Source organism: Eutrema salsugineum, unplaced genomic scaffold (genome assembly GCF_000478725.1).
Source record: "Eutrema salsugineum unplaced genomic scaffold, Eutsalg1_0 scaffold_12, whole genome shotgun sequence".
In the NCBI taxonomy this organism is placed as follows: Eukaryota; Viridiplantae; Streptophyta; class Magnoliopsida; order Brassicales; family Brassicaceae; genus Eutrema; species Eutrema salsugineum.
Window position 1 is genome coordinate 599,658 of NW_006256895.1, and position 72,089 is coordinate 671,746.

Here is a 72,089-nt window from a genome sequence, read left to right on the forward strand (position 1 = left end):
AATTTAAATCATAGATTTAGGGAAGGCAGAACCTATCAACCCGAAATAATACATAAACGGAGAAGACATAGCTTATCTTTACATAAATATATAAATTTTAGATCGACTAAACATAAATTAAATCTTACCTCCAAATATCTGGATGGATTACGAGTCGATCGTGCTGATAACGTATTAGGAATTAAAGCATATATTTATGTGTATATACATCTCCATATATTGTTTCTATATATTATATTATAGTGAAAATTCCTCAGACTAACCTTTAAGGTTAATGAAATGACAAACCTAACCTAACATATTGAAGGGTTTACTAGACTAACCTTATAAAGTTGGTTTAAGTCCATTTTATCCAGATGTTGAATATTATTACGAAAATGCCATTATGATTTTTTTTTATAATTTTTTTTGTCGAAAAAACTTTAATTTCGAAAAAAAATTCTTAAAAAATCGAAAATTTTTTTGACAAAAAAACATTTTTTTAAAACGAAAAAAGCAAAAAAAAAAAACAAAACCAAAAACTAAAAAAAAAAACCCTAATTCATCATCTTCTCTCTCTCTTTCTCCTGCGCCGTTTTTTTTCTCCCATGGAGCTGCTCTTCTTCATAACTTGGCAGCCTCCCTTTTTCGCAGCTTTCTCTTCACAGCTTTCCTTTTGTTTCACAGATCCACACAGATCTTGCCTCAATCGCCGTTCAGAAACTTGTTCAGGTTTGTTTTTTTCTCATATATCCTCATTTTTCTTATTTTTTCTTCTTTCTTCTTCGTCTTCCTCTTTCCCTTCGTCTTCTACTTTCTGTTTGGCGGAGGAGGAGTTTTACTGTTGGTGTTAGAGATCTCGGAAATATTGGCACGACTCTTAAGCGGCGTTCTCGCCGCATCGCGCACAACCGCACTGGACAGATGTTGTTTCGAAGAAATGGTGGTGTCCCGGAGGTTGACGGCGGCGTAAGTTTTTTTCTGTAAAACCCGCAACCCTAATTTTTTTTGTTTCAGGTAAGTTTGGTAGATATATTTGGAAAACGATAAGTAGTTTGGTAGATTTATTGTATTTTTTTGTTGTAAAGTTCATAATATGTGATGGTAGATTTTTTTTGAAAAACGATATGTAGTTTGGTAGATTATTAGTTATTTGATGGTAGATATTTAGAAAACGAAATATGATTTGGTAAATTTATTAGTTATTTGATGGTAAAATTATTTTAGAGTAAAAACGATGTCATTTGGTAAATTAATTAGTCATCTAATGATAGACTTATTTGTAAAACGATGTGGTTTGGTAGATTTATTAGTCGTTTAATGGTAACTTATTTGAAAAATGATTTGTGTTTGGTAGATTTATTAGTTATTTATGGTAGATTTATCAGTCGTATATATTTGAATTTTATATACGAATGACAATATTTGTTTATTTTTTTTTTGACAGATTATGGGCTTTGCTATGGTGAACAAATCTTTGATGGGATATCCAGCATCGATCCGACATGTTTTACTATGAATTGTAGATTTGCATTTGGTAGATTTGTTTTGAAATAATGGTAGATTTATCATTAAATTGATGGTATATCTGTATTTTGAATTTGTAAAATTGATAATGAGATTTTAAATGATAATATTGTTGTTTTCAAATTATATTTGTCGTAAAACATTGACCCAGACATTTTCACATTTTTACCATATTTGCTAGTAATGTTATTATTCAATTTAATTTATTTCTTTACTTTCACTATGATGTATATCATAACTGAATAAAATTTTAATCAAAACACATGACTAAAATCATTTGACATTGTGATGTTGTAAGAGTTTATGTAAATAGAGTTAAATGTAACAAATATTCAAAAATAAAAATAAAAAAATCATAAGTTAAGAGATGGTTATTACAGATATGACATATATGTTCAAAGTTAATATGAAAAGCAAAATTATTTTAGAGAAAATATATATCATAGAAAAAATATTCATGTTAGAAATTTTTGACCATTGATTATGGCATCTATATCGTAAATACCAATAATCATCTGTGATCGAATCCAAGTTAACCGACATAATCTTAGCAAACTCATGCAAAGAAAACGTTAATGGTAACAAAACCAACTCAAATATAACCATGGAACAAGTCTACCATATGTACGAAACTTGTTTAACATACGACACTTCAAAACAAGTCTACCACACCTCTGGTTTTTTCGTAGATAGGACAATACTTTTAGGACAAAAAAGTAATTTCAATCCATAAAGTCAAATGTCTGCCAAACATTAACAACTAAGTCTACCTCAAGCATGAAAAATAACTCTACCATATATACAAGTCTACCATAAGCACCTCATATGTCTACCAGATCGAGGTTATCTTTGTAAATACCAAACTTAATTAATCTACCACATGATTATTATAAGAAGTCTACCATACGTACGATAACTCTACCAGATTACATAAACTCTACCAAACAAACAAACATATCTACCAATATTCTGTAAGTCTACCTCATGTAACAAATAATCTACCACTCACCGGAATAAATTTTACTTGAATTTAAATCTACCACAAAACAAACATATCTACCACAAAACAAATAAATCTACCAACATTCTGTAAGTCTACCTCATGTAACAAATAATCTACCACTCACTAGAATGATTTTTACTTGAATTTAAATCTACCACAAAACAAACATCTCTACCACAAAAGCGAAAAATCTACCAACAAGATATAACTCTACCATAAAACAGATATATCTACCATCACGTATTGACACATAAATCTACTGCCAAAGGACATAAGTCTACCAACTCAGAAAATAAATCTACTTCATTGTCAATAAATCTACCGAGAAAGTCAACTATACGAGAAAGTCAATGCTTTCTTTAACAAGTCTACCAACACCTTTGACAAGTCTATCATTCATAACAACAAATCTACTGAAACATAATAAATCTACCTCTCATCGTCAAAACTCTACCAAGATAAGTCTACCAACATTTGTAAACTCTACCAACTCTCGAATAAATTTACCATCGACCTAATAACTCTACCGACAAAATTTTTGCGTTGACCAAAATTTGATAAGTCTACCGTCAAAGCCTGGTAGACTTATCAAATTTTCAGCGCTATAATCTGCCTACGTGGCATTAAAAAAGTAATGGCATTTTCATAATTAGGTTTTTTTTAACAAAGGCAAAAAGGGTGTTTTGGGTATGCTAGGTTAGTTTTGTAAAAAAAATAAAAGTGCGCCAAACAAATAATATAGATACTTTCTAAGGTTAGTGTAATAATCCTCCCTATATTATATAGAGAGAGATATGAGAGAAAGGAGAGGAGAAGAAAATCATTTCTCTTTACAAAGCTGAAGTAACATATTTATATTACTATGTAAACTAATATAATAATAACTTGGAAGAGACTTCAACAATGTGGGTTAATAACAAACATATATTTGGGATAAGTAATAAACTTGTTTATGAAGAAAAGTGTTAGATAGATAATCATCCATTTCATAACAAAGAAAAATTTTTTATAATGAAGCCTCTCGTTCGTAAGATTGGATTAATTAAGCCTCTCGTTCGTAAGATTGGATTAATTATGTGAATTGTGCACGAAATCTGGAGCATGTCTTTTGCTATGGTGTGCTTTTTATTCTTTCAGAATTATTTATGTTCATCAGTGGATATATGCACATTCTAAAGAATGCATAACGAAGTCAATCAAAAGATGTCAACTGAAATATAAAATATGAAAGTGCTCAAGTCCAGAGAAGGCACATTAGAAACATTTTTCAAGATCTCTATCATATATTTAAGGATGTTTTCACAAACTTATATATTTTCAGGGCATTTCAACAAATTTTAATAGATATGTTTGGTTCTTTTATATTCATGGTCTTGATTTTCTGAGGTAAACTTTATATTCAAACCACATGTAAATTTAGCATTTATGTATAAATAGTATGATATATGAGATCACAAAAAATATTTTAAGCAAAAAAAAACCTCCGTTTAGCGCAGGTACTCACCTAATATTTAGATAACTCTTAAATATAAGTATTCTTAATCTATTTAGGAAACTTGCTGCTTAAACTTTCTTCAAGTTTACTCCAATAACATCCTATCGAATGACACATCCTCAGTGGAGTGGTATGGTTTTTTCCACTTCTTTAATGAGTTTATTTTTGTTTCCGTCTTTTCTCATTTTTTGATTACACATCCTTTAAATTTTTGTTCAACTGTTTAATTCTTTTTTTCCCTCTACCCAACTAATACATCACATATGGCTAGTCGGAGGAGTGATCCAAGAATCATCCTCAACCGGCTCGATATGACTGATTTGGAGAAAAATAATTCCTCTTGCTCGAGCTTCTTTTGCAAGACTATCCGCCCAAACATTTAGAGTTTTGAAGATATGAGATAACGTGAACTCTGCAAATCTCTCTCGAAGGATACGGAGGGATTCCAACTCTGTCATAAAGGACGACCAATCTGCTGGAGATTCAGACATGCTCACGAGGTCCGAACAGTCGGTCTGAAAATAAACCGAAATCATCTGTCTTTCTATCAAGCATGACATCGCCCATAGGAGACAATCCATCTCAGCGTAAAGAGCCGAAAGGCTTCTGCAACATCCCTGTAGTCCAAAAATCTCATTTCTTTTGCCATCCTTGAAACTCCACCCGAGGCCACTAACCAGTCCGTGATTGATCCAAGAAGCATCAATCCGGCATATCAGAAACTGTTTAGTTCATAGCGCTAGAATAACGAATAAAATTTCTTCCTTTGTAAACACTATTCCTCCGGTTTAGGTTTCCACTTCAGCTTTCTAATTTAATAGTTTGGTTGTCAATTAAAAAAAGACGAGAATTAAGACTATGTAATTCAATTAATATATGCAAACTATCCAGAAATTGGTTGCTTCTAGTAAGGTTTATGTAGAATCTATTGTTTCTTACCCTTAATTTTTCCCTTATCTCATGTATCTCCCGTAGACCATCTCCATCAGTTAGAACCTCAAAAAGAGGTTTTTAAAATTAAAATATTACTATGTTAATATAATTTAATTATTTGATTTAATTTTTTTTTATTAAAAGATACACCGATCAATAAAAATTTGACAGCTGTAGAGCTTCTCTAAAATATGGTTTTTAAATAAGAACTTTAAGAATCTCTTCTATAATCTTTCTCTTACTTTTTTATTTTTTTTCTTTAATTTATTGCTAAGAACCTCTTCCAAAACCTCTCATCGGAGGTGTTCTTAACGTCTAATAGAAGTCTACTTAGTTAACCCGTAATCTCTATGAAATCATGATAGGATGCAAAGTTTTAGGACAATTCTTGGGTTCACCCCTAGGGGTGAATCTTTTTATTCACCCTCTTGTTTTCTAACCAATCAAAACATGCCATCTAATTTAGAATAAAATTGAATATTATCTTAATAAAACAATTAAGGTAAATTGACTTTTGTATCACAGAAAATTAATTTTTTTTATCATTCAAACAAAATAATTCGAATTAGTCATTAAAACAATTTTTTATTTACTTCCTCTTATTTTAACCAATGAAAATCAGCCAAATAATAAAATTAATTAAAATAATTTATCAAAATAGCAAATTTTAATATTTTTTTCTAATGGGGGAAAACTAAGCCCTAAATTGGAAATACTGAACTCAAACATAATATTAAACTTTCTTTTGCCATCCTTGAAACTCCACCCGAGGCCACTAACCAGTCCGTGATTGATCCAAGAAGCATCAATCCGGCATATCAGAAACTGTTTAGTTCATAGTGCTAGAATAACGAATAAAGTTTCTTCCTTTGTAAACACTATTCCTCCGGTTTAGGTTTCAACTTCAGCTTTCTAATTTAATAGTTTGGTTGTCAATTAAAAAAAAAGACGAGAATTAAGACTATGTAATTCAGTTAATATATGCAAACTATCCAGAAAATGGTTGCGTCTAGTAAGGTTTATGTAGAATCTATTGTTTCTTACCCTTAATTTTTCCCTTATCTCATGTATCTCCCGTAGACCATCTCCATCAGTTAGAACCTCAAAAAAGGTTTTTAAAATTAAAATATTACTATGTTAATATAATTTAATTATTTGATTTAATTTTTTTATTAAAAGATACACCAATAAAAAGTTGACAGCTGTAGAGCTTTTCTAAAATATGGTTTTTAAATAAGAACTTTAAGAATCTCTTCTATAATCTTTCTCTTACTTTTTTATTTTTTTCTTTAATTTATTGCTAAGAACCTCTTCCAAAACCTCTCATCGGAGGTGTTCTTAACGTCTAATAGAAGTCTACTTAGTTAACCCGTAATCTCTATGAAATCATGATAGGATGCAAAATTTTAGGACAATTCTTGGGTTCACCCCTAGGGGTGAATCTTTTTATTCACCCTCTTGTTTTCTAACCAATCAAACATGCCATCTAATTTAGAATAAAATTGAATATTATCTTAGTAAAACAATTAAGGTAAATTGAATTTTGTATCACAGAAAATTAATTTTTTTATCATTCAAACAAAATAATTCGAATTAGTCATTAAAACAATTTTTTATTTACTTCCTCTTATTTTAACCAATGAAAATCAGCCAAATAATAAAATTAATTAAAATAATTTATCAAAATAGCACATTTTAATATTTTTTTCTAATGGGGGAAAACTAACTCCCTAAATTGGAAATACTGAACTCAAATATAATATTAAACTTTATTTTATAATTTGTTTTTGATAAACTTATCTTTTTTTACATAATGTTTTTTTTTTATTTTCAAAATTTTAAATCCTAATATCTAAATCCCCTAGAGGTGAACTTTTTTATTCACCCCCTCTTAGTTTAGCCAATTAAAATGTGCCATCTAATATTATTTTTAATAAAAAATAAATTAAACAATTAAAACACTTACTCAAATCTTTTATAAAAGTATATATCTTTATATATAAAGAAATAATATATATAAATATTGATATATATTTTTCGGGTTAACAAAATTAGAATTTAGGATTTAGGAATTAATGTTTAGGGTTTCGTTTTTATTTCTAATATTTTTAAGGTTTACAGATTAGAGTTTAGAGATTTAGATTTATTTTTTATTTTTAATTTTTTAAATATTTACATATTATGGTTTAGGGTATAAAGATTAGAGTTTAGGATTTAGAGATTAGGGTTTAAAATTTGAAAATAGAAAAATTATTATGTAAAAAATATATGTTCATCGAAAATAAATTATAAATAAAGTTTAATATTATGTTTGGATTCACTATTTCTAATTTAGGGCTTAGTTATTCTCCACTGGAAAAAAAAATTTAAATTATGCTATTTTGATAAATTATTTTAATTAATTTTATTAGTTGATTGCTTTCATTGAATAAAATAAAGAGGAAGTAAATAAAGAATTATTTTAATGACTAATTCGAATAATTATGTTTGAATAATAAATCAAAAAATTTCTGCGATAAAAAAGTCAACTTACTTTAATTGTTTAATGTTTATTTTTATTTTAAATTAAATAATATGTTTTGATTGGTTAAAAATCAATGGGATGAATAAAGAGATTCACCTCTAAAAGTGAACCCAAGAATTGTCCTAAGATTTAGTAAAGTTCTCTAACAAAAACTTGAACTACCCCAATTGCAAAGTAAATTAGTAAAGCAAAAGGGTTGAAATACGGAAAAGTATTAAAATATACACTATGACTCAAGAAAAATGATACAAGCAAGAAAATATTTTGGGTGTTGTCATTAAAAAACACTAAACATAAATTTTAGGAAATATAAATAAACTAGAGATAAATATATAAACTTAGATTAAATGGAAATTTCCATAAAAAACCGTAAAGTATTCAGCAGTTTCTAACTTAAACCTCCAATTTTTTATTTTTAATGAGAATTTCCCTAATTTTTATACTGGAGACTTGCAAAATTTTTTAGCTCGTACTTTTAGGACAAATGAACATCACACTAAAACCAAATGCAGAATACAAAAATAAAAATATCTCAAAATTATCAAACGAGAGTGAGTGAGTGTTTTATTCAATTTGGGGATTCCTGTGATGCCAACGGCGTACGGTCAACCGTCACAGCCTCAGATGTATAGCCTCTTCTCTAAGCTTAGACCTTTCCTTTCTTACTCGCCGTCGTCTTTCACTGCTCCGTTCCGGCGGCGGCGGAGTCTCGCGTTTTGCGCTCTTCCTACAAAGACGAAAGCCATCGACGCAGCGTTGATGAAGGAGAAATGGTTGGATTCCCTGACTCTACCCTCACTAGAAGAAGACATGGTGACTCGGGAGAATACTGAGTCAAGTTGTGTCATTGGGATTGACCCAGACTTGTCCGGTGCTCTGGCCTTTTTGAAAATTAACCACATCTCTGGTTCTTCTGAAGCTCAGGTCAGTCTCGCTACTTTTCTTTGGGATCATAAACCCTAGATTGGTGAAACTATGGTGGTTTTGTGATTCAGAATTGGAGTTGGTCTAATGAGCATCTTAAATTTTGCAATTTATCTCTGATTATATGGGGTTTTAGGGTTCTGAGAAATGATTTTTAAAGTTAACCCATTTGGGGAATTCAGAATTGTGTTGGTTTAATTAGCATATTGGGTTATGTAATTTGAGAGATTTTATGAAAAGCAAAATCTCTGTAAAGAAGTGAGAATTTCAGAGTTGTGAGTGGAATACTGCATCTTTACAAAGTTCTATTGTAATTTGTGGGAAAAGAGGAGAATATGAAGGAAATCATATGAATCATTTTGAATAGAACCAGATTTGTTAACCAAAGTTGATATATTTTTTTTCCTGCTTGTTTGTTAAATCCGGAATTAGGTCTTTGATACTCCTCACCTGCCGGTTTTAATCGGAAAAAGAGTACGGAAACGTTTGGATGCAAAGTCGATTGTTCAACTGATTCGAAGTTTAGATATACCCCATGGTAAGAAGAAGATGGTTCACGTTCTCTTTGTTGTTGTGTTTCATTGGGTAGAATTTAGAAACAGTTTACAAATTTCTGTGTTCAACAATGCAGGAAGTACAGCATATATTGAGCAATCGGTTCCCTTTCCCAAAGATGGAAAACAGGTCAACAAAACTCATCTTCTCTTCGATTATGATGTTTATCTGTCAAAACTGATAAATGATTGTGTGAATTCTCTGTATTAGGGTTGGTATAGTGGAGGTTTTGGATATGGATTTTGGATAGGAACACTTGTTGCATCAGGCTTTTCGGTCGTTCCGGTTCCTTCATCTGTATGGAAGCGGCATTTTCAACTTGCTGGTGGAAACTGCACAAAGGTAATTGATCTTTATTGTCAAATGTTTTAGATTTAAAAGGGAACCTCTCATTTGAAAATAAAGATTTTTTTTTTGTACAGGATGATAGTAGACGAGTTGCGTCGGAACTATTTCCTTCTCTTAGTTCGCAACTCAAGAGGAAAAAGGACCATGGACGAGCTGAAGCGTTGCTCATTGCAGCATATGGTGAAACCCTCAAATCCGCGAAGTTGTTGAACACGTCGCAAGATTTAGTCTTGTCTGAGGTTTACTGTTTAGAAAACTCGTCGTTGTAATGTTATCTTGGCTCAAGTCATTAACTACCTATTAAACAATTCCAATTTGTAGTCGACACTTAACTTTACTAATTCTTTTTGTTAAAGACCATATAATCTAAAAAAATCTACTCTAATAAATAGCTATCTGAGTGTCCATATCAAATTTTCAATATTTTGTTTTAATTTATCACATCATCGTTTTGCTTCTCGAACATTAAATTAAATAACAATTATTTTGAAATTTACTCTAATAAAAGTAGCTATTTGAGGCTTCTAAGAGTGTCCACATCATATTCTCAATATTTTATCTCAAATTGCCAAATCAGTAGCTTTGCTTCTTAAACATTAAATCAAATAACAATCTGAAAGAAACTAAAAATTTCGAAACAAACTCTCATGTGCCAGTTTGACCAAACAATTTATTCTCATATACCAGCATTATAAAAATTAATTTAGTTTTGAATTATTTTCAAATCGGAAAAGCGAGAAAATACTCAGTCACCCTTAGAACATCATAATATTTACTGACCAAACCAGTGATTGATCAAATATCCACACCCAGTTAGCTATACCGGATCCGATTTCAGGTCTAAATTTGAATAACCCTAAACTGGTCATATCTGGAAATTTCGTTCCATTAGGTACAATTACGAGGGTACTACGAACAAGAAGTCTTCAATTTTCTAAAATGGTCACAATCTTCAAATTCGCATCAGGTTTGTTCTCCGTTCTTCTTCATTTTTACCTTTTTGCTGTTACTTATCTTAGGCAGAAGGCTTACGAATGAATCTGTAGTGTCTGATACCTGGGTTTAGGAACGAGGAACTGAAATTAGTTTTACGTGCAAAATTTGAGTTCAGTTCAATTTGATTGATGTGTGGGGTGATAATTAGATGTGTCTTAACTTGGTAGAAATACTGTAATGGCATCATTCGGAGGAGATAGTGAGTCGCTTCAATTAACGCTGTGGAAGCCATTACGCTTTCGTAATGAGGTTGAGGAGCAAGCGTGTAATGAGCAACGCGTAATGATGAGGAAAACCAGCCGGCAATGCAACCGCTGAGTATGTATTTTAGTCCAAATCAATACAACAAGGCAATAAAGTTAGGTACTCAGTGTTGGATCCACAAAGCAGTGGAGAATCTGGAGTCGGCATCTCTGGGGCTGAGACCGGAGAAGCTAAGATGGTTTAGCGAGCATCCTCAATTCAAGCACTTCTGGCATATGCACAAGGCCATGTATTTGGATACAACCCATAAGACTCAAGGGATATGGATGCTCCTTCTACGCACAGGAAAGACAAACAAGAGGAGAAAGTGTTGGTTTGTTGTTAATGGAGTTCCAATTCGGTATTCGCTTAAGGAACATGGACTCATATCTGGATTAGACTGTCATGATTATCCAAAGAATTATGAGAAGATGGGCAGTAGTGATTTTAAGGAGAAGTATTTTAAGAAAGGAACTGTCCCATCACTTGCTGTTGTTAAAGAGAAGCTTGAAAAGATGTGTGGTGGTCCTGATCGCTTAAGAATATGTGTTTTGTACTTTCTTGCAAGCGTGTTAGGTGGTAAGGCTAAGACTGGGAAGGGAGCTCCCTCGGTAGACCCTTTTTTCTTGAGGATTGTAGAAGATCTCGATGCGTGTAGAACATTTCCTTGGGGGTAGGTATTCATTTGATGTGAATCTCAAGGAAATTAATCATACATTAAGGCACTTCAATGGGATCGTCGAAACTGATTCTTGGACATTTCCTGGCTTTGTTACTCCCCTGGAGTTGCTACCTTTTGAAGCAATACCTTGTCTGAAGGACACATACAGAGAAGAAGCTAGAGGAGCAGACATAGGGTGTCCTCGGATGTGTAAGACCAAGTTCAGACCATTCACTCTCATAGGATTTCCTCTGTCGGACCTCTACGAAACACTTGGTAATACCAAAGATATCCAGAGTATCTTGCAACCATCTGCTGATGAGGAAGATATGTTAGCTGGTATCATGGAAAGGTATGAAGACCCCGATAACAGTGATACAATTCCTGATAATTGGACGAGTTGTATAATTGATGATGAGAAGCCGATATTCTGGAAGGATATGAGCTTGGACGATGAAAAAAAATCGAGTTGAACCAGCGAAGAATGCCTCCTCTAAATCTCTGGCGCCGAGTGGGATTGTGGACCAGATTCAAGGGTTGAGAGGAGTATGGATGAGAAGTTCCTCTAAATGAGAGACCTCATCGATGGCATTGATAATAGATTGAAGTACGTTGAATCTTATGTGAAAGCGGAAATTCCAAGAGAAGGTCTTGGAGAAGAGAAGGAAGGAGAAGAACAAGATGATGAAGGAGAAGAAGGAGAAGAGCAAGGTGATGAAGGAGAAGAAGAGAATGAAGAAGTGGGAGGTGAGCTGGCATAGAAGGAAAAGAAGAAGACGGAGCCAGCGCTTGTCCGAACGTATTTAACTAGATGACGAATGATTGTGGGTGTTGGACTTGATGTGTGTGTGTGTCGAGGGTTGTCAAGTTTTACCCTAATTGAAATCAATAGCCGCAAGTGCACAGTTGATCGATTGTATTACTTAGGGATCGAATCCACAGGGAAGGAGGATCTTTTCCTGCAAAAAGCCTTTGAAATAAGTTAAAGTAAGGAAGTCTAGAACAAAAACGGTTTAGTGGGGGTTTGGTAGTGTGTTTAAAATGTAAAAACGAAATATTAAAAGAAAATATGGGAATTAAATGACGTAATAACTAAACTTAATGAAAATGACTAAAAATAATAAAAGCGGATATTCTAATGCTGAAATGAAAATGAACTAAAAAGGAAAGACAATATTGAACTAAAGCTTTAAAGAAAATCGGTGTAAAACAATGAAGAAGAAAGCGTTGGGGTTCAGGGAAGTTTTCTCAGGGGTACGGACGATTCAAAACATTGCTAGAGAGTAAAATTGATAAGATCTTAGCTTAAACTTTTTGAACTGGAGTCACAGACGTATGAATACGCCACTGTCGTGATCATAGACAACTATCTCTCTCAACCCTGACCAGTAGGTTTCCACTCTGGCCTTGGAAGAGAAGAGATGCATTATGTTTAAGACTCGTCCTAATTCACAAATCGCCCATAGGTAGGTTTCCACTCCTATGTTTGTTTTGCTCTCCCAAACTAGATATGATACCTGATGAACACTTTTGTGTCACCAAGCATCTGGGTCAGATTGTAGTTCATGACGCTACTCTCATGCCGTAAAAACGAATTCAGAAGAAAAAGTTCTAAGATTCGGCTCAATAGCCAATGGAATCCTCATCGAACATATGTATCCCCATCGAAAATCTCTTAATCCCAACAATAAAACTACTCAGACATAATGAACAAAATTAAAGACATAATATTAAGAAGTAGAATAGAAACCGAAATTGAAAAAGAAAGAACAAGAGTTCAAGAGAACAAATCTCTCTCTCCCTAAAAGCTAAAGCAAAAACAATAAAAGTATGAATTAAATAATTCGGTTCTCTAAGGTTGCCCGATTTAGGGTTCCTAAGACATGTATTTATAGTGCTCAAGACCTCTCTGGACGTCACTTAGGGTTTCTCCAAATGTGGGCTTCAGAAATGGGCTTTTTGGGCTCGGAGGTTGATGGCCGCGGTCGGGAGTGCTCTGACCGCGGGGAATGGGTTGTTGGCCGCGGGTGGAAGTGCTTGCCGGCTGGTTTACGGGACATCTTGCTCTTCGCGTATCTTTTGATTGAACCGTTGGATTGCCAAGCTGTAAAGTGCAATGGAAAGCTGATACTTCCATCTTTAAGGTCTCCAAATTTGAGCTGGATCAGACGGTGAGAAGGCCTTCAATCAGGGGTGAACTTCTGACGGTTTGACTCTGAGCTGAAATATGGTTTTCTATCCATTTTGTTAAGCTTTTCCCTAAGTTAGCTGAAAAGAGTCTTGGAACTACAAATACTAGAAAAACGTAATAAAAGTACTTAAAAGCAATTAAAAACATAGAAAAAATATTTCAAAACGATCCATAAAAGTGGTCAAAATACGGTGTTATCAACTCCCCCAGACTTAAACCTTTGTTTGTCCTCAAACAAAGCAAAAGCCTAAACTGGTTAAGTGAAAACAAAAATAGGAAATGCACAAATCTCATAGACATGAACTCTAAATTAGGACCAAAGATAGTGCATCAATCCACAACTTAGTCTAGAAAATTCTCACCAAAGCACAAGAGATACTAGTCCATTTTTTCCGTCATGCAAAACTTAAACAATTTAAATCTTGATTTCAGTCAACTAGCTCTCTACATTCATTAATTTCAATAGTGAGTTCTCATTAAAGACATCATCCAGGGTAGACGGCGTTTGGCATTAAAGGGCTATTTAAGTGGTGGAGTTAAAGTGTTTCGGGTTACCTGAAGATTTGGAGGATGCAAGATAATATGCAAAACAGCAAGAGAGATAAGGACCTGTTGATGACCACAGTTTTCAGTCACTTCTTCTTGCCAAATGTTGTTGCATAATCCTTCCTCCTTTGTTGTAAACAGCTGTTCCCCCAGACTTAGATTCTTTCCGGGAATCAGAAAACAATCTCCAAAACTCCATAAAATCAAACTCTAGTTGCCTTGGGACTTAAAATTCGACCTCTCTAGACTCTCTAAGGCTTTTATTTCCTTTCTTTTCTTATTTTTGGATTTTTTTTTTCTTGGAAAGGAAATGCCTTTTAAAGAGAGAGAGACTAGAGGACGAGATTGTACCAAAATTTGAGATTTTTCTAAGGCAAACTGAGCTTCCTCTTGTGTTGAATCCTTCCGGGAACTATTCCGGCAAATCGCAGGTCTCTGTCCTTGGTGATTGAAAACTGCGTCGTTCCTCTTTCTCTCTAACGTTTTTGCACTTATCTGCATATAAGACAATAGAAAACAAGAGTGCATGTGGTTTGAAAGAGGATTGGTTAAGGTGGGGAACTAGCTAAAGATGAACTAGCCATTCAGGATCAACAGAGAGTGGTAAAAGGATAAAGGAGTCCTGAATGTATGATTCGTTTCCCTGGTCTAATGCTTCAATGAGAAAATTAAGTCCAAATTAAGTCCAAATAAAACAGAGCTAGTGTATCCCTTCATCTAAATCAAAATCATTCAAATTCCTCTGGGGTACTTCGTTTCAAATGTGTTTAGCTACCGCCTAGTCTAGTCCTAAATCATGAATGAGCATGTCACTAGGAACAGTCTAAAAGCACACAGTCAACTATCATTGATTTATGTTCACCATTCCCTTTAAAACATATTTTGTTTTGAAAACCGATTTTGAAAAACTTTAAGGAAAATGCAAAAAGTGTAGATAATGCAAGACTCATGAAAGAAAAGTGGTTAGAAAGGATGAAATCTCCCCCAGACTTAAATCACACTGTCCTCAGTGTGAAACAAGTCGAGATTGGATGAGAAAAATGCATAGATAATCGAATTGGTAAGGACAAAGAGTACTTACCTGGATCCGGGATGCTGGTGGAAATGAACCGGATTCATTCGAAGGGGTTTGGGAAGGTGATTAGGTGGTGATGAAGGTGGTGGAAGGTGATGAATGAGGTGGAGGTGATTGGTGAGGTGGAATGGGGTGAAAGGGGTGGTTTGGGTCGGGTTTGGATCTCAACGACCAAGTGCCGCGGTCAGGGGCTGCACGACCGCGGCAATCAAGCACTTGGCCGCGGTCAGGACTACGCGACCGTGGCCGACGATAGGTTTCCCGCGGTCAGAACGTCTGCGACCGCGGGGGTTTATATCGCGACCTCTTCCTGCTTCTCCTTGGTTCCTGCTGGGCCGAGCAGTCAGGTACCATCTTTCTTTTTGGTTTTTCCGGGTTTTTGATTTTTTTGGCTTTTTTGTTTTATAAGAAACACCTGAAACTAAGAAAAAGAAAGAGATCAAAAGAAAAAGAAAGAAAAATCCTAAAGAAAACAATACCTAAATGGGTTGCCTCCCATTAAGCGCTTCTGTTTTAAGTCGTTTAGCTCGACTTTTGGTATTGGACGTGACTTATTCCAATGAAGAAGACCTTGTCCTGAGACAAGTCTTTTCGACATCTCCTTGCTTTGCTTAGCAGGTTCTTCGTCACTCCAAAGCTCTTCTTTAAATTCTTCTATTGCAGAACGTTTTCCTGCCTTGCTGTTGTATGGAACAGCTTCTGTGAAGACATCTTTGTCGATATTAGCAAATGAAATCCTCCGGTTTGGCCAGTCCATTATAGCTCTGGAAGTTGCTAGAAAAGACCATCCCAGAATCACTGGATATGTTGCATCTCTCGTTTCGACAATGTAGAAGTCGACAGGCACTATGCAATCTCCTATTCTCAAAGGAATTTCATGAGCTATTCCTTGAGGTGTTGCATTTGAATCATCAGCTAGGCTAATCTTTGCTCTAGTCCTGCGCAGGTGTCTAATACCAAGTCTCAAAGCAATTGCCTTGGACATCATGTTAAGACAAGCTCCAGAATCATATAGCACGTTTTTAAACATTTCTCCTCTAATAGAACAAGAGATAAGAAACTGACCTGCACCATCGATTTTGTGAAGTGTTCGAACAGGTTTACCTCTTCTGGCATGATTGAACAAGTCTTCTATCTCAGGGATTGATTCTTTGCTCTCACAGTAGTATTGGCCTATCATAAAGTCCTTGCAAGCTTTGGCAAACGTGATTCCTTCAGGCAAATTTCGAACCACATCATTGAATTCGTCGAGCTTTTCCTTGCTGATTTTGTTGGTGTAGTGGCTGCAGTCTTCCGGATTTTTAAGGTGAATCGCATAGACAGCTGCTTCTGGTGTTGTCATGTATCGAGCTCTCATAAAGTATGTATAGATATCCTCTTTAGATTCCTTGCAGTACCTGAAAAAGACTTGCAAACGACCAAGTTTCCAGATTTCATCAAAGCTTAAATGAGCAGGGAATGACCTGACTACGTTGTTGAACTCCATTAGTTTCGCTCTACTGATGTTGTTGGTGATCCATTGAATTTCTCCTGAGTCGTCTTCTGAGGAATATCCTGCGTTTGGATCTTCTACAAACAACCCATACTCTTCATCTTCAGAGTATTGCTCTTCATACTCATCTTCACAAGACAAAGCCATGTTGCAAGGCCATGACTTGTCCTCTTCTTCAGATCTTTGGGTGCTAATGGAGCAAACCAGTTGTTGATGGAGTGGTTTAGTCATCCCAGGAGGTGTACCAGATCCACGAAAGCCATCGACGCAGCGTTGATGAAGGAGAAATGGTTGGATTCCCTGACTCTACCCTCACTAGAAGAAGACATGGTGACTCGGGAGAATACTGAGTCAAGTTGTGTCATTGGGATTGACCCAGACTTGTCCGGTGCTCTGGCCTTTTTGAAAATTAACCACATCTCTGGTTCTTCTGAAGCTCAGGTCAGTCTCACTACTTTTCTTTGGGATCATAAACCCTAGATTGGTGAAACTATGGTGGTTTTGTGATTCAGAATTGGAGTTGGTCTAATGAGCATCTTAAATTTTGCAATTTATCTATGATTATATGGGGTTTTAGGGTTCTGAGAAATGATTTTTAAAGTTAACCCATTTGGGGAATTCAGAATTGTGTTGGTTTAATTAGCATATTGGGTTATGTAATTTGAGAGATTTTATGAAAAGCAAAATCTCTGTAAAGAAGTGAGAATTTCAGAGTTGTGAGTGGAATACTGCATCTTTACAAAGTTCTATTGTAATTTGTGGGAAAAGAGGAGAATATGAAGGAAATCATATGAATCATTTTGAATAGAACCAGATTTGTTAACCAAAGTTGATATATTTTTTTTCCTGCATGTTTGTTAAATCCGGAATTAGGTCTTTGATACTCCTCACCTGCCGGTTTTAATCGGAAAAAGAGTACGGAAACGTTTGGATGCAAAGTCGATTGTTCAACTGATTCGAAGTTTAGATATACCCCATGGTAAGAAGAAGATGGTTCACGTTCTCTTTGTTGTTGTGTTTCATTGGGTAGAATTTAGAAACAGTTTACAAATTTCTGTGTTCAACAATGCAGGAAGTACAGCATATATTGAGCAATCGGTTCCCTTTCCCAAAGATGGAAAACAGGTCAACAAAACTCATCTTCTCTTCGATTATGATGTTTATCTGTCAAAACTGATAAATGATTGTGTGAATTCTCTGTATTAGGGTTGGTATAGTGGAGGTTTTGGATATGGATTTTGGATAGGAACACTTGTTGCATCAGGCTTTTCGGTCGTTCCGGTTCCTTCATCTGTATGGAAGCGGCATTTTCAACTTGCTGGTGGAAACTGCACAAAGGTAATTGATCTTTATTGTCAAATGTTTTAGATTTAAAAGGGAACCTCTCATTTGAAAATAAAGATTTTTTTTTTGTACAGGATGATAGTAGACGAGTTGCGTCGGAACTATTTCCTTCTCTTAGTTCGCAACTCAAGAGGAAAAAGGACCATGGACGAGCTGAAGCGTTGCTCATTGCAGCATATGGTGAAACCCTCAAATCCGCGAAGTTGTTGAACACGTCGCAAGATTTAGTCTTGTCTGAGGTTTACTGTTTAGAAAACTCGTCGTTGTAATGTTATCTTGGCTCAAGTCATTAACTACCTATTAAACAATTCCAATTTGTAGTCGACACTTAACTTTACTAATTCTTTTTGTTAAAGACCATATAATCTAAAAAAATCTACTCTAATAAATAGCTATCTGAGTGTCCATATCAAATTTTCAATATTTTGTTTTAAATTATCACATCATCAGTTTTGCTTCTCGAACATTAAATTAAATAACAATTATTTTGAAATCTACTCTAATAAAAGTAGCTATTTGAGGCTTCTAAGAGTGTCCACATCATATTCTCAATATTTTATCTCAAATTGCCATATCAGTAGCTTTGCTTCTTAAACATTAAATCAAATAACAATCTGAAAAAAACTAAAAATTTCGAAACAAACTCTCATGTGCCAGTTTGACCAAACAATTTATTCTCATATACCAGCATTATAAAAATTAATTTAGTTTTGAATTATTTTCAAATCGGAAAAGCGAGAAAATACTCAGTCACCCTTAGAACATCATAATATTTACTGACCAAACCAGTTATTGATCAAATATCCACACCCAGTTAGCTATACCGGATCCGATTTCAGGTCTAAATTTGAATAACCCTAAACTGGTCATATCTGGAAATTTCGTTCCATTAGGTACAATTACGAGGGTACTACGAACAAGAAGTCTTCAATTTTCTAAAATGGTCACAATCTTCAAATTCGCATCAGGTTTGTTCTCCGTTCTTCTTCATTTTTACCTTTTTACTGTTACTTATCTTAGGCAGAAGGCTTACGAATGAATCTGTAGTGTCTGATACATGGGTTTAGGAACGAGGAACTGAAATTAGTTTTACGTGCAAAATTTGAGTTCAGTTCAATTTGATTGATGTGTGGGGTGATAATTAGATGTGTCTTAACTTGGTAGAAATACTGTAATGGCATCATTCGGAGGAGATAGTGAGTCGCTTCAATTAACGCTGTGGAAGCCATTACGCTTTCGTAATGAGGTTGAGGAGCAAGCGTGTAATGAGCAACGCGTAATGATGAGGAAAACCAGCCGGCAATGCAACCGCTGAGTATGTATTTTAGTCCAAATCAATACAACAAGGCAATAAAGTTAGGTACTCAGTGTTGGATCCACAAAGCAGTGGAGAATCTGGAGTCGGCATCTCTGGGGCTGAGACCGGAGAAGCTAAGATGGTTTAGCGAGCATCCTCAATTCAAGCACTTCTGGCATATGCACAAGGCCATGTATTTGGATACAACCCATAAGACTCAAGGGATATGGATGCTCCTTCTACGCACAGGAAAGACAAACAAGAGGAGAAAGTGTTGGTTTGTTGTTAATGGAGTTCCAATTCGGTATTCGCTTAAGGAACATGGACTCATATCTGGATTAGACTGTCATGATTATCCAAAGAATTATGAGAAGATGGGCAGCAGTGATTTTAAGGAGAAGTATTTTAAGAAAGGAACTGTCCCATCACTTGCTGTTGTTAAAGAGAAGCTTGAAAAGATGTGTGGTGGTCCTGATCGCTTAAGAATATGTGTTTTGTACTTTCTTGCAAGCGTGTTAGGTGGTAAGGCTAAGACTGGGAAGGGAGCTCCCTCGGTAGACCCTTTTTTCTTGAGGATTGTAGAAGATCTCGATGCGTGTAGAACATTTCCTTGGGGGTAGGTATTCATTTGATGTGAATCTCAAGGAAATTAATCATACATTAAGGCACTTCAATGGGATCGTCGAAACTGATTCTTGGACATTTCCTGGCTTTGTTACTCCCCTGGAGTTGCTAACTTTTGAAGCAATACCTTATCTGAAGGACACATACAGAGAAGAAGCTAGAGGAGCAGACATAGGGTGTCCTCGGATGTGTAAGACCAAGTTCAGACCATTCACTCTCATAGGATTTCCTCTGTCGGACCTCTACGAAACACTTGGTAATACCAAAGATATCCAGAGTATCTTGCAACCATCTGCTGATGAGGAAGATATGTTAGCTGGTATCATGGAAAGGTATGAAGACCCCGATAACAGTGATACAATTCCTGATAATTGGACGAGTTGTATAATTGATGATGAGAAGCCGATATTCTGGAAGGATATGAGCTTGGACGATGAAAAAAAATCGAGTTGAACCAGCGAAGAATGCCTCCTCTAAATCTCTGGCGCCGAGTGGGATTGTGGACCAGATTCAAGGGTTGAGAGGAGTATGGATGAGAAGTTCCTCTAAATGAGAGACCTCATCGATGGCATTGATAATAGATTGAAGTACGTTGAATCTTATGTGAAAGCGGAAATTCCAAGAGAAGGTCTTGGAGAAGAGAAGGAAGGAGAAGAACAAGATGATGAAGGAGAAGAAGGAGAAGAGCAAGGTGATGAAGGAGAAGAAGAGAATGAAGAAGTGGGAGGTGAGCTGGCATAGAAGGAAAAGAAGAAGACGGAGCCAGCGCTTGTCCGAACGTATTTAACTAGATGACGAATGATTGTGGGTGTTGGACTTGATGTGTGTGTGTGTCGAGGGTTGTCAAGTTTTACCCTAATTGAAATCAATAGCCGCAAGTGCACAGTTGATCGATTGTATTACTTAGGGATCGAATCCACAGGGAAGGAGGATCTTTTCCTGCAAAAAGCCTTTGAAATAAGTTAAAGTAAGGAAGTCTAGAACAAAAACGGTTTAGTGGGGGTTTGGTAGGGTGTTTAAAATGTAAAAACGAAATATTAAAAGAAAATATGGAAATTAAATGACGTAATAACTAAACTTAATGAAAATGACTAAAAATAATAAAAGCGGATATTCTAATGCTTAAATGAAAATGAACTAAAAAGGAAAGACAATATTGAACTAAAGCTTTAAAGAAAATCGGTGTAAAACAATGAAGAAGAAAGCGTTGGGGTTCAGGGAAGTTTTCTCAGGGGTACGGACGATTCAAAACATTGCTAGAGAGTAAAATTGATAAGATCTTAGCTTAAACTTTTCGAACTGGAGTCACAGACGTATGAATACGCCACTGTCGTGATCATAGACAACTATCTCTCTCAACCCTGACCAGTAGGTTTCCACTCTGGCCTTGGAAGAGAAGAGATGCATTATGTTTAAGACTCGTCCTAATTCACAAATCGCCCATAGGTAGGTTTCCACTCCTATGTTTGTTTTGCTCTCCCAAACTAGATCTGATACCTGATGAACACTTTTGTGTCACCAAGCATCTTGGTCAGATTGTAGTTCATGACGCTACTCTATGCCGTAAAAACGAATTCAGAAGAAAAAGTTCTAAGATTCGGCTCAATAGCCAATGGAATCCTCATCGAACATATGTATCCCCATCGAAAATCTCTTAATCCCAACAATAAAACTACTCAGACATAATGAACAAAATTAAAGACATAATATTAAGAAGTAGAATAGAAACCGAAATTGAAAAAGAAAGAACAAGAGTTCAAGAGAACAAATCTCTCTCTCCCTAAAAGCTAAAGCAAAAACAATAAAAGTATGAATTAAATAATTCGGTTCTCTAAGGTTGCCCGATTTAGGGTTCCTAAGACATGTATTTATAGTGCTCAAGACCTCTCTGGACGTCACTTAGGGTTTCTCCAAATGTGGGCTTCAGAAATGGGCTTTTTGGGCTCGGAGGTTGATGGCCGCGGTCGGGAGTGCTCTGACCGCGGGGAATGGGTTGTTGGCCGCGGGTGGAAGTGCTTGCCGGCTGGTTTACGGGACATCTTGCTCTTCGCGTATCTTTTGATTGAACCGTTGGATTGCCAAGCTGTAAAGTGCAATGGAAAGCTGATACTTCCATCTTTAAGGTCTCCAAATTTGAGCTGGATCAGACGGTGAGAAGGCCTTCAATCAGGGGTGAACTTCTGACGGTTTGACTCTGAGCTGAAATATGGTTTTCTATCCATTTTGTTAAGCTTTTCCCTAAGTTAGCTGAAAAGAGTCTTGGAACTACAAATACTAGAAAAACGTAATAAAAGTACTTAAAAGCAATTAAAAACATAGAAAAAGTATTTCAAAACGATCCATAAAAGTGGTCAAAATACGGTGTTATCAACTCCCCCAGACTTAAACCTTTGTTTGTCCTCAAACAAAGCAAAAGCCTAAACTGGTTAAGTGAAAACAAAAATAGGAAATGCACAAATCTCATAGACATGAACTCTAAATTAGGACCAAAGATAGTGCATCAATCCACAACTTAGTCTAGAAAATTCTCACCAAAGCACAAGAGATACTAGTCCATTTTTTCCGTCATGCAAAACTTAAACAATTTAAATCTTGATTTCAGTCAACTAGCTCTCTACATTCATTAAGTTCAATAGTGAGTTCTCATTAAAGACATCATCCAGGGTAGACGGCGTTTGGCATTAAAGGGCTATTTAAGTGGTGGAGTTAAAGTGTTTCGGGTTACCTGAAGATCTGGAGGATGCAAGATAATATGCAAAACAGCAAGAGAGATAAGGACCTGTTGATGACCACAGTTTTCAGTCACTTCTTCTTGCCAAATGTTGTTGCATAATCCTTCCTCCTTTGTTGTAAACAGCTGTTCCCCCAGACTTAGATTCTTTCCGGGAATCAGAAAACAATCTCCAAAACTCCATAAAATCAAACTCTAGTTGCCTTGGGACTTAAAATTCGACCTCTCTAGACTCTCTAAGGCTTTTATTTCCTTTCTTTTCTTATTTTTGGATTTTTTTTTTTTGGAAAGGAAATGCCTTTTAAAGAGAGAGAGACTAGAGGACGAGATTGTACCAAAATTTGAGATTTTTCTAAGGAAAACTGAGCTTCCTCTTGTGTCGAATCCTTCCGGGAACTATTCCGGCAAATCGCAGTTCTCTGTCCTTGGTGATTGAAAACTGCGTCGTTCCTCTTTCTCTCTAACGTTTTTGCACTTATCTGCATATAAGACAATAGAAAACAAGAGTGCATGTGGTTTGAAAGAGGATTGGTTAAGGTGGGGAACTAGCTAAAGATGAACTAGCCATTCAGGATCAACGGAGAGTGGTAAAAGGATAAAGGAGTCCTGAATGTATGATTCGTTTCCCTGGTCTAATGCTTCAATGAGAAAATTAAGTCCAAATTAAGTCCAAATAAAACAGAGCTAGTGTATCCCTTCATCTAAATCGAAATCATTCAAATTCCTCTGGAGTACTTCGTTTCAAATGTGTTTAGCTACCGCCTAGTCTAGTCCTAAATCATGAATGAGCATGTCACTAGGAACAGTCTAAGGGCACACAGTCAACTATCATTGATTTATGTTCACCATTCCCTTTAAAACATATTTTGTTTTGAAAACCGATTTTGAAAAACTTTAAGGAAAATGGAAAAAGTGTAGATAATGCAAGACTCATGAAAGAAAAGTGGTTAGAAAGGATGAAATCCTCCCCCAGACTTAAATCACACTGTCCTCAGTGTGAAAAAATCGAGATTGGATGAGAAAAATGCATAGATAATCGAATTGGTAAGGACAAAGAGTACTTACCTGGATCCGGGATGCTGGTGGAAATGAACCGGATTCATTCGAAGGGGTTTGGGAAGGTGATTAGGTGGTGATGAAGGTGGTGGAAGGTGATGAATGAGGTGGAGGTGATTGGTGAGGTGGAATGGGGTGAAAGGGGTGGTTTGGGTCGGGTTTGGATCTCAACGACCAAGTGCCGCGGTCAGGGGCTGCACGACCGCGGCAATCAAGCACTTGGCCGCGGTCAGGACTACGCGACCGTGGCCGACAGTAGGTTTCCCGCGGTCAGAACGTCTGCGACCGCGGGGGTTTATATCGCGACCTCTTCCTGCTTCTCCTTGGTTCCTGCTGGGCCGAGCAGTCAGGTACCATCTTTCTTTTTGGTTTTTCCGGGTTTTTGATTTTTTTGGCTTTTTTGTTTTATAAGAAACACCTGAAACTAAGAAAAAGAAAGAGATCAAAAGAAAAAGAAAGAAAAATCCTAAAGAAAACAATACCTAAATGGGTTGCCTCCCATTAAGCGCTTCTGTTTTAAGTCGTTTAGCTCGACTTTTGGTATTGGACGTGACTTATTCCAATGAAGAAGACCTTGTCCTGAGACAAGTCTTTTCGACATCTCCTTGCTTTGCTTAGCAGGTTCTTCGTCACTCCAAAGCTCTTCTTTAAATTCTTCTATTGCAGAACGTTTTCCTGCCTTGCTGTTGTATGGAACAGCTTCTGTGAAGACATCTTTGTCGATATTAGCAAATGAAATCCTCCGGTTTGGCCAGTCCATTATAGCTCTGGAAGTTGCTAGAAAAGACCATCCCAGAATCACTGGATATGTTGCATCTCTCGTTTCGACAATGTAGAAGTCGACAGGCACTATGCAATCTCCTATTCTCAAAGGAATTTCATGAGCTATTCCTTGAGGTGTTGCATTTGAATCATCAGCTAGGCTAATCTTTGCTCTAGTCCTGCGCAGGTGTCTAATACCAAGTCTCAAAGCAATTGCCTTGGACATCATGTTAAGACAAGCTCCAGAATCATATAGCACGTTTTTAAACATTTCTCCTCTAATAGAACAAGAGATAAGAAACTGACCTGCACCATCGATTTTGTGAAGTGTTCGAACAGGTTTACCTCTTCTGGCATGATTGAACAAGTCTTCTATCTCAGGGATTGATTCTTTGCTCTCACAGTAGTATTGGCCTATCATAAAGTCCTTGCAAGCTTTGGCAAACGTGATTCCTTCAGGCAAATTTCGAACCACATCATTGAATTCGTCGAGCTTTTCCTTGCTGATTTTGTTGGTGTAGTGGCTGCAGTCTTCCGGATTTTTAAGGTGAATCGCATAGACAGCTGCTTCTGGTGTTGTCATGTATCGAGCTCTCATAAAGTATGTATGGATATCCTCTTTAGACTCCTTGCAGTACCTGAAAAAGACTTGCAAACGACCAAGTTTCCAGATTTCTTCAAAGCTTAAATGAGCAGGGAATGACCTGACTACGTTGTTGAACTCCATTAGTTCCGCTCTACTGATGTTGTTGGTGATCCATTGAATTTCTCCTGAGTCGTCTTCTGAGGAATATCCTGCGTTTGGATCTTCTACAAACAACCCATACTCTTCATCTTCAGAGTATTTCTCTTCATACTCATCTTCACAAGACAAAGCCATGTTGCAAGGCCATGACTTGTCCTCTTCTTCAGATCTTTGGGTGCTAATGGAGCAAACCAGTTGTTGATGGAGTGGTTTAGTCATCCCAGGAGGTGTACCAGATCCACAGATGCTTGTATGAGCTGAACGGGACTGTTTTGGAACGTTTTTCCGGTGGGCCCTGACTGCAGGTGACGCGACCGCGGGGAAACGACCATGGGCCGCGGGTAGACCCATCACGATCGCGGGAACTGGCTTCCTGGCCGCGGTCGGAGGCGACGCGACCGCGGGGATTCGTCTCCGAGTTGCTCTGCTGCTATTGCTTCCTCCTTTGCTTCCTGGATGGTCTCCTAGGTCTTCTAGCTTGATGTACTTCCTCTCTGGACTTGAGTATTTAGTTTTGGTTGCTGGAATATGCTCTCCAAGTCCTTGCATGATCTCCTCAACCTTTTCTTCAACTTCATCAAGAGCATAGACTACTTTGTCCATGGTTGAGTCAAGCTCTTCGGTTTTGTCGATGACTTTGTACACCTTCTCTGAAACTTCGACTGTAAAGTCATAAGACTCCTTCTTAGCTTCGTTTAGGGCTTTGTCCACGTCATCAAGCTTGAAATCCAGGTCCATGACTTTGTTTTTGGTGTTGCGAAGCTCATAGTTGTGCTTTGCTTGCTCTTCCTCCATGTCATAGTTTTGCTAAAGCTTTAAAGAAAATCGGTGTAAAACAATGAAGAAGAAAGCGTTGGGGTTCAGGGAAGTTTTATCAGGGGTACGAACGATTCAAAACATTGCTAGAGAGTAAAATTGATAAGATCTTAGCTTAAACTTTTCGAATTGGAGTCACAGACGTATGAATACGCCACTGTCGTGATCATAGACAACTATCTCTCTCAACCCTGACCAGTAGGTTTCCACTCTGGCCTTGGAAGAGAAGAGATGCATTATGTTTAAGACTCGTCCTAATTCACAAATTGCCCATAGGTAGGTTTCCACTCCTATGTTTGTTTTGCTCTCCCAAACTAGATCTGATACCTGATGAACACTTTCGTGTCACCAAGCATCTGGATCAGATTGTAGTTCATGACGCTACTCTCATGCAGTAAAAACGAATTCAGAAGAAAAAGTTCTAAGATTCGGCTCAATAGCCAATGGAATCCTCATCGAACATATGTATCCCCATCGAAAATCCCTTAATCCCAACAATAAAACTACTCAGACATAATGAACGAAATTAAAGACATAATATTAAGAAGTAGAATAGAAACCGAAATTGAAAAAGAAAGAACAAGGGTTCAAGAGAACAAATCTCTCTCTCCCTAAAAGCTAAAGCAAAAACAATAAAAGTATGAATTAAATAATTCGGTTCTCTAAGGTTGCCCGAATAGGAACATCCTGGTGTTACCATATAGGAACATCCTGGCGTTTCTTTCCAGGAAGGGGAGGTGCAGAAGGAGAAGAAGAAGAAGATTAGGAGTTAATAGTCTCAGATGTTCCCTTTATCATGCTCTCGATTCGGATTTTTGAATAAATAAATTGCTCGTGGGATCGTGTTGTTTGCACATTTAAATTTATTTTGAGGATATTGGTTTGGTTACAGTTATTAAGAATTGGTTGAAATTAAATTAGGTTTGAGGATTTCGGTTTGATATTAATCGGGTTGCTCTTTGATTGTTGGGTAACTGTCTAATCGGTTATTAAATTAGCATTTTTAAAACGACGCGTGTGCTTGATAGTTGAGCTAGTCGTATATAGAGAAACGCATAATTTTTATTGTGAGTCGACACAATTAATGCATGCACTGGATCACTTCTTCTTCTTAAATATCACTCCCTGACCTTTCATAACACAACACTATCACTGAGAAAGAAACCCTAAACTTCCAAAATAACTCTACAAAATGGCGTCTATTCCAAACAATCCTCATCCGGCGGCTGAACCACGTCCCGAGCAATGGATGCGTCGCTACCTGAGCGAACTCCAGCGAAACCCTTCTCCGATATACTCCGTCGGGTTGGAGGCGGAAGACCCGTACATGTGGGCGGCGACGATCACCGGTCCGCCGGAAAACCCATACGAAGGGGGTATCTTCAACCTGCGCATCATTTTCCCGCTGCAGTGCACTTCTGGACCCCCAACTTCCACCCCAATGTGAGCGACCGCGACAACATCTTCCATTCGATGCTCATGTCTGATACGTGGTGCATCGCGACTTCAGTGGCCCAAATGTTGATGACTCTGGCCCAGATGCTCTTGCATCCGCTGGTGGGTGAGGGCGACGTCGTCAGGGAGGAGGTGGCGGTGATGTACCGGAAAGATAGGGCCCGCTATAAGGAACTCGCGCGTATCTTCACCAGGATCCGCGCCGGTTAATCCATGGCGGGACAAAATTTTAGTAATGTTATTTTCTGTTTTTTGGGTTTTTTTTATTTTATTATGAACTTTAATTATGTATTTTTATTATATCATGTTATTATGTTTTTTGTGATTAATTGAAAAATTTCACAAAATTTTGGGTGTGTTAACGATAAAATAGAAACCCTCATAACTCTAACATCTGATAAGAACTCTAATAAATGGAGAATTAGGTAGTCTCTGAAAACATCAAAAATTCGTAGTTAAATCTGATAAAATTAATAATAAATTCTTTAATATTACTTAGGGTTTGGCTTGGTAGTTTTTAGATTTGGTAGTTGTACCAGTTTAACATTGAAAATGGACACATTTATTTCTATTTATTAACGATTACGTATGAAGACGTCACCAAGCACCGCCTCGCTTTTCTTTAACTATCCCACTTCTCATTTCATTTAATTTCATTCATTGTAACATCTATTTATTTTATTTTCGTCAGAAACCCTAATTTTCAATAACTGTCAATATCGTGCAACTTTGAGAAACTAGAATAATTGGGAGTATTAAAAAATTATTATAACTTGTACCAATAAATAAATTATCTAAATAGATATTTAGTTGAACACAAGATAAACTATAAATTATCTAAATATATATTTTGCAGAAGAATTTATAACTAACATCAATTAAAATAGTTTGAAAACATCATAATTATTATAATGCATAAACTAAATAAAAAAACACCAAACGAGTTTAAGTAAACATAACAGAAGGGAAAAAGGAGGACATCACTCCTTAAAATCTAGAACTTATATTAAGAAATAATAAAAAGATAATCTCGTAGAATTGTCATTTATGCATTCCCCAGTCCATCTCTTCTTGCATCCTCCATCGTCTCAATATAATATTATTTAAAATATTACTTTTAAATATTTGATACGTATCTTCCAAAAAAATAGCCATCAACAATTCAACATTGTCCGTTTTTAGAATCTATAGCGATGCGGTGCTTTAGGGTTTCAAAAGGCGATTTCAAAATTCTCCTCACGGTAGCTGCTGGATCTCGTCACCCTCGCCGTTCATCGTCTCCGTCGTGCTAATCTACGTGCCCCTCACGTCCTTTACGTTTGCGTAGCGTCTCCTTACTGTAGTTTGCAGTTATTTTGTCTCAGGTTAATTCGCTTATGCACGCTCCCTTTGGTTTTCTCGGGCTCGTTACGTTTCAATGAATCATCGCTACTCTTGAGAGAAGAAAGGCAAGGATGTAGCCTCTTCTCATCGTTGGATCAGAGATCCTCCAATACGCCTCCCAGATGAATCGAACCCCGATCTCATTGAAGCAAATCAAGTAACCCTAATCGTTCGTGTTCTCAACCCAAGCGTTCAGAGAACAAAGGCGCTAATCGGTTTTATGCCTCAAATGTCACGTATGGAAGAGAAGATTGTTTGGAAAGATCAAGGAACTGAGAAGTTCCACTTCAAATCCAAGACAGAAGAGGATCTCCAAGCAGTACTAAACGAAGCCCCCTTTCACTTTAAGCGGTGGATGTTTGTGCTTCAGCGCTGGGAACCAGTAATTTCTGATGCCTTTCCATCGACCATTCCCTTTTGGATTATAGTTCATGGAATTCCGGCTCATTGCTCCACCGAGAATAATCTTAAAGCAATTGGTAATGTGATGGGAAAGTATTTGGCTCATGATGTCGATGAAGCAATGGTCCGTGTTGAAATCAATGCTCTGAAGCCCCTGATTAAGAGGAAGGCGATTCAATTCCCTTCAGGTGTAGAGGTTTCTGTAGTATTTGAATATGTCAGATTGGAGAAACACTGCTTCCTTTGTATGCCTCTGAGCCACGAAAAAGAAGACTGCCCACACCAGACTAAAAATCGAGACTCTGATCTGCAAGGAACCCACATCAACAGTCAGCAGACTCTTCAGAGACTTGAAGATGATAGGCAAAAGAAGGATGATCACAGAGGCCGTCCTCAGGCATCGTGACAAGATCCCTTTTTTCACTTGCAGTCTCGACAGGTGAATCCTCCTCTGCAACAAAACCGATCTGAAACCAACAAGTCAAGGGACAGAGACCCTGTCCGAGGAGACAGAGAGGCTCCGCGAGCTGATAACCCACCTCCTAAAAGGCTTTCTCGCTCCCCCCCCCCCGAGAAGATATGATGACAACAGGATCTCGCTCCCGCCCACTCACTCGTCGAAGGATGATGATCGCAGATTATCGAAGTCCCAACTGAAATCCCGACCTCGATACGATGACTCGCGTAACTCCGGACACCTAGCTCCTCATCACCACCCTCATTCGGAGGGAACTTACTGCAAAGTTCATCGACCGAAGGATCGGGATTTTTGTCTTTCTTCCCGAAGTGATGCTGATCACCGCTCTCGCGAGGCTCCGAGCAGAGAGGCCGCTTTCAGAGCTCAAGCTCCACCTTTTTGAAGAGACTCCTTGCACCAGCTTCCACGAGATGACTCTGAGCATCACTCTCGAGAATCACCGAACAGAGATGCCCCGAACAGAACCTAAACTCCTCTAATTCGAAGCGGCTCCGCGAACCATTCTCCCCGAGATAACTCTGTTCACTGCTCTCGCGACATTCTGAGCAGAAATGCACCGAACAGAGAAGCTTCAAACAGAACCCTGTCTCCTCCATCTCGCCGAGGTTCTTCGTACCGTCGATCCAGAGATTCTCCAGCTTCTCCTACGCGTGAACCCCCAACGTCGAGACGAAGAATTCTGGCAAGCGATTCTAATGGTAATCCAGCTGTTAATCCACGCGATATCTCAGCTTCCAATCGCTGAGATCATCCTTCATCTTCAAATAATGGGCATCGCCCGTCAGCCCTAGAAAGACTGGAAGATCCTCGATCTCTGCATAATGATCCCCTCCCCTCTACAAATGTTATTGGTTCTATGAATTCTCCCAGAGACTGGGTCGAGAACGATGATCTCCTGGGATCTCCAAAACAGGTAGAGGAATCAAATCTCCAAATCGAGACCTCTTTTCAACACAGGAGCAAATTCCAAAGGAACCACTCCTTATCCGAAAACTCCTCTGAGGTGACAATCCCGGATCTTCCACCTCTGCATGGCGAGAAGATTTTGGCAACCTTTAGACTGGGGCCGCACACAATTCCAATAAAACAACGCCTGGAATTTCCCAGGAAAACTACTCCAAAGAGGAAGCTTGCAAAACCAGCGTCCAGATCAGTGGTAAAACAGACTACACAGTCTGCCTCAAAGAAGTTAGCATCGAGAAGCCCAATCCAGAACACAAAGTCGAAACGCAGAATCATGACTAAGAAGAACTCTCCTCAGAGGAGACTCGGTGCTGATCCAGCGAAACATCCTGCTGCAAATACTTCGAAGACCATGACAGTCTCTGCTGTAGTGTCTAATGTTGATCTTTCTAGTAGTGATCTTGTTACCTCTATCTCTAAGGTCTTAGTGCCTTCCTCTTGTAAGGGCTTGATGGTTGCCTAAAAACCATCGTCAACTCAATGATACAACCTGTTGGAACTGTCAAGGGATTGGAAACTACTTGACAGTTTGACGCCTAAGGGAATTGAGATTGAGTCTCTTCCCAGATATTATGTTTCTCGCTGAAACAAAAAAACCAAGATGATGTTGTTTTCAGCGTATTTTAGTGGATGGGTTATGATAATAGGTTTACGGTTTCTCCGATTGGACTTAGTGGTGGTCTAGCATTGTTTTGGAAGAAAGATACATATCTGGAGATTCTATCTTCTTCCCCGAACTTCATTGACACCAAAATTAAGTACAAGGCGAAAACTTTCTTTTTTACTTTCGTTTATTGTCATCTGGCAAGCCAAAGACGACAAGAAGTATGGAACCAGATCTCGGAACTAGGTGCAAATAGGGAGTCTGCTTGGATCCTCTCAGGCGACTTCAACGAGATTCTAGATAATTCATAAAAACAGGGAGGCCCAAGGAGGCACGAGGGCTCGTTTGTAAACTTTCGGAGTTTCATATCCCAAAACGGGCTATGGGATGTGAACTTCTCCGGCAATCCACTATCATGGCAAGGCATGCACTACGACCAGTTCATTTGAGCGAGATTAGATTGATCCGTCTTGAATGATGCTTGGGTGGAAGCATTCCCCTCGGGTAGATCGGAATATCTTTGATACGAAGGATCTGACCATCGACCGCTGGTCACCTTCCTTGACGATTCCAGGATCAAGAGGAGAGGTATCTTCAGGTTTGACAATAGACTGCGGGAGAAAGAAGAAATTATGGAACTCATTGGCCAAATTTGGAGGATCTCAGACGAGATACAATTTTTACTAAGATTTCCAACTGCAGACGGGGGATCATCAGGTGGACCAAAGCCCAGAACATGAACAGTGCAAAACTTATCTCTGATACGCAGACAGAACTGGAAAGAGCCCCAGCAGACCTCCAAGACCCCGATGTCATAGGTCGCTGTACGGAGACCCTTGAACAAGCATACAAAGCAGAGGAGCAATTTCGGAAACAACGGAGCCGAATCCTTTGGCTCCAGAGTGGAGATCGCAACACCGGATGCTTTCACACAGTCACACGAAACCACCGTACATGTAACAGATTTAATGGCCTATAATAGGGCAGGATGTTGTCAAAGAAATCCAAGAGTTTTTCATCTCCGGAAATTTCCCCTCGCATCAGAATGAGACTCACATTCGCCTCATCCCTAAGATCCTAGGGCCCCGAAAAGTCTCGGATTATCGTCCCATTACTCTATGCAATGTCTACTACAATATCATTGCTAAAATTCTCACCAAGCGTCTTCAAGGGATTCTTCCAACTCTGATTGCAGAGACTCAGTCGGCTTTTGTCCCGAACAGAGCTATCTCCGATAACGTCATGATTACACATGAGACTCTTCACTACCTGAGGACGTCAGAAGCAAAGAAGAGATGCTTTATGGCTGTTAAGACGAACATGAGTAAAGCCTATGACCGAATAGAGTGGAACTTCTTTCGAGCGGTGCTGGAGCGTCTGGGTTTTCATCCCACATGGATCAAATGGATAATGGAACGCGTTACGACAGTATCATACTCTTTCCTTATTAATGGAGGACCACAGGGAAGAGTGCTTCCTTCATGTGGACTTAGACAGGGAGACCCCCTCTCGCCCTACCTCTTCATTCTCTGCACAGAGGTGCTAGCAGGACTCTGTCGTAAAGCGCAAGAGGATGGTTCTTTGCCTGGCATTCGAGTTTCACGAAACAGCCCGCAAGTTAACCATCTTCTTTTTGCCGATGACACTATGTTTTTCTGTAGATCAAATCCCACCAGCTGTGCGGTACTTGCGTCCATTCTCAGGAGGTATGAAGAGGCGTCGGGCCAGAGTATCAACCTCGCTAAATCTTTGATCACCTTCTCGGCAAAGACCCCCCGATATTTGAGAGACACGGCTCACCGCATCCTGCGAATTCAAAATGAAGGGGGCACAGGAAAATATCTAGGCCTCCCGGAGAACTTTGGGCAAAAGAAAAAAGATATCTTTGCGAGCCAGGTAGATCGTATCAGATAGAGATCTCACAGCTAGGCCTCGAGATTCTTATCGGCTGCTGGCAAGCAGGTCCTACTCAAATCAGTTATTTCGGCAATGCCTTTGTACTCCATGTCCTGTTTCAAACTCCCCAAATCTCTCTGTAAGCAGATTCAATCAGTTCTAACACGGTTTTGGTGGGATGACAAAGTGGACCAACGAAAGATGAGCTGGGTTTCCTGGAACAGACTGTCGAACCCAATAAATGCAGGCGGCTTGGGTTTTCGAGACATAGAACGTTTAATGACGCCCTCGTAGCAAAGATTAGAGCTCGACTTATTACCCACCCGCATACACTAGTTTCTAGAGTCTTGCTGGGGAAATATAGTCACAATACACCATTCATGGAATGCTCAATACCCTCCAATCCATCTCACGGATGGAGGAGTATTCTCGCAGGGAGAGAGGTCCTCCATATAGGAATGGGGTGGCTCGTTGGGAACGGAGAGTCAATACGAGTTTGGTATGATCCCTGGTTAAGCTCGTCGGAACCACTCTGTCCAACTGGCCCTCCACCGCTCGAGCTACAAGACCTCAGGATATCAGACCTGATTGACCATGACCTTAATGTGTGGAACTGGACGAGGATCCTAGAGACCATTCCTGACTTCGAACACCAGATTCGCCTTATCCCCCTCAGCGCATCTAAGCTAGCTGACAAGCTAGTATGGCTCCCAATGAAAAACAGACGGTATACGGTCAGGTCGGGCTACGGTATTACGGCTTCTGATCTTATTCCGGAGAGACAAAGGAATTTCAATTGGCAACAAAATATTTGGAGACTCCGAGTTGCCCCCAAGATCAAGCATCTTCTCTAGAAAGCAGCGTCTGACGCTTTACCGGTAGGAGTACAGTTGGTAAACCGTGGAATTCAGGTGGACTTTGCCTGTAAGGTATGCAGGGCACCTGAAACGATTACCATGTTCTCAGAGATTGCCAATTCGCGCGGAACACATGGGCGCTTGCCCCCCTACGCGACCAGAAACACCTGAACACGGTCCATGTACTCGACTTCCTTCACCTAGCGAGATCTCTAGTTCCCCTTCCTCCTTCGGGGCTATCTGCGACGGCCCTCCCGGCGTGGATATGCTGGAATCTCTGGACGTCCCGTAATCAGAGGATTTTCTCCAACACTACCTTCTCCGAGCAAGAAGTTATGACTAAGGCTATTTTCAGATGCCAAGATCTGGCAAGAAGCTCAGCAACAAAAGCCTCCTACTCTGCCATCCATGACTGTCTCACCCCCGCCCATAGAACCTTCTATCGTGGATGTTATGTCGATGCCGCTTGGTAAGATGCCTCACAGTCGTGTGGAATGGGTATTATTATCAAGCTAAATGAGGAGGAACAAACTCAGAGCATCGCGAGTTCCCGGCGGCATGTTGCTTCCTCCCTCGCAGCTGAGGCATGGGCGATCCGGGATGCCATCCTTCTAGCCCTGGACCGAGGAGTGGAGGAGATTCAAATGCTATCGGACTGCCAGACCCTGGTGAATATCCTTCGTTTGCATGAGACTCATACTGAGATCCATGCTATTGTTTTAGACATTCGCCTTTTGGTGATGTCGTTTTCTTCAGTGTCATTTTTCTATATCCCCCGGACAATGAATTTCGCGGCGGATGCACTTGCTAAAGAAGCTCTTCGAGCTCTCTTAAACGATGTCGATGTTGGTTGATTTAATGAAGTTTTTCTTTTGACCCAAAAAAAAAAATTTGATACGTAATCAAAAGTTTAAGTAAACAAAATATTTAAAATACCTACTTCGTGCGATAGTTGAGAACATTGTCAATCGGTGGAGAGACCAAGAAACGTGATAAGCCAATGTTCTCATGGTCATGGATAGTAACTTCATTTAAATTAATAAGCAGAAGAAGAAATCATAATATGAATCAATCAGGTACGGTGTTGCAGAATAATCATCAATATCTGACTCGCTGATCTGACTCTTCATCAGATGAAATACCCATCTTACTTGCTTTTACGGTGCAAGTAGGATGGGTAATTCATCTGATGAAGAGTCTGAGATCAACGAGTCAGAGATTGATGATTATTGTGCAACATCAGGTACAGTGTTTTTTTTTTCCTTTTCTTGTTAGGTGTTTTTGAAGGACGACATTTCTCTTCTGTAAGATCAGGAATATATAGTCAAGGATGAGTAAAGGAAGCATATAGATTCAATGAATTTTTTTGAGGAGTCGTGTTTCGATGAGTCGTGGCTCAATAAAGAGTAGTTAGATATTACTTGCAAAAAGTTTTGTTTATTTATTTTCCATAGATTAATGATGATAAACACCGCCTCGCTTTTCCTTAAATATCTCACTACTCATTTCATTTCATTTAATTCATTGTAACATCTCTTTATTCTCTTCTCGTCAGAATTCCTAATTTTTTATGTTTTCTTATTTTGTATTTTTGTCTTTTTGATTTTAGTATTTTCACTTATTTTGTATTTTCAATGAATATTTCTGTTATAAACGTTTCTAAAAATAATTATTATTTGCAAAAGAAAATTTTTATTTATATTTAATAGATTAATGATAATAAATGCTATGGTTTACCAGACTTGGTAATTGTACAAGTCTGACATTGAGAATAGATATTAATTTTAGTACTTTTTCCTTATTTTGTATTTTCAATGAATATTTCTGTTATAAACTTTTCTAAATATAATTATTATTTGGATATGAATTTTTTTATTTATTTTAAATAGATTAATGATAATAAATTCAACCACCGCCCACTTATCGTTAAATATCATAGTCTCCTTCTCATTTCATCACACCAACCTTTCATTTGCTTTTAGAGAAACGCTTATCTCGTTGAGGAAGTCGTGGACAAGAGGATGAGGAACTTTGGAGCATGAGTTCAAATCCATTTGTCAGTCTTCACAGTTTCTCATCCTCTTTGCTCTACGACTTCGCACTGCCTCACTTATCCTTTTCGACGTGAAACCCTAAGATAGTACAGAAAGTGGTTGATGAGAAGATGAGAAACTTAGGAGCCTGAGCGAAGAGTTTGGAGAAGAAATCCATACATCAGCCTTTTAAGTTGTTCATCTTTTTCGTCCACCACTTCCTGCACCATCTTAGTAAGGATCCACTCAGATCGACTTGTAATTCAGCTAAGTATTACAAATCTATATCCTTAAGATGTGAAATAACCGTAAAATTAGAAAAAACCATAAAAAGTAGAATGTGGTATAATTGGTGTAAATGAGTATAATTCGTGCAAATTTAAGAAATTCTAAGTTCTTGTACAAATTGGTATAATTAGGCCCAACTACGTTTAGCTTTGGGAAACTATAATATCTGGTACTAATTGGTATAATTCTGCTCAACTATGTGTAACTTTGGGAAACCTTAAACCTGGTACTGATTGGTATAATTCGGCCTAACTACGTGCAACTTTGAGAAACTTTAATATCTGGTACTAATTGATATAATTCGGCCCAAATACGTGCAACTTTGGGAAACTATAATATATGGTATTAATTGGTATAATTCGGCCCAACTACGTGCAACTTTGGGAAACTATAAAATCCGGTACTAATTGGTATAATTTGGCCCAACTACGTGTAAATTTGGGAAAGCCTAAAATCTGGTACCAATAGTCAAATTCGGCCTAACTACGTGCAACTTTGGGAAACTCGAACAAATGAGAGAAATTGGTATAATTCGGCCTAACTACGTAATAACTCATACAAATTGGTATAATTTAGCCCAACTAAGTGTACTTTGTCAAACCATAACTCGGTAAAATTAAATTCTCAGAAATTAAGGATAAGATAAGTACTTAGATTAAAAATGAAATTCTGGGAATGAAACTATCTTGAAATTAAACAACTGTATCAGCTTTGGACCCTTCAGCTATGAATTAAACCTAAACCCGCCAATACACCCTTCAGATTTGCGATCTCTTCAGCATTGTTGTTCAGCTCCATGCGCATTTGCTTGATTTAAAATTCATGGTGTGACATTTTCGCAATCCTCACATGCAGGTCCTGAATCTCAGCTTTTATCCTAGAAATCTCACCATCGACAGCGTGATTCCATTTTACCCGAAATTGGTAGCCATCGTTCTACACAAAAATTCAGAAAACCAAAACAAGTGATTCACATCTGGATTTCTTTGCATCCTAACATCTAATTCGCAAAATTAAAATTGAACCCAGCAATATTTAATCAATCGCAACCCAGAAAATTAGAATAATTAAAATCTTATACACTTTGCAGGTGTAGTATCTCTTTCCTGGATCTTCAGAAATATCCTGGATGATTCCTCCACCACTTGGACAAACTGACGGAATCCCAAACTCTGCATCGGCTACGTGGTAAAGGCGGTCGATTAGCTTCTTGTTTCTCTTCTCGTCGCTGTAGCTCGGGTCCATAGTCGCTGTAGCAAAGGAAATTCAAAATACGAGGGAAGTTCGAATTTTGCTGAATTTGGGTATTGGAGGGGAGGGGGGGGATTTGAATTATATTACAACTAACAAATATAATATTATTTAAGTATTACACGCAGAAAATGGGACCGTCTCACGTGGGAAATTTGCTCACGTGCCACCGCCAATAGCTAATATCAAATATCGCGTAAACACATGACAATTCTTCTTATGAGGTTTGATACGTTTTTGTACGTAGTATGACAGTTATACAAACTCTCAAGTAGTCGTACTTTTCTGATTTTAACCAAAAAACTAGTAATACTTATATTAAATATGTAATTATGTAGTTGAACTTTTCACAAGTACTAGTTAATTTGTTGCTCCATCATTTTCATGTTATCAGATTTTGTTTTCGCCTTTTTACGTTCTATTCGATGCCTTATGTGGTTACTCATCGTGAAGTCTTCATAGAACTATGATGTGTATTATGAGAAAATTTGTTTCAAAGTTCAAAGATTTATAAATTGCATATTTTGGCTAGTTTAAATGTTAATCATAACATTAACTATGCATACAATCTACGAGAATGTAATCGATTTCATATAATTTGGTGTATATTTAAACATTTTCATGGTTTTTGTAATTTGAAATTGGTTTACTGAACCGATAAATACCGATACCTAGAATCAACACAGAATGTATTCATATATTTTAATAATATATTAATTGAGAATGTCTGAAAAATGTCATGTCTGATAAAGGTATTAGTCATCTACTCCACTTACTCTGTCTGACCCACAACCCTCTATCTGATAAAGTAAAAAGTAACTGATTGTAACTGATACGTGTCTATTTCTCACAGAAGCTCATTTTTCGATGAAATAAAACAGAACATTCTCACTCGTTTTCCATAATTGTTAGAAAAGCATTGGACACATAGAGTTTTCTTTATTTTTAGCACGAGAGAACAAACAAATCCAAAACCAAGAGCTGAAAATAGTTGAACATAGTTGTACCAAGTTACTCATACTATTACAAATTAAAATTGTTAACTCTTGTGAGAACATAGTTGTAACGTTTTTTTTTCCTTCTGACAGTGCTTTTGATTTTTGATATTTTTATTTTTTTATCCATTACAAATTTGTAATAGTTTCCATTATTTCATCCCATTTCAATTTTCAAATCCATATTTGAAGATATCTCGCTCCACTATCTCACATTTCCATCTGAAAGTCTCTCTCCTTTCTTTCTCACCGAAAAACCCTCTCTTTTAAGATTTCGTCAGAATGACAAACAACGTGCTTTTCCAGCTACGAGATGTATTGATTGATATATTCTTAAGGGTAGGGAGAGAGTCTGCTGCTGATGCTGTTTTATTTGGTTGTACGTCGAAGGTTCTAAGCCAGATGTTGAAAGATCCAGAAGTCATCAAGGTGTTGAACCTGTCTGAATTCCTTAAGCATCCCATTTAATTGCTCGCTCCCCAGATTTCTTTGAGTCGGCGGTCAGTCATGGTAATCCATACGCCTTGTACATTCGTGGCATGAGCAGGATGATTCTCGATGTTGAGATTGACAATTCGGTGCCTTTTTTAAACCGGGCCTCTAAGGCGGGAATTGATGCGGCGACAGTCATGATGGTAATCTGCACCACCGCATATGGTTTCTATCCAAGGGGCCTGGAGATCCTAGACCGTATCGATGGTTGGAAATCACGGATGATGTACATGGAAGAATTGGGGGATCAAGTAATGAACACTATGTTGATAATGCTGAATGATGGTTTCCAATATCTGCAAGCAGTCTTGACCGATTTCCCTGCATGTCGATTCCAGCACTACAACAAGTGCTGTGAGCTCTGCTTCCTCTACATGCATTACCAATGTGCGAAGAATTTACTAGTTCCGTAATTGACTACTAGCTGGGAATAGCTACATATCTGTTGCTAGTTATGTTTGTGTTATTGATTACTTAAAAACTCCGTATTCTGCTTGTAGTCAACTTCTTTTTACTATAAGCTAATTTTATATTGTTGTTGTTTTGCTTTGTATTTAACTATTTCCTAATACTATGAACTAAGAAACTTCTTTTTACTATGAACTAAGAAAATTCTTTTTACTATGAACTAAGTAACTGATTTTAACTGATACGTGTTCTGATTGTAAAAAGTATCTGATTGTCACGGAAGCACATTTTCCGATGAAATAAAACAGAACATTCTCATGCGCTTTCCATAATTGTTACAAAACATTGACAGAGAGAGTTTTCTTCAATTTTAAACACGAGACAACAAACAAACCCTAAATCCCCGTAAACCCAGCGCTGGAAATAGTTTAACATAGTTGTACCAATTTATTCATACTATTACAAATTAAAATTGTCAACTGTCCTGAGTACTAGATCTACCCTGAGTATTATCCTCAAGATTACTGCAATTAAAATAAGGCCACCAACCTGTACCACGAGTATAACCCTGCACATTTTCCTCAGGATTACTGGCATTATAATTTTGATCCCATCCCCCATTACCCTGAGCATTACCCTGCACATTATCCTCAGGGTTACTGCAGTTAAAATAAGGCCACCAACCTCCACCATGAGTATAACCCTGCGCATTCCCCTCAGGATTACTGGTAGTGAAATTTGGATCCCAGCCTTCATTCTCTTGAGTATTACCATGCGCATTCCCCTCAGGATTACTGGTATACCAACCTTCATTCCCCTGAGTATTACCATGTGCATTCCCGACTCCATCCTGAGTATTACCCTGCCTTTTCTTACGCTTATTACTTGGCCTTGGCCCACACTCTCCAACCGATGCAAATCTTCTCTGTTGCCTTCTTCCAGGTTTTTTCGGGACTTCAGGTGGTTTTGGGGCAGTCTTCTTTTTGATATCATCTGGAATTACCCATTGTGAACGATGAGGAACAGGGTATACCGTCCTAGCATATGCAAGTGTCCACAAATCAGTAGTATAATACTTCGAGCACAAATCATGCGAGTGGATGTCCTCACTTCTATCTTCCCTGGCCATATAAATCCTCACTGCGGTAAGTGCATGGACGCAATGATGTTTGTCTATATTAAAACCAATGCAAATCTTCTCTGTTGTCTTCTTCCAGGTTTTTTCGGGACCTCAGGTGGTTTTGGGGCAGTCTTCTTTTTGATATCATCTGGAATTACCCATTGTGAACGATGAAGAACAGGGTATACCGTCCTGGAATATGCAAGTGTCCACAAATCAGTAGTATAATACTTCGAGCACAAATCATGCGAGTGGATGTCCTCACTTCTATCTTCCCTGGCCATATAAATCCTCATTGTGGCAAGTGCATGGACGCAAGGATGTTTGTCTATATTAAAACATCTGCATGAACAAGATTTGGTTTTCAAGTTCACCAGATAAGTCTTCCCATCTCCACCGACCACAGCGTATTCAAGCAGAAACGAGTTCAGCTCAGTCACATTTAGGGACTGAGCAATTTCAACTCTCCCGTGTAAGACATTTTATTCATAGGGAACCAGTTTATGTGCTCCAGGTGCTGTAGCAGCCTCCTTCCTATATATGTTTGTTGCACCACCCAGATACCTTTGCCAAGATGGTATCCATCATAGGTAATAAACATACTTCCTCGCATCAAACACACTGTTCATAGACTCTACACAGTTACTAGTGTCGATGTTGTACTTTTCTTCCGGAAAATAGCACCTTGCCCATTTTTCCTCATGCAAACTATTACATAAATACGTAGTTGCACCCGGATACCTTTCTCCCAGTTGACTATAAGCCACAAGAAACTCAGCATCTGTATACTTCCTCGCAACTTCCATGAACTTGCCTACAACTAAATCTTTCTCTCTCTGAATGTTCCCTTTCACATTCTGGGCCAAATGATAAATGCAATAACCATGTTTATCTTGCGGGTACACATCCCTTATTGTATTGATCAGAACAAACACCAATTCAGAACTGTCAGGTATACGGGTTTTAAGTTTAGTGAAGAACCAGTTTCAACTATCATTCTTTTCCCCATCAACTACCCCAAAATAAAGGGGATAATGGTGATGATTCGGATCCTGAGCTGTTGCAAATACAAGGCATCCACCAAATCCATTCTTCAAAAATGTTGTATCAACAATTATCACTTTCCTCATTGCAGCAAACCCTTCATTGGTAGGACCCAGAGCGACGAATAGGTACTTGAATCTTCCTAATTCATCCACTTCAACACTTGATGTCGTACCAGGATTAAACTGCTCTAGCATGTACAAATACGAATGCAGATGCTCGAAACTCTATTCTGGAATACCCCGAACATAACTTATAGCTTTCTGTCTGCCTCTCCCTGCCTTAGAGTATGATACATCCACACGACCTCTAGTTTGAACCAAAACCCTGATATCTTTAGGAGTTGGTGGTTTTAATCGACCTAGGTAAGTTTTACTAACAATTGCTGCAACTAAACCAGGTGTGTCTTTCCTTCGTTTGCTGCTAGTACACGCAGAAGACCGAGAACAAGAATGCATTTTCCTATATACTCTAACCATGAAAATATTTGACTGAGCTGTCTTAGCGGCATTTATATACCAGCTACATCCAGTTTCAGCTTGACCGCATTTTATCGTCTCTTATCAGACTTGTGTACAGTGATGCCAAAACAATGTTTATGAGAACCTCTGTAAATTAAATCTATTAGATCCTATTTACAGCTAAACTCTGCACCAACTCTCAGTTTTAAACCGTCTATTTACGTTGTTCTTCTAAACAGTCTGGAGGATCAACAATATTGATATGTTTGACTTATGTCATCTTGATCTCCACTGTTTTCCTCATTCTCACGAGATAAATTAACACCTTCGTCATTTTCCATTACTGGCACATGTTGTTGTTCTGTTGAACTGTTTCCTGTGTAAATAACGATAGCACCATCATTAAACTCAGAATTGCGGTCGACAAAAACGCCATCACTCGCTATATCATTAGCTGCGCTCACCTCCCTAACATTCACAACAACATGACTTACCCTTTCTACACGTGAAACTTGCTCGGCCACCTCAGACACTCCATCTACATTGATGACCTCTACATACAAGACACTTCTGCGTCCCTCATTATCAAACGACGTCAGATAGATACCGAGATCATCGTCATCCAAAATATACCATTGTTTCTTCGTTTGCACTACTACCGGAATATAACTCAGTTTCAACTTTGTGGATGATTCTCCTATCCCAACCTTCTTGCATATCCGACTCACTAAATCGGAATAGCTTATTTCCTCTAAGCTTGATGTCTTAAACATTATACCGTACATGGAACCTTCTCTTGAAATCTATTTATCATTGGTACATGAATAATGTCCTCCATAATCAAACAATACGTTTGTTATCATTGTGTTCTGAAAAAAAAAATATACACTGCATATCAACTTAACTCATTAATACCAATTGTTCCGAGTTATACGAAAACTCCTACTATAACCAAATTGTTCTAGTTATCCTGAATCGGGAAATTTGGTGTACAAACTAAATCTCATACGATTAAACTTCACCAGTCAATTAAAAGAGCATATGCGACCCAATTGAATGAAAAAAATGAACTCTCCCCATTTTGAATTGCCCTATTTTGTAAATCAAAATTATATCTCAAATCCAATTGTTCATGGGCAAAATTGAATCAATTAGTGACTTCACAAGAAAATACAGAGGCCGAGGAAGAAGAAAAACTTACCTCGTCCTTCGGCGTTGGAATGGAAGAGTAAAAGCCCGTCGAATTTCCCGAATTAAAGTGGAGAGGTGTTGCATGAAAACCCAGTTTTCTGATTTCAGCAAACCAAGGAAAGTAGAATAAGACTAGAATCGACCTGATTTTTGATTGGCTTAAAATTTGGTCTGAAATGTTTTAATTGGCTGAAACCTCCCTATTTCCTATTGGTCGACATTTCCCTCCAGCACTTTTGATTGGTTGAAACCTCCAACACTTTTGATTAGTTGAAATTATCAAGAATCTCAATTATTCATTCTAGTTATTGCCCGAACAATATAAGGATTAGGCTTCTTGTTGGGCTCTATTTGTATTTGCACAATTTGTTGCCTTTTGGGCTTTTCCATTAATGAAATTGTCGACAAAAAGGGCAATATGGGGATAACAAGTTTCATTAAAAGAGACAGTTCCACGAAATGTTTTTATTGGCTGAAATCACCTTCTTTCCTATTGGTCAACAATTCCCACCAAAACTTCTGCTTAACATTCTTAATTTTTATTGATTAATTATTCATTTTTCTAATTCACAATTAAGAGTAATATAGAGATAATACATTTTGTTAAAACAAAGGGAATCACCGCTAGTACGAGAAAATAACTTTGGTATAGTAAATTATTTTATCACCACTTACTAGAATTTTTTTCCAAAAGTCTGAAACGGCTAATATAATTAAAGAAAAACATTGAATTGTTCCTTTACCTACTCAACAACGTACGTCTTGTAAGTTTCCATACCTGATGAGCAAAAATATCGATTTCTCTTCCCTCAATGCAACTTTTTACTTTTTCTCCCACAATTTAATCCTCAGCGCAGTCAGAGATGACCTTCCAACAGACATAATCAACCAACCACAGCCAGACAAAGTTTGATGTCGCATTGACTAAATGAGGCGGAGGAGATGTGGGAATCGCACACAGGCCCAAAGAGGATCACCTTGCGTAGGACCGCCTTTATCAATTTAAGCTTTCGTGAAGGCGCCTCCATCATGCATGTACTAATCATCAACCCTATACCTATGAGTTGAATTCCAAGTTTCTGTGAACGCGCCTTTATAGCTTTCAGATAGTTTCCAAATGCCTTTTTTTTTTTTTTAACTTTGCTCATACGAGTTACTCGATAGATTGCTGCAGCAAGATTTCATTGGTTGAAATAGTTGCAGATGGGACCTCGCTTCAATTCTTTACCATGAAAGTAAATTAAGCCCACGGTAAACATGAAGTACGTCCTCCAATGAGACAACAATTATCAGGTTTAATTGAAGGATATTGGATTCACTGCAAAAACAGCTTTCAGGTGACTCAGTCTTTTCGTTTACCTTCTCTCATTGAGTCATTGGTACAATCATGTTTGCTTCTCTTAACATGACTTCTTTAGCAGGAGTAATTGAGAATATTATGTAACCCACACTCATATCTTTGCTTAATGGGTTGCTCGCTAAATTCTCAGATAAAGCTTCACTACTTTAATCCCCAGTCTACAGGGCTACAACATGCCGATTCACATCTAAAGGATGGTATGTCACACGTTTAAATTGATTTAGTTCGATTTATTTTGTTTTCTGATTTTATATCGCTGCATTAAGCCAATATGAAAACGTACAAGAGTATCTCAAGGTGCACTATACTTTGTATGGTCAACCAAATTTTGATTACCCAATCTTCAGCATAATAGATCGAAAAGCAAAAACAGACACTCATTGTGATTAAGAATTAAAAGAGGATGAGGTATATTTCTTGCGACAAGAAAAACATTGTGATCTTAAAGCAAAAGGCAAACAAAAGTTTTGCAGAATCGACATTTTAAGTTTCAGGTTGGATTTTTTTTTATTTTATGTTTAGACTGTTTTCTTATATGTGACTTTCATTGCCTTACACTCCAATCAGTCTTTTTAAAAATAAAAAATATCATCCTTTTTAATTCCTTAATGTTCTCCAAACTTTTTCACACTTGGTTTAAGTGAAATATTCAAATGATTTTCTACTTTGCAGTGTTGTCGATGATTCTGTTGAATTTAGATTATGCGTGTTTTATGATTCGCCAAGGTGTGGATAAATGCTAGTGATTTTGCCAAGTGAAAATCAGAGACAGTATTCATTCAGTACATAAACTTTAGAGATGTTAGAATCCGAGTAAATACAGTGTAAGACCATGCTTCCGCATAGGATAAGTCCGCCACTACTCTTTCAAGAGAGAAGAGAAGTAGAAAAGCTTTACATTTTCATATCAATATACTTTATATATATGGTCAAATGAATTTTCTATGTTTATAATACTGAAGATTGCTAGGCTAAGTTCAAAAAAGATAAGTTCTCTATGAGACTGGCTGGAACTCGTACAAACAACAATCAACATCCAGAATATTATGGAATGGGCTTGCAAATAAATTAAAAATTCAGTTCCTCACAGAAACAATGCTCTGATGTAATATTATATCATTTTCAGAAACATCCACATCTGCAAAACAAATGAAATCTTTAGGAAAAAACAAATATTCGTTAGACATGTAATTTCTTTTAAAGTATTTTAGAAATCAAGACATTTCAAATTTTAATTTAATTGCTAAGTATAATAACATCAGTTGTATTTTCAAAATAATAATTACCGAAATTTTTTTAGTTAGAACTGTGAAAATATAAAAGTCAGACAAAACCATACTAACCAATAAGAATTTTAAACTTCACTGTTTTAAATTCTAATTTGATGCAAAAAAAATACGTATCTGGTTTGAATAAGTCATATATGAGCAATGTATATAAAATTTATGTTCATAACTTGGATCATAAGTGGAAAGAAAATGTAAATTTTGACAAAAAAAAGAAACAGATATTTGAATCATGTCTCCTAATATTCTCTACTTTTGTGAACGCTAAAAAATTTGTCTAATTAAAAATTTCTTCCCATTAAAAAATGAGAATAGTAAGTATTTTTTTCTCTCAAATTATTCTATAAAATGATAAAAGTGAAGAATTATATGCATTGGAATAATGCAGTTGTGCTAAACATAAAAATATTAACACTACGGGAAAGAAAATATATTAACATATACAAACTCTCGAAGCTGTTAGTTAGAAAGTGAAGAATGATCTATTTTTAATGTGTATGAAAGAAAGAAAAAATAGGAACAAAAGTCCAACAAAAAGACATGAGTTTGATTGATTATACAGTAAGTGTGTCCAACAACATACAGTTTGTGTGTACAACAACAGTGAGGTAACATGTGAATATTCTAACAAAACTATTGGATAGTTGATACTCTGACCTAAAGTCTTTTAGTTCTTTGTTACATGGTAAAATCCAATGCTAAGATAAGAAAACCACTAAAAATAAAAATTGATTTTGCAAATCCTCCATATTTATTCGGTTCTATACTGTTTTACGAAAACAAATAATATATGTTGAAGCCTCTTCCATCCAGTGGTTTGACCAAGAGTTTATTAATGGTTTTACACAAAAATGCATGAAGTTCGATTCCAAAAGAATACATATTAAAAGAAGACAAATTTTCAAGAGATTTCTAATATAATGCAAGTACAATCATTTGTCATGGTCAAAGATAAAATGCTCTATCACGAGTATGGTGCAAATAGATCGTTTATCGTGGATCATCATAGGTCAGTAGAATTGTTTGCTATAAAATTGTGTATATATTTGGTGAAATTTGGCCCTTGAGGACGGGTAGCGTGCCTTTTTCAGATCTGGTGAAATTTGCGGTAGGTGTTTCGGTAGAACTTGTGGTGGCGGCACGGTTTTGTTGCAGTGTGCGGCTTCTTGTGGCGACTGGCTCCCCCTCAGTCTTGTCTCCCCTGTCTCAGACAGGTGGGGTCTCTGGTCGGCGAGACTTCCGTGGTGCAGCGCGGAGGTGGATGAGCTTCGTGTTGTCTTGCTTTCCAAGTGGTGGTCGGCCGTTTCTTAGTCGCTCTGGAAGCCACCTCCTCTCAGGCGTCCTGTCGGAGCTCTTTCTTTCCAGTGACAGGTTGCTGGATCTATCGGTGGTCAGGTTCCTTCTCTTTGCGTGGCAGGCGGGTGTGGGTCTGATGTGGTTCGCTGGCTAGTTCTGGCTTCATGGTCTTCTCGGTTTTTTTGCGTGGCAGAAATTCTTTGATGGTGGCTCCAAGCGTATGGCACGGCGCATTGTCCTTATGCTTCTGGTGATCGTGGTGCTGCGTTGCCGCTTTGTGCGCCTCCAGGTGGCTCTTAGCATTGCTGGTATGTGTTCGTTATTTTCCTAATTGAACTGTGCGGACCCTTGAGTGGTTTTGGTCTGGTAGAGAAAGCTCTAGTGTTAATCAGAGGTTTTTGAAGAATGGTGCATCGTGTTAAATAGAGGCGGCGTTTCTGCATTGGCGTCTTTCTAGTTACCGTGGGAGATGATTTCTGATTTTGCTTTTGTGATCTTTGGAATGGTGGTTGGAGGCGGCTTCTCCGGCTGTCCGCAGATGCTCCCGTGCCGCCGGTCTCAAGAGAGTCTGCTTTGTTAGATACGCAGATTCTGTACTCCCTCTGAGAAGCTGTAGGTTTCGTCTTTGAGGTTTTGAGGACTTGCCTTAGGATGAGCTCGTGGAAACTATGAAGAGGATTCCAGTCTTTCGGGATTGAGGCACAGGATGGTCTCCACTTAGCGTTTGATTGCTGGTTTTTTCATTTGTATGCCGTTCTGTGCTTAAATAATTTTTTCTCTAACTTTCAAATTTCTTGCTTGTTTGTTGTTTGGTAGTTTGTTTTAATTTTTGTTTCTTCCATCTTCTTTGTTGTATTTTTGTAATGCTGTCAAAAACTGAAAATGGTATAAAACTTAACATTTTTACCAAAAACAAAATTGTGTATATATTTGTTTTTATAATTTATACTCCATCCGTTTCACAAAGAGTGTCGTTCTGACATTTTTTTTTGTTTCAAAAAGAATGTCGTTTTAGAATTCCAATGGAAATATTGACATAAAATACCATTTTTAACCTCAAAAATAAATTTAGAAAATTAGTTATAAATATAATTCCAAAAGTCATTTTCTGCAAATTAATAAAAGTATAAAAGACCTTTTATCTTATTTCTTAATTTGTGTCAGAACGACACTCTTTGAAAAACGGAGGGAGTATTTGATAATATTTAAAACATATATATCTAAAACACAAAAGAATATTACACATTCATGTTTCATCTTTGTGTAAACAATAATTAATAATAAAATAAATCAATTTTATCTATACTGAAAAAGAAAAAAAATATACATTTGAGCATAAAACCGCCCATAGCACAGAAAATCCTCTAGTGTAAAATAATATATTAACTTTAACACCGTACGTACACGTTTCAGCAGATATCAGCAATAAACAAAAACTAACAAAAATTCATTCGATCCAAGTTTATTTATATCACCATAGTTATCTTTTAACTAACCAATAGTCCAAGTCGGCATACATTTCTCGTCTTTCACCTTACTTGTCTTGTTTCATACATTTCCACAAGAGTAATATGGGATGATGGCTTTTGTGCTACAATTTTTTGATTCTATAAACACATTGGAGAAGGAATAGGGACAAGAGAGGTATCAAGCCCATAAGCAACATAGAAAAAGAGATTTTTCCAGCCAAGCCACGTGTATATATATATATATATATATATATGTATTTTACCTTATTTCCTTTTGCCTGTTAAAGAACTTTATTTCCTTCATACTCCTTTTGCTGAATGTAAATCTCCATTAAAAGTTGTTGAAATTAAATAAAACCTTACACCACATAGAGTGTGCATGTAACGTCACAAACTTGATTTAAAAGAAAATAAATATTGCTAATACTCGCAAGGAATTTTGTCAATATTTAAGAATAAAGTTAAGAAGTTTCAGAGCGGAGTCACTCTATTAACTTTATGTATATAAATATTGGCAAAGTTCATAGTTAAAGTTAAGGGGAGAGTCCATAATCATTTTCAACTACCTTGTAGATGCAGTGATGTTATAACAATAACAGTATCCATCACCAGGGTACAAGAAAAATGGAAAGGTCCAAAAGACTAAAATCCAGAGTGTCCAAAATCTTGATTTTCTCATCAACTTCATATATAAAGAGAGGGGCTAACCCTGGAAAAGCCACAAAGTAAGCCTCTAAACCATCGCCATGACCATGCTGCTCATAACTACTGTGTGAGCCGCTCGACCCGCTTGATGCTTGTAGTGAAACTTGAGATGATATCTCACCCATGAGAAGAACTTTCCACGAGCTCAAGTCTTTGCATATCCTCCTTGAGTTAGATGTGGCAAGTTTTCTCTTGAGCATATGTTGTAAGCAATTAATACAAAAAACGCTGGGCTTAAAGGTATTAACATGAATTCATGGCTAATCTAATGATACTTAAAAAAATTGATAAAAGTAATCGACTAAGGAAATTCTGGAACTCGAATACACGGATGTATGATTAGGCTACTGTAGCAGAATTAAACAACTAACCACTCTCAACTCGACCAGTAGTTTTCGTTTCTAGTCGCAAGGGAGGTCATACAATAACGACGAAATTCTTCTACGCTCACAATACTCTATAGGTATCTTTCATCTTTTATAGCGATTTCGCTCATTCGACTCTTGGTCAGGTAACTAAACAAGACTGTTGTGGGTTCACTCACATGGTTCTTTCCAAGTCACAACTGATCTTTGTAGACTTCTTGTGGTGTTAATAACACAAGTGTGATCTTCTTCCTTTGTATTTGAAGGAGTTTTTGTTGGTATAGCCATCATGCATAACCCTGCGATCAAACTGCCACACTCTCCCCAACAGAATGTGTCTTGCTTCCGTAGGAAACACTTCAGACCATACTTTATCTTCATACTTTCTACTGATCAAGGGAATCATCACTTGTTTCGTAACCTTCATGTTTCTTTGATTTTTTAACCACTGAAGATTATATGGTCTATGATGTTTTTTTGTGTCCTGATTCAGCTTCTCCACCAGACTAGTGTTTGCCATATTGGTACAGCTCCTTCCATCGATGATAAGACTCCACACTTTTTCTTTGACCAAACACCTTCTGTGGAACAAGTTTATCGCTGTGCTAATTCCTGGACCTTGTCTTGCACAACCAGTGCTCTCCGTGTAACCAACAATGCTCCATCTGTAGTACATATTTCATGTTCTTTTGAAGATGATGTAGAATCACATTCCCTTTCTTCCTCGGTTTCTATCTCACCATTCTCTATCAAGATCATGGCTCTCTGATTGGGACATTGACTAGCATATTGCCCTATTCCATGATACTTAAAGCATTGGATATCACGGTTCCTAGTTTGTGTCATCTCAGCTTTCCCTTTCGAGTCTTGGCCTGAAGCATTCAGCTTAGTCTCCAACTTTGGCTTAAAATATTTTCTAGGCCGAAAACTTGACTTCTCCTCCTTGTAGTAACTCGGCTTTGAACTATACCTGGTGACTTGTCGAGTATTGCCCCTCCTCTTGAGCTGGTGTTATATCAAAATGGATTTGTGCAACATCTCTTCTATATCTTCATAACTCTGCAACTCCATCCGATCATGGATGTCTCTGCTCAGTCTACTAAGAAACCCCGCCATGGTTGCATCTCCTTCCTCTTAAATATCAGCTTTGATCATGAAAGATTCTATCTCCTAGAACTAGTCCTCTATATTCTTGCTTCCTTGTGTTATACGTCTCAATCTTTGATGCAACTCTCTGTTGTAGTGCCTTGGCACAAAGTGTCTTCTCATGACCGAGTAGGACATACGAGACGAGGCTAATCACCCTATGAGCTTAAAACCCTAGCATGAATCGAATATCCCTAAGATATATCTACCAGCCCAACATTCATTTTTATAGCTTTTATTCTTGTTTTATTTTTGCACTCTTTACAATTTCAGTGACACAAAAACCCCACAACCCCCCCCCCCATTAGTCTAGTAATCTTATTACTAACCCAGCTTGAAGTTTTTGCAGAAAAGACAACATGCTCTATGGATCGACACCCTAAGTACTCATCACACTGCTGTGCACTTGCAGATAATAGAGTATAAATTTAAAACTTCTTCTGCGACATTCAACCCTAGCAGCCTCAAGAGACTTGTGAGATTAGCATGAGATGTGTTTCTCAGCCTAAAGTCACCTCTGTCGATACACCTCAAAGATCAAGCAGGACGGATGTCTTGAACTAAGGATCAGCCTTGGAACCCTTTAGCAAAGTTGTATACAAAGGAGTTAACCATCTTCTGGAGTTGGATTCATGTCATCCTGACCTGTGGTTCAAAGGTTATGGCGGTTTAAGTGCAGACATGTAAGCCTCGGATCAGCACCTCGGCTTGGTGTAGCCTCAGTGTGAAGCTCACCCAGCGCAACACTTAACTCACCTGTTCGCAGCTTGCCCTGGTCTACTGCCTCGGATCAGCAACATTAAACACTTCCACCTCAGTTTAACGCTTTGGTTTGAAGATTACCCAGTGCAGCCTACGAACACACCAAAATTCTTCCCTGAACTGTTGTCTCCCCTTGCCCAACCTAAGGTTGACCACTGAAAGGGACAGTTGACCACCGATTTTACACATCCTTTATAAGCTTTTAGACCTAATTTTTTAAGGATCTCTTCTTTTCTTATGTTCTTAGAGAGGAAAATTCAATCTTTATATCTGTTATCTTTATGCAATTAAAGCTTTAAATTCATCATACTGATAACACCGTAGTTTGACCAATTTTATGGATCGTTTTGAAATACTTTTTCTATGTTTTTATTGCTTTCAAGTACTTTAATTATGTTTTTCTAGTATTTGTAGTTCCAATACTCTTTTCAGAAAACCTAGGGAAAAGCTTAGCAAAATGGATAGAAGACTAGATTTTCAGCTCAGAGTCAAACCGTCAGAAGTTCACCCCCCATTTAAGGCCTTCTCACCGTATGATCCAGATAAAATTTAGAGACCTCAAAGATGGAACTATCAGCTTTCCAGCACACTTTACAGCTTGGAAATCCAACAGTTCAATCAAAAGTTACGCGAAGAGCAAGATGTCCCGTCAACCAGCCGACAAGCATTTCCACCCGCGGCCAACATCCATTTCACCACGGTAAGAGGCTACCCGACCGCGGCCAAGCATCCATTCCCCGCGGCCACATCCTTTCCAACCGCGGCCAGCCACCTCCGAGTTAAAATGCCCATTTCTGAAGCCCAAAATGATTCCCTCATTTGGAGAAACCCTAAGTGACGCCCAGAAATGTCTTGAGCACTATAAATACATGTTTTAGGAACCCTAATTTGTATGCCATCTTATTTTCTTATTGTTTTAGAATACTTTTTAGGTTTTTCATACTTTAGCTTTTTAGGGAGATAGAGATCTATCTCTTGAACCCTTTTTCTTTCTTCTTCGATTTCGATTATTGCTCAGCTTTTTAATACTATGTTTTTGATTTTGTTCATCATGTGTGAGTAGTTTTATTGTTGGGTCAAAGGAATTTTCGATGAGGATACGTGTGTTCGATGAGGATTCCATGAGCTATTGAAGCTGAATCCTAGAACTTTTCTTCTGAATTTACTTTTAAAGCATGGGAGTAGCGTCATGAACTACAATCTGATTCAGATTCTTGGTGATATGAAAGTATTTATCCGGTGTCAGATCTAGTTTGGGAGAGCAAAACAAACATATGAGTGGAAACCTATATATGGGCAATTTGTGAATGCTGACGCGTCTTAAACATATTGCATCTTTTCTCTTCCAGGGCCAGAGTGGAAACCTACTGGTCAGGGTTGAGAGAGATAGTTGTCTATGATCACGACAGTGGTGTATTCGTACGTCCGTGACTCGAGTTTGAAAGTTTTTAGCTAGGATCTTATTAATTTTACTCTTTAGCAATGTTTTGAATCGTTCATACCCCAGAGAAAACTTCCCTGAAACCCAACGCCTCTTTTCTATTGATTTTCACAGATTTTATTTCAAACTTTAGTTCATCATTTTCATTCTCTTTATCGATTTTTGTTTAAGCAATTAGGTTTAGCCGTTTATCTTGTTTTTAGTTGATTTCATTAAGTTTAGTTATTAGGTTATTTTAATTCTCGTATTTTCTCGTTAAGATTAGTTTTTACGTTTTAAAAACACCACTAAAACCCTTACAAAAATCTCCTGGTTCTTGACTTCCTTACTTTATATTTCTTTTGAAGGCTTTTTTAGGAAAGATCTTCCTTCCATGTGGATTCGATCCCTAAGTACTACAGTCGATCAGTTGTGCATTTGCGGCTATTGATTTCATTTAGAGTAAAACTTGACACCCTCACCACACGACAAATCAAGTTTTTGGCGCCGTTGCCGGGGAAGGCACACATTTTCTTTTCTGCAAAACCTAAGAAAGGTTGGTAAATTGACTCTAGAACCCTTTTTCTGCATATTTCCATTTTTTGGTTATTTTTGTTTCAGTTCCCGAAGCAATGAACCCTATAAATCAAAATCCCTACTATGAGGGAGGTTTTTACAACACTCCTAAAGCCACCAGATGCAGAGAAGAGCAATACATGCACGATCTCTATGATGAAGTTTGAAGCTCAAATCTAAACTACCGAGCATTCCTGGACGAGCCCTACACGCCTCCAATGGTAAGCCCTTGATCACCTATGCATTGCCTACCTCACCAGATTCTCCAGCAAGATGAGAACGCCTAGCTCAGTAATCGATTGAGTCAGCTTTAAGCCATAATCAAGCAGTTCATCAAAGCTCAAGCAGCTGCTCTAAACAAAAGGATTGATGGAATATCGAAGCTTTTCAACAAGTAGATCGATAACCTTTCTTCCCAAGTTAAATCGATAGAGGAACGAGCAACCAAAGACGCAGCCATGATCGCTAATAGGTTTGACGGCATGGAGGAAGAACAAGCGAAGCACAACTATGAGCTCCGCAACACTAAGAACAAGGTCATGGATCTAGATTTCAAACTCGATGATGTGGACAAGGCCCTCAACGAAGCTAACAACGAGTCTTACGACTTCACGGTCAAAGTTTCCAAGAAGGTATACAAAGTCATTGACAAAACCGCAGAGCTTGATTCAACCATGGACAAAGTATTCTATGCTCTTGATGAAGTTGAAGAAAAGGTTGAAGAGATCATGCTAAGACTTGGAGAGCAGATTCCAGCAGCCCTAACTAAAGAATTAAGCCCAAAAAGGAAGTACACCAAGCTAGAAGACATAGGAGATCATTCAGGGAGCAAAAGAGCAAGCAATTGCAGCCACCGGACTCGGACACCCCTCCCCGCGGCCGCGAGCCCTGTGACTGCGGCCAAAAGGCGGCCAGCCGCTGTCATGCTTGGTCTGCCCGCGGCCCGCGGCCCACAGCCATTTCCCCGCGGTCTCGTCCTCTGCAGTCAAAGCCGACTCCCGCAACTCCAGAAAGCAACCTTGTGCAACTCAAAAGAGTAAGTGCTCGTCTGAAGCACACCTAGGCGAAGCTAAACCTCCCATCCAACGGATGATTTACTCCATCAACACTCAAGAATCTGAAGACAAGGACAAGCCATTAACCTGCAAAATGGCATTGTCTTGTGAAGACGAGTATGAAGAGAAATACTCTGAAGATGAAGAATATGGATTGTTTGTAAAGGATCTAGATGCATGATATTCCTCAGAAGACAGTATGGGGAAATTTAATGGATCACTAACAACATCAGTAGAGAGAAGCTGATAGAGTTTAACAATCTGGTCAAGACATTCCCTGCTCACCTAAACTTCGATGATATCTGGAAATTTGGTTGCCTACAGGTCTTTTTCAGGTACTGTAAGGAGTCTAAAGAGGACATCCATGAGTACTTTATGCGAGCTCGATACCTAACATCACCAGAAGCAGCTGCCTATGCAGTCTACCTTCAAAAACCTGAAGAATTCAGCTACCACACTAACAAAATCAGTAAAGAAAAGCTTGATGAGTTCAATGATGTAGTTCAAAATTTTCCTGAAGGAATCACCTTTGCCAGAGCTTGCAAAGACTTCATGATAGGTCATTATTTCTGTGAGATCAAGGAATCAATCCCTGAAATAGAAGACTTGTTCAATCATGCCAGAAGAGGTAAACCTGTTCGAACATTTCACAAAATCGAAGGTATATGTCAGTTTCTCATCTCTTGTTCCATTAGAGGTGAAATGTTTAACAATATACTTTGTGATTCTGGAGCTTGTCTCAACATGACGTCCAAGGCAATTTCTTAGAGACTTGGTATTAAGCACCTGCGCAGGACTAGAGCAAAGATTAGTCTAGCTGATGATTCCAATGCAACACCTTAAGGAATAGCCCACGACATCCCTTTGAGAACAGGAGATTGCATTGTGCCTGTCGACTTCTACATTGTCGAAACAAGAGACACAGCACATCCAGTGATTCTCGGATGGTCTTTTCCATCAACTGCCGGAGCTATAATGGACTGGCCAAACCGGAGGATCTCATTTGCTAATATCGACAAAGATGTCTTTACAGAAGCTGTCCCATAAAACAGCAAAGCAGGAAAATGTTCTGCAGAAGAAGAGTTTGAAGAAGAACATTGGAGTGATGAAGAACCTGATAAGCAAAGCATGGAGATTTCAAAAAAGACTTGTCTCAGGAAAAATCTTCTTCATTGGACTAAGCCACGTCCTACACCAAAGTCGAGCTAAACGACTTAAAACAGAAGCGCTCAATGGGAGGCAACCAATTTAGGTATTGTTTTCTTTCTTTTTCTATTGATATTTTTCTATTGATATTTTTCTATTGATCTTTTTCTATTGATCTTTTTCTATTGATCTTTTTCTATTGATCTTTTTTTTTTCTTAGTTTCAGGTGTTTCTTATAAATCAAAAAAGCCAAAAAAATCAAAAAACGGAAAAAAACAAAAAGAAGGATGGTCCCTGACTGCTCGGCCCAGCAGGAACCAAGGAGAAGCAGGAACAGGCCACATTTAAGCCCCCACGGTCGCAGGATTTCGGACCGCGGGAAACACCACTTCGACCACGGCCGCGTCTTTTTGACCGCGGCTGGGCACCAGTTTACCGCGGTCGTATGACCTCTGACCGCAGCAAATGGTCGTTCAGATGATACCCGACCCCAAACCACCCACATCACCTCATTCCACCTCACCAAGCCCCATTCCTCCTCATTCATCACTTTTCACCACCTTCCATCACCACTCATCACCTTCCCAAACCTTTCCGAATGGATCTGGTCCATCTCCACCAGTATCTCGGATCCAGGTAAGTTCTCTTAGCTTTACAAAGTTCGATTATCTATGCATTTTTCTCATCCAATCTTGACTTTTTTACACTGAGGACAGTGTGATTTAAGTCTGGGGGAGGATTTCATCCCTTTATAACCACTTTTCTTTCATGAGTCTTGCATTATCTACACTTTTTGCATTTTCTTTAAAGTTTTTCAAAAATGGTTTTCAAAACAAAATACGTTTTAAAGGGAATGGTGAACATGAATCAATGATAGTTGACTGTGTGGTTTTAAACTGTTCCTAGTGACATGCTCATACATGATTTAGGACTATACTAGGTGGTAGCTAAGCACATTTGAAACAATGTACCCCAGAGGAATTTGAATGATTTCGATTTAGATGAAGGAATACACTAGCTCTGTTTTATTTGGACTTAACTTGGACTTAATTCTGTCATTAAAGCATTAGACCAGGAAAACGAATCATACATTCAGGACTTCTTTACCCTTTTACCACTCTCTGTTGATCCTTAATGGCTAGTTCATCTTTAGCTAGTTCCCCACCTTAGCCAAGCCTCTTTCCAACCACATGCACTCTTGTGTTCTATTGTCTTATATGCAGATATGTGCAAAAACGTCGGAGAGAAAGAGGAACGACGCAGTTTTCAGTCCCTAAAGACAGAGACCTGCGATTTTGCCGGAAAACTTTCCGGAAGAATTCAACACATGAGAAATCTCAGCTTGCCTTGGAAAAATCTCAAATTTTGGTACAATTTCGTCCTCTAGTCTCTCTCTCTCTCTCTCTCTTTAAAAGGCATTTCCCCTCTAAAAAAAATCTGAAAATAGGAAAGGAAAGAAAATAAAAGTCTTATAGAGAGTCTAGAGAGGTCAAATTTTAAGTCCCAATGCAACTAGAGTTTGATTTTATGGAGTTTTGAAGATCATTTTTCTGATTCTCGAAAAGAATCTAAGTCTGGGGGAATAGATGTTCACAACAAAGGAGGAAAGATTATGCAACAACATTTATGGATCGTTTAATGCCAAACGCCGTCTGCCCTGGATGATGTCTTTGATGAGAATTCACTTTTGCACTTAATGAATGTAGAGAGCTAGTTGACTGGAATCAAGATTTAGATTGTTTAAGTTTTGCATGACGGAAAAAGTGGACTAGTATCTTTTGTGCATTGGTGAGAATTTTCTAGACTTAGTTATGGATTCATGCACGATATATGGTCCTAGTTTAGGAGTTCATGTCTTTGAGATTTGTGTATTTCCTATTTTTGTTTTCACTTAACCAGTTTAGACTTTTGCTTTGTTTGGGGACAAATAAAGGTTTAAGTCTTGGGGAGTTGATAACACCGTATTTTGACCACTTTTATGGATCGTTTTAAATACTTTTCTATGTTTTTTATTGCTTTCAAGTACTTTTATTATGTTTTTCTAGTATTTTTAGTTCTAAGACTCTTTTCAAGAAACTTAGGGAAAAGCTTAGCAAAATGGATAGAAGACCAGATTTTCAGCTCAGAGTCAAACCGTCAGAAGTTCACCCCCGATTGAAGGCCTTCTCACCGTCTTAGCCAGCTCAATTTTGGAGACCTTAAAGATGGAACTATCAGATTTCCAGCACACTTTACAGCTTGGTAATCAAATGGTTCAATCAAAAGTTATGCGAAGAGCAAGATGTCCCGTAAACCAGCCGCCAAGCATTTCCATCCGCGGCCAACAACCATTTCACCACGGTCAGAGGCTACCCGACCGCGGCCAAGCATCCATTCCCCGCGGCCACGTCCTTTCCGACCGCGGCCAGCCACCTCCGAGTTAGAATGCCCATTTCTGAAGCCCAAAATGATTCCCTCATTTGGAGAAACCCTAAGTGACGCCCAGAAATGTCTTGAGCACTATAAAATACATGTTTTAGGAAACCTAATTCGTATGCCATCTTATTTTCTTATTGTTTTAGAATATTTTTTTAGGTTTTTCATACTTTAGCTTTTTAGGGAGATAGAGATCTATCTCTTGAACCCTTTTTCTTTCTTCTTCAATTTCGATTATTGCTCAGCTTTTTAATACTATGTTTTTGATTTCGTTCATCATGTGTGAGTAGTTTAATTGTTGGGTCAAAGGAATTTTCGATGAGGATACATGTGTTCGATGAGGATTCTATGAGCTATTGAAGCTGAATCCTAGAACTTTTCTTCTGAATTTACTTTTAAAGCATGGGAGTAGCGTCATGAACTACAATCTGATTCAGATTCTTGGTGATATGAAAGTATTCATCCGGTGTCAGATCTAGTTTGGGAGAGCAAAACAAACATATGAGTGGAAACCTATCTATGGGCGATTTGTGAATGCTGACGCGTCTTAAACATATTGCATCTTTTCTTTTCCAGGGCCAGAGTGGAAACCTACTGGTCAGGGTTGAGAGAGATAGTTGTCTATGATCACGACAGTGGTGTATTCGTACGTCCGTGACTCGAGTTTGAAATTTTTTAGCTAGGATCTTATTAATTTTACTCTTTAGCAATGTTTTGAATCGTTCATACCCCAGAGAAAACTTTCCTGAAACCCAACGCCTCTTTTCTATTGATTTTCACAGATTTTATTTCAAACTTTAGTTCATCATTTTCATTCTCTTTATCGATTTTTGTTTAAGCAATTAGGTTTAGCCGTTTATCTTGTTTTTAGTCGATTTCATTAAGTTTAGTTATTAGGTTATTTTAATTCTTGTATTTTCTCGTTAAGATTAGTTTTTACGTTTTAAAAACATCACCAAAACCCTCACTAAAATCTCCTGGTTCTAGACTTCCTTACTTTATATTTATTTTGAAGGCTTTTGTAGGAAATATCCTCCTTCCCTGTTGATTCGATCTCTAAGTACTATAATCGATCAGCTGTGCACTTGCGGCTATTGATTTCATTTAGGGTAAAACTTGACACCCTCACCACACGTCACATCACTTATCTCTCTTTTCTTATCTCTAAAATCATGTTTAGTACCCAAATCTCTTTAGATTTTCTTGGTTTAGTCATGATTAGTGTGTAGTTACCTTTTAAAGCTTTTGAGTGTGTAGATTAGGGTACTTAGATGTTTGATCTTTGATGTTTAGGGTTTAGATTCTTCATTTAATTTCTTAATTAGCTGCTCCTAATGCCAGTTTTTTTGAGAAAGTGAAATCTAGGTTCATAGGCATTTCATGCACCAAAAGTGTTTGATGAAATGCCTGAATGAGCTAAATGAGAATTTAATGTATCTTTCACATGAGAATGCTTGTTAGATCATTAAATGGTATCTAAACCTGGATTATAATATTTGTTAATTAGTATTTTCACTGATGAGAATCAGATCTTAATTACTTAATTAATATGGTAATTATCATCATGAGAGTGAGTTAATTGAAATTAAGAGTTCTTAGCTAAAGGCAATGTCTTCTTGTTTGCTTTAACATCACATATTCACATTGAATGTACCCTAATACTTGATCACACCTAGAGGCTTAGTCTTTTATTGTTTGTTTGATCTTGTTTAGTTGTTTAATTGATCATTAGTCTTTTGTTACTTGAAAAATAATACTTTGTTCCCTTGGATTAGGCTAGTTTCATATAAGTTTAGTGTCTGAATCATTTCCCATTTGGATTGATACCTTAATATTGCAACGACATGAGCATGTTAAAGGAATTGATTTAGATAAATTCCTCTTATCACAGCAAGAGACAAAGACATGAACAGAAAAGAAAATGATATATGCGAAGATGATCGGTTCTGATTAGAAGAATACCAAGAGTCCTTGAGCGTGCTATGATACCACATGATATGAATATAGATCCCTCTTGATCGCACTTGATATATCAAAACACTTTTGATGTAACCCACTGATAACACCGGATTTTGACAATTTTTATGGATCACTTTAGTATCTTTTGCAGGTGTTTTTACTCCATTTTCAAAGGTTTTCAAAGGATTTCTATGTTTCAGATTTTAAAAGACTTTTCAGGTAATTTGGGATAAAGAGGTGCAAATTAGAACAAAAAAAAAACTCTTTTGGATAAATTCAGACCCTCAGAACTCTCATAGAGAGACGAAGAACTTCTCACCGTCCGATCACCCTTAAAATAGGACAACTAATAGAAGACTCAACCAGCTTTCAAATGCACTTGGTTTGGAGACATTCCAACGGTTGGAGCTCATGCGACCGCGGCCAGCATCCCATCCACCGCGGCCAGAGCCATGCAACCGCGGCCAAGCCTTTATTCCCCACGGTCACAGCCCACACAACCGCGGCCAGACATCTCCGACCGAAAAAGCCCATTTCTGAAGCCCAAGTCATTTCCCAGCCTCAATTCCGAAACCCTAGAGACCCTGGAGTATTGAAGACTATAAATATTTGTCATTTAGGTCGGTTTTAGACATCACATTTCATATTTTTACAGAACCCTTTTCCCGCCATTTTATGCGATTTTGAGAGAAGATTTTTCAATTCTGAGTTCATCAATATAGAAGCTTCATTTAATATATTTTCTTTACTGTTTTTGGTTGCTTTTATTAAAACCAATGATGATGTCGACCTCAGCCATGGCTGAGTAGATTCCGAAAGGGGCTCTCATAATCGATTAAGACATCTAGGTTTTTAGATCTGGGATTTTAACTATGTTCTCTGTTTATTCTCATCTTTAATGCATGTATGCTTGATTGATCATTTCGTATCTGATCTAGATAGTTAGTGTTGCAAAAAATTTCATTAAGTATCCGACCTAGAATGAAACATCCGATTTTTCCGTAGGAGTGGAAATCTACCTGCGGCAAAATCTTGAGTATTGACGAGTCCTGTGCACGTCTTGCGTTTTCTCCTCTCCAGGGCCAGAGTAGAAACCTACTGGTCAGGGTTGCGAGAAACAGTTGGTTATGATCACGATGGTGACGTAGTCATACCGCCGGACTCTAGCTATAGAACCCTAAATTTCAATATCTATCAATCCCAATCTAAAATCCCTAGTGTTGAAACCGATTATGATCCATGTAGAGTTCCCAAAAGCTCAGCGCTTATAATCACTGTTCACAAACCAATTGATATTTACTTGCTCTTTTAGATCTGCATTTCACTTGCCTTAGTTCGGTTTTCTGCTTGTTTCATTTGCTTCCATTCGATTATCTACTTGCTTTTTAGGATATATTTATTTTCTTTCTTTAGTTTTAAGTTTAATCAGTGACAAACAACAACCCTATAAAACCGATTTAGTCTAGACATAAACTTAGAAACCATAGAAAAATACTAGGCACACAAATCCTGTGAATTCGATCCCTAAGTACTACAACTGATTAACTGTACACTGCGGCTTTCATTTGTTTTTATTAAGGGTAAAACTTGTTCCCTCACCTCGCAGCACATCAAGTTTTTGGCGCTGTTGCCGGGGATTTGTTTCGCTGTCTTTGTTATTTTTCTTGTTCTAATTTCTGTTCTAGACATCTGATCTCTAGTTCCTTTTTAAGCTGCTCAATTATCTTTTCCTTCTTTTGTTTTTCTCTGAATTGCATGAATACCAGGCGCAGACCTGTAGAAAACATTCTACTTCTAGACGAGATAGACAGACACGAAAGAGAACTTCGAAGACTTAGACAAACGCAAAGGAATGGCCGACAACGAACAGCCTGGAGATCCTGTTAACCAAAATTTAAACATGGACCAAGATGGGTCCGAACATGGTGAAAATGAAGAGAATGATCACAGAGAAGGTGAACATGCTCGACAAGACGGAGAAGAGAATGAGATCTCTCCAAGAAATCCTCAAAACCGAGAGAGAGAAGAACGCGAAGACCTTGATGCACCTATCAATGAAACCGATGGTAACAACCAGGAAATACAACGAAATAGGCACAATAACCGCCCTGTTCAGCAAGAAAATCAACACCGAAGACAAGCCAAGAACCATCATATAGCTGATTTTGATGTACCTACTCAGAATTTTCAAAACCGATATGCTATCCAAGTACCATTCCCGAACTAGAATGAGTTTGAAGTCAAGCCTTAAATCATCTCTTTGGTGAAACAAAACCAGTTCCATGGAGTTCCTTCCGAACATCCAATGGATCATATTGAACTCTTTGAAGAAATCTGCAGTAGGATGAGGACAAACCAAGTTCCAGCAGACTATCTAAAGTGTAAGTTTTTCCCTTTTTATTAGCAGATAAAGCTCACCGTTGGTTGAAATCTTTGCCTGCAGGATCGACCACTAATTGGGAAGAATGTAAAATCGCTTTTCTGAACCACTTCTATACTAAGTCAAGGTTGAACTTTCTGAGAACCAAGATCTCAAGTTTTCAGCAAGGACCGACTGAACTTTTCTATGAAGCCTCGGAACGTTTTAAACAGTATGAACGTGACTGCCCTCACCATGGATTTCCCGGATCAAACCTGCTGAGCACATTTTACAGAGGTTTGCAACCAAAATAAAACTTTCACTTGATACAGCCAGCAACAGAGATTTTGGACAAAAGACGATAGTACAAGGAAGAGCCCTCATAAAAAATTTAGTTCAATCCAATAGCAATGATGTCCGGAATACGATCGATCGACGAAGCATACTGGAACGTATAACAAGGAGATAACCGAGTTGAAGAACCTGATGAGCCAGTTTTTAAAAAGCCACAATCGCACAATCCATGCTTGTGAGACCAACAATGGCGTAAAAGACGAAGGACCTTGTGATACAAATCACACTAATCCCATCTTTCAATAAGAAGAAGTGAACTATGTAGGAGCACAAGCGCCATATCCGAATCGCTTCAACAATGGTTTCAACAACAACTTCCGTAATGCAAACTACAACAATATCTCGTACCACAACACAAATGTAGAGAATCCTCAAGACCAGCATTATCCACCGCAGTAGAAACCCTTCCAAAACAAGTTCCCAGGTGGAAATTTTGGAGGGACCAGAGTCTTTCAACCGCGACAACCATACAACTATCAAGGTATGGGATTTAACAATCAATTTGGACAACGGCAGGAAGTTAGAACAAACCAGCTAGCGTCCCATATCGGAAGACTTGAACAGTCTATCCAACAGCTTGTTATGACAAACGAGAAAGCAGCTAGAGACATGAACGTGAAAGTTGACTGCATGTACAATGACCTGAACAGTAAGTTTGAAGCTTTATCTTCTCACGTCAAAAAGCTAGACATCCAAGTTGCCTAAACAGCCGACTCTATGAAGAGACAAAATGGAGCTCTTCCCGAGAGAGTTGAAGATAATCCCAAGAGATTTGGCAATGCCATCACTACACTGCCCGAATAAGGAGCTAAAACCGATGGAGAGGACAAAGAAACCCCATTCTTTATACCTCTCTACAAGGATGTCGATGCTAAGCAATCACCATTCAAGGTATCTCAACGTATTCCGCTTCAAAGGCTTACAAAATCCGATGACCCGGGACGTTTTTCTTTCCAATATTTCATTTCAGAAATCAAGTTTACAGACTGTTTATGCAATTCCAGAGCCAATGTCAACATCATGTCTAAGACATTTACCGAAAAATTGGGGATAAAAACCTTAAGGCAATCGATGGTTAAGGTGATCTTTGGAAATTCATCTCAAAAAGATACCGAAGGGGCGATTCAAAACCTACAAATCCTAGTTGGGAACAAGATTGGTCCAGCAGATATCCAAGTTCTGGAAATGGATCAAGACAAAGAGAGACCACTTATATTCGGATGACCGTTTCTAGCTACAGTAGGAGCAGTAATCGATCATACAAACTGGCATGCTGTCTTTCTGAATGTGGACCGCAAGAAGTTTTATCCCACTGCCCAGAAAATGTTCCAAGCAAAGGAAAACAACCAAAGGAGAAAAAACAAGGAGAAGCCGAGAACTTAGGCGAAAATCAAGATCATCATTCCACCAGATTAACCAGAGTCTAGTAAGGAACAGATCCAAGAACTGATCGAAAACACAAAAAGAGTTTTAAACAACGTTAAAGTCCGAAAGAAGAATAAAGGAAAGAAGCCGGTGCTACTAGAAGAAGAAGCCAAACCTCCAGCGCCCGGAAACGAAAAAGGCACATCAAGTGGAGTGCCACTTCATCCAGCTTGATCTTATAAGCCTGAGTCGAACTAAACGACTTAAAACAAAAGTGCTTACTGGGAGGCAACCCATTTAGGTACATTTTCTTTTAGTTTTCTTTTCCTTTTTACAACTTATGTTTCCTTTTTCTTTTTAGTTTCAGGTACTCTTATAAAACAAAAACACAAAAAAAATCAGAAAAATAGAAAAACTGAAAAAGAAAGAGAGGTTTTTAGCTGCTCGGCCCAGCAAAAACCTGAAAGATGGACAAAGGCCGCAGGAAAAAGGGCCGCGGCTGTGACCAACCGGCCCGCGGCCAACACATGATTGACCGCGGCACCGTGAATGTGACCGCGGCCGGACCCTTATTTACCGCGGTTGCGCGTCTCCTGACCGCGGCCATTGGTTGTTGAGACATGACCTCCGATTCCCGTTACTTTTCAGAGATTTCAAGTTATTCCTGACAATTCCCATAACATTTCCGATTTTCCGTAAGTTTTTTTAATTCCCAGTTGCGTAACAAACAAGTGAGGTAAGTTTCCGTAAGCTTTTGAATTCCTGAAATTTCCTGTCTTTGCCACAAAAACATTTTTTTTAAGAAAAGAAACGCACTTTTTGGATCAAAACTCCTTTTTCTCTTCTTTTCCAAAAGACTTGGAGATTTAGGAGATAGAACATCTTTTTCAATTCTAAAGTTTTTAAGAAATTTTTGGACCACACCTCACTCTTTTTCAAAGTTGATTTCAAATCTATCATCAAATCTCTCTTTCCAGCAAGGTATGAAGCTCAAACTCATCATTTTTAATTGATTATAGAATTTAGGGTTTTCTTAAAAAGTTCAAATCTAATTTTCTTAGTGGTGGAAATAACTTAATAACAATAGATTAACCTTCTAGGTTGTCTGAAAATCGATTTTAACACCTAGCTTAAGAGGAACTGAGAATTTTGAAATTTGGATTCTACATGTTTTGTAAAAATAGAATTTGGAACAGCAAAATTGATGAATTTGGTCAAATTTTGTGTGATTAGTGATTAGTATTAGGTAACCTATAGATTTGACATGGAAATTGCTCAATTAAACCAATTTTTAGAAACTTTTTATGTCAAGATCATCACAAATTCGAATCATGTCATGAACTACTCGATTTTTCGATATGATATCAATTGTGCTTGCTTGTTGTTTTAACTAATCTCTTGATATTCTGATTAGTATCCCTAATCGTTAATATGTTAAATTCAGCATCCATATTCACTCCTTTTCCGAGAACAAGTCTCGAAGAAGCTGTCACACTAGTGACAGCTCCGAGGCAATACCCGATGATAGTACTCTTGGAGAGTACATACTGAGCCGAGCCAGACCGAGAACAAGAGGTCGAGTGATGAGGTTGCTCCAACACTCAAGAGAAGCCCATGCGATTCTCGAGCCACCAAAGATCAGATACATTGGGAGCTGAACATCAAACCAACGCCCTGCATTGATTATCATACACTTGAGATGCTTGGGATTGGAGAAGATGTCATCAGGTACATCGATGCACTTAGGCTGTGACCCTGCATGAAGCTGAATCTCCCAACTTATACCGAGCTAGTTCGCGAGTTCTTAGCAACCTTCACCCTCCACCATACGAAGAGGAGGGGCCCCAGAGCATCTGACGGTGTTTTATCATTCTCCATCCGCGGACAGTCTTACTCACTCACCATTTCTGCAATTTGTGAAGCTCTTAAGCTTCCATACACTGATGGCATTCACCTCGAAGAAGAACCTGATTTTGACTTATGGAGAGAGATTGGTCATGGCGTCTATGATAGCGGGAGATCCAAGTCAGCCCTTCTTACTCATCCTGCAGTGAGAGTTGTGCACAAACTCTTAGCATACACGATTTTCTCTAGAGCCAACACAAGGTGTGTTCTGAAGATCGAGCTCATTACACTTCAGACACCATTTATGGACAATCCTCGAGTTGCCTGCTTTGCCTGGATCATCGCACAAAACATGGTGAAGGTGAAGCATGATTTACATGGATGTGAGGACGCTACTAGTGCTTATGGGAACGTTATTACTGCTATAATACAGGCTGTAAGATTTGATTTCTCATCTGATGATCCACTTCCCGACGTCAGGTAAGACCTACTTTATCTCTCTTGCGATCACACTATCTCTCGTGCCATTTTCTATCCAGATAGGTTTGGTTACAAGTATTGCACTGGCACCGAGGAGCACCGAGTTTGCTTACCTTCAGCATCAGTCTTGAGACTGTGTAACGGAGCACGCCCAAGATGGACTCTGGGACCTGATGAGTTTCTACCATCTGTACCTCGTCTGCCACTCACAATCGGGCAATACATAGTGGCTAAGGCGAAGCGCGACGCAGCTGCAGCACGTGCTCACTATCAGCCATCAGTTTCCACCGACCATACTTCATCATCTACATCACACAGTCTGACTTAGAGCACAGATTTGAGAGACAGGGACAACATATTGAGTGCGTTGTCACCTTCTTGCAGAAGGAGCACCAATTCGAGGCAGACACATTAGAGGAAGAGTGATTGACCAGCACTTCATCGTCATTTCACCACCATCACGGTTCTACCATCATTTTCTTTTCTGTTATTTTATTTTTAGACTATCTCGCCTTTATTCACCATCTTTTCACCAACTTTTTCACACTGAGGACAGTGTGATAAGTCTGGGGGAAGATGTATATCCGTACTAATCATTTTCTTGCTTTGTTTTTAAATTTTAAGTACTTTTTTAAATTTTAATATGTAAGCTATGCGATCTTTAGTATTTTTCAGGAATGTTTAACACAAAACTATGATGATTTAGACCTGCACACTTCTACACTACACATGATAGCTCATTTGTGGTTAGCACTAGACTAGGCAGTAGCTAAAGTATTTGCACTTCGAACTCCCATCAGAATATTTTTATTCATGGAAAATTTTTCTGACAGGATATACTAGCTCATTTGATTTGACCTTAATATTGATATCTAATTTTCTCATCATTGATTATAGGCAGGCATCGAAATATACATCTAGGACGTTTTTTTTCCTCATTTTTACCACTCTTTGTCGTCACAGATGGCCAGTTCATCTTTATCTGGTACCATACCCTAAATTCAAACCCCTTGTTTTCAAACCTCATGCATTATCTCTTTAGTTTATATCAGTATATATACACAAAAACGTCGGAGAGCAAAGGAACAACGTAGTTTTCACTCACTCAAGAGAAAGACTGAATGGAATTCGGAAGGAAGAGTATCAGAAACCTGATCAAGCCTTAGATTGCCTCAGAGAACTCATTCTTATTCGTAATTTCATGTTCTCTATGACTCTATATCTAAAGGTGTTTCCCCTTTAAAAAAAAAATGAAAGGAAAGGTGACGTATCGGAAGGAACGGATTTGTAGCTCCATCAAGAGATTTATAGTAAATCACTTGAGACCTACCTCGCTCAACCAAGAGATTTTGACGAAATCTCTTAGGAACGACTTCTTGTTTGATGAATTAAATCAAATCAAAGCAAGGATGAAGAGAAACTCTCTTGTTATTAATAATTATCAAAAGCTGCATAAAACAAAGACTAAGAGAAGCCTTATATAGGTTTTAGGTTTCTAGAAACACAAAAGGAATGCTAAAAAAAAAGGAAAAGAATAAACCGACTCTAGTTAAAATCCTAAATAAAATAGGTAATGCTTAATTAAGGAAAAGTCGTTGAAGCTGTTAAGGCGGTGCTGCATCAAGTCCCTCCGGGTTGGAAAGATTCGTCCTCGAATCTGGCAAAGGGTCATCAGCAATGAAACGAGAGAGGTACTTCACATTGAACACGTCTGAAGTGTTGATATTAGCCTATAAGCGTTATAATGATTCTTTCAACAATCTCAAGGGGACCTAACTTCTTGGACTTCAATTTGTTGTACTCCTTAGATGGCATACGATCCTTAGTGAATACCACCCAAACAAGATCACCTACTTCGAAAACAAGACGGCGACGTTTCGCATCAACTGTGGCTTTGTATTTCTGAGTCGAAGTCTCCAAATTCTGATGAGCTAGTTCATGTATGCGCTGTATATCTTCAAAAAAGTCAGCAGCCGTGCCATGTAAGCGTTTACGATAGGGAATAGAGGAAAGATCAACACAGGAGCCTGAGGTGAAAAGCCATAGATGACTTGAAAAGGACTAAAACCCAAACTGCGATTAACTGCGTGGTTGTGGGCGAATTCAGCCTGAGGTAGATGAGAATCCCAAGATTTAATATTCTTGCCCACCAGACAACGAAGAAGATTTCCCAAATAGCGATTTGTGACCTCTGTCTGACCATCTGTTTGAGGATGTAAGGCGGAACTCATATCAAGACTTGTATTCAGCATTTTCCACAATGAACGCCAAAAATGTCCAAGAAAATGTGAATCACGATCAGACACAATGGAAGATGGAAGACCATGTAAGCGATAAACTTCTCGGAAGAAGAGAGTGGCCACTTGTACGGCATTCGTAGTGCGCTTGCAAGGAATGAAGTGAACCATCTTCGAAAAACGATCCACAATAACAAAAATTGAATCAAAACCCTTCTGAGTTCGCGGGAGACCCATCACAAAATCCATGCTGATGTCTGTCCAAAGCGGTGTTGGTATAGGCAAAGGTAAGTACAAACCAGCATTAGAAGCATGTCCTTTGGCTCTTTGACAAGTGACACAGCGCTCAAAAAACCGTTCAACAACGCGTCGAAGGGAAGGCCAAAAATAGGACAAAGAAACAAGTTGAAGAGTTTGGTCTCGTCCAACATGACCTTCATTGTGGAATTCTGAAATGAGTTGGATGTGAAGACTGCAATCTGGTATATACAAACGTGAATCACGAAATAAGAACCCATCATAAATGGTGCAATCAGAATTTAGACCAGCAATGGCGTCATTAAAGATGCGCCCAAAGAATGGATCAGTAGGGTACAACTCCACGAACGAACTGAATCCCGGAACTGAAACACGAAGAACTGCTAACACAGAGTGGCGACGACTCAGGGCGTCAGCTACGCGATTTGAAATACCAGAAGTATGCTTGATCACAAACGTAAATTGCTGTAAATAAGATACCCAGGAGGCATGTCGCGATGAAAGCTTCTCCTGACTGGTTAGGTGTTTGAGGGCATCATGATCGGTGTAGAGCACAAATTCTCTGTGAAAAAGATAATGCCGCTAATGTTTAACTGCTTGGATGATCGCATAGAACTCAATGTCATAAGTACTATAACGAAAGCAAGCTCCAGCTAGTTTCTCACTGAAGAAGGCAACAGGGCATTGACGTTGACTCAAAACCGCACCAATGCCGGTTTTAGAGGCATTGCAGTGTAGCTCAAAAACCAAGGAAAAGTCCGGCAAAGCTAAAATCGGCGCTGACACCAGCTTCTGTTTCACGAGCTCAAATGCAGAGGTTGCCGCTGAAGTCTAAACAAACGCGCTATCCTTCATACAATCTGTAAGAGGTGCCATTAGACTGGTAAACTGTGGAACAAACTGTCTATAAAAAGACGCCAAGCCATGGAAGCTGCGAGCTTCAATCAGTGTTTTTGGGATCGGCCTAGAGCTGATGCTGAAACTTTGCTAGGATCAACTGCTAGGCCTTTAGCTGAAACGATGTATCTAAAAAAATGAACTTCCGCAGAACCAACTCACACTTTTTGATTGTGGCATACAGTTTATGCTGTCGCAGAACTAATAGAACCTCACGCAAATGTTGAAGATGATCATCCCAAGTCAGGCTAAAAATTAAAATGTCATCGAAATAAACGACAACAAATTTACCGATAATGGGTCGAAGAGCTTGGTTCATGACACGCATAAACATGCTTGATGCATTAGAGAGTCCAAAGGGCATTACCATCCACTCAAATAATCCTTCGCGTGTCTTGAATGCAGTTTTCCACTCATCTCCAGGCCGAATGCGAATTTGATGATAAGCGCTTTTTAAACCAAGCTTCAAGAACACGGTGGCAGCACCTATTTGATCCAATAAGTCGTCAAGTCGAGGAATAGGAAAACGATATCGAACTGTGATCTTATTGATCGCACGACTATCCACACACATGCGCCAAGAACCATCTTTCTTTGGTATCAATAAAGCAGGTACTGCGGAAGGGCTTAAGCTTTCACGAAGAAAACCCTTAGCAACGAGATCTTCAACTTGCCGTCGCAACTCCTCATGCTCACTAGGGCTCATACGGTAATGAGGACGATTGGGAAGAGCTGCATTGGACATTAAATCAATACAATGCTGGATGTCTCATAAGGGAGGTAAGCCCGGAGGAAGATCGGTTGGAAAGACATCGGCGAATTCACTTAACAGTGATTCGACACATCGAGAAGGGCTAGGTATTGATAACGAAGCTACTGAGGCAGTAAGCACAAGCAAAACCATACCAGCCTCACACATCTCAGTTTCAAAGGGTGCACGTTGTAGCAACATGATTGGATTAGATGGAGGAGTAGGAGGCACGGGAAGTGATGGCTTTAAGGTAAAGGTCTTATTGTTGAATCGAAAGGTGTAGGTATTAAGATAGCCATCATGTGTAACACGCCGATCGAATTCCCACGGTCGTCCAAGCAACAGATGGCAAGCATCCATTGGAGCGATATCGCAAAAGACTTGATCCTTGTAAGAATTTCCGATTGAAAAGTCTACAAGTGCACGCGTAGACACAGCGACTTTGTTTCCTTGTTGAATCCAGGCTAACTTATAAGGACAAGGATGTGGTTGCACTTTTAAATGTAACTTGGAAACCACAGCTTCAGCAATAACGTTCTCACAGCTACCCGAATCAATGATAAGGTTGCAAACTCTGCCATTGATCGTACATCGAGAGTGAAAGAGCTAGTTCCTCTGAGACGACTCGTCGAGAACGCGTGGTGCCAAACAAGCTCGTCTAACCACAAGAAGAGAACCCGTATCAGCATGTAATTCCTCTATCTCCTCCACAGGTTCTTCATCATAAATCACTTCCACGTCTCGTCCAGTGTCATCAAGAAGTAGACCAACACGGTTACGTGTCGGGCAAGCGGATTGTCGATGACCTGGCTTGCCACAATTAAAGCACCTCATAGTACCCGGTCGTGAGGCACGGTTCGATTCTGTTGATGGAATAGCATGTTCGGGTTTCGGCAGCGCAATTCTTGGTGACTGGTGCGATGAGTTTGGAGGAAGCAAAGGACGTATCATTCGAGAAGATCCCCAAGGAGTATAATTACTTTTACTCTGAGCTTCCACAGTCAACGCTTGTTGATGAGCTTCAGACACCGTTAATGGATGAAACAAATTCAAAGTGCGCTGAATTTGTTGACGTAACCCTCCAACAAAACGAGCCACCAACTGTTGTTCCGAATCTCTAATATCAATACGAGTAAGCAGCAGAAAAAATTCAGTAGAATACTCTTTAACCGAACGAGAACCCTGCCTCAAATTCTGTAAACGCTGAAACATAAGATGATCGTAGTTGTACGGAAGAAACATTTGCGCAGATGTTTCTTCAGTTTTTCCCAAGATAAAATTTTTACTTTTCCTTCACGAGCTCGCATGGTTTTCAATTGAGTCCACCAAGCTGCTGCCCTGTTTCAAAATTGCATGGCAATCACGGGAACACAACGATCTAACAGGACGCGTTTG

The 72,089-nt window shown here is 38.4% G+C and overlaps 4 protein-coding genes, 1 non-coding gene and 1 pseudogene across 6 annotated transcripts; 5 read left to right on the top strand and 1 right to left on the bottom strand.

The window, feature by feature from the left end:
- The first annotated feature begins 7,974 nt into the window (after positions 1 to 7,974).
- LOC18025488 (Holliday junction resolvase MOC1, chloroplastic) lies at positions 7,975 to 18,191 on the top strand. 2 transcript variants are annotated; one of them, XM_006408551.2, is made up of 6 exons: positions 7,975 to 8,234; positions 16,783 to 16,933; positions 17,366 to 17,471; positions 17,565 to 17,617; positions 17,699 to 17,830; positions 17,911 to 18,191. In XM_006408551.2, exons 1-6 carry the CDS (start codon positions 8,050 to 8,052, stop codon positions 18,103 to 18,105), a joined length of 822 nt encoding a protein of 273 aa, XP_006408614.2. In that variant the 5' UTR covers positions 7,975 to 8,049; the 3' UTR covers positions 18,106 to 18,191. The 2 variants fall into 2 exon arrangements, with proteins under 2 accessions (XP_006408614.2, XP_006408613.1); XM_006408550.2 differs by lacking the exons at positions 16,783 to 16,933; positions 17,366 to 17,471; positions 17,565 to 17,617; positions 17,699 to 17,830; positions 17,911 to 18,191 and adding exons at positions 8,818 to 8,923; positions 9,017 to 9,069; positions 9,151 to 9,282; positions 9,363 to 9,709 and having other exon boundaries at positions 7,975 to 8,385.
- A 947-nt stretch (positions 18,192 to 19,138) lies between these two features.
- On the top strand, positions 19,139 to 20,210 carry LOC112089268 (uncharacterized protein At3g43530-like). The gene is made up of 2 exons (XM_024160338.1): positions 19,139 to 19,749; positions 19,799 to 20,210. Exons 1-2 carry the CDS (start codon positions 19,139 to 19,141, stop codon positions 20,208 to 20,210), a joined length of 1,023 nt encoding a protein of 340 aa, XP_024016106.1.
- Positions 20,211 to 27,112: 6,902 nt separating this feature from the next.
- LOC18025490 (ubiquitin-conjugating enzyme E2-17 kDa) lies at positions 27,113 to 27,532 on the top strand. Its single transcript, XM_024160339.1, has one exon. The coding sequence runs from the start codon at positions 27,113 to 27,115 to the stop codon at positions 27,530 to 27,532; it is 420 nt and encodes a 139-aa protein (XP_024016107.1).
- Positions 27,533 to 28,934: 1,402 nt separating this feature from the next.
- Positions 28,935 to 29,513, top strand: LOC112089269 (uncharacterized protein At4g02000-like). The gene has a single exon (XM_024160340.1). It carries the CDS (start codon positions 28,935 to 28,937, stop codon positions 29,511 to 29,513), a length of 579 nt encoding a protein of 192 aa, XP_024016108.1.
- A 928-nt stretch (positions 29,514 to 30,441) lies between these two features.
- On the top strand, positions 30,442 to 34,378 carry LOC112089270 (annotated as a pseudogene).
- A 28,284-nt stretch (positions 34,379 to 62,662) lies between these two features.
- LOC112089578 lies at positions 62,663 to 62,769 on the bottom strand. The gene has a single exon (XR_002901213.1). It is a non-coding gene; the product is annotated as a small nucleolar RNA R71 (small nucleolar RNA).
- Positions 62,770 to 72,089: the final 9,320 nt, after the last annotated feature.

Bases quoted from the DNA above. Each gene is read 5' to 3' on its own strand.
- LOC18025488 (XM_006408551.2), top strand. From the start codon at position 8,050: ATGCCAACGGCGTACGGTCAACCGTCACAGCCTCAGATGTATAGCCTC. The intron at 17,618-17,698 runs GTCAACAAAACT...TCTCTGTATTAG, and splicing joins TTCCCAAAGATGGAAAACAG to GGTTGGTATAGTGGAGGTTT. The intron at 17,831-17,910 runs GTAATTGATCTT...TTTTTTGTACAG, and splicing joins CTGGTGGAAACTGCACAAAG to GATGATAGTAGACGAGTTGC.
- LOC112089268 (XM_024160338.1), top strand. From the start codon at position 19,139: ATGCAACCGCTGAGTATGTATTTTAGTCCAAATCAATACAACAAGGCA. The intron at 19,750-19,798 runs GTAGGTATTCAT...TCATACATTAAG, and splicing joins TGTAGAACATTTCCTTGGGG to GCACTTCAATGGGATCGTCG.
- LOC18025490 (XM_024160339.1), top strand. From the start codon at position 27,113: ATGGATGCGTCGCTACCTGAGCGAACTCCAGCGAAACCCTTCTCCGAT.
- LOC112089269 (XM_024160340.1), top strand. From the start codon at position 28,935: ATGTCACGTATGGAAGAGAAGATTGTTTGGAAAGATCAAGGAACTGAG.